The sequence below is a fragment of the Malania oleifera genome, chromosome 13 (genome assembly GCF_029873635.1).
Source record: "Malania oleifera isolate guangnan ecotype guangnan chromosome 13, ASM2987363v1, whole genome shotgun sequence".
NCBI classification, from domain to species: domain Eukaryota; kingdom Viridiplantae; phylum Streptophyta; class Magnoliopsida; order Santalales; family Ximeniaceae; genus Malania; species Malania oleifera.
The window spans coordinates 71704955-71777043 of record NC_080429.1 but is presented as its reverse complement, the minus strand read 5'-3'; the positions used below and the strand labels follow the sequence as shown (position 1 = coordinate 71777043).

Genomic DNA, 72089 nt, shown 5'->3' with positions numbered 1-72089 from the left:
TTAACAAACATTCAAATTCAAACTCTAAATTTTATTTTTATTTAATCTTTTGGCAAATATTTGATCAAACAATTAGTGGAAAAGGGCATATATCATTGCACAAACACTGCTTTTCCAAAAAAGAGAGCCACCTTAAAACATAGAGAGGCTTAAGATTAGGGCTCCGAGAGCGTGGACGTCACATACTGCCTCACCTCCCTCGCAATTATATCCCTCATCGCATCCCAGAAACCCGCCGGCAAGCTCTCCGACCGCCGCTCCGTCATCTCGCTCCCCGCCCCCGGCGGTGCCAGCGACAGCGTCGTCTCTAGGTCGGGTTCCGTCGGCATGGAAGAGGGGGGAACGTTAACCGAGACAGGCCCTCGGACCGTATGATCAATTAGATTACTCCTACCCATCATCATCGCCATCACACCGTCGTCATCGGCGGCGGCTACTGGCGGCGAGCGGCTAGCCCGGAGGCGGCGCTTGAGAGTGGAGTTGCAGTGGTTCTTGACGGCATTGCCGCGGCCGGGGAGGAGGCAGGCAATGGTGGCCCAGCGGTTGCCGTAGTGGGCGTGGGCGGCGAGGATGGTCTCGTCCTCGGCGGCGAAGAAGGGGCGGTGCTCCACGGCGGGGCTGAGCTGGTTGCACCAGCGGAGGCGGAAGCACTTTCCCGAGCGGCCGGCGATGTAGCAGCTGATGAGGGACCAGTTGCGGGGGCCGTAGCGCTCCACCAGGCGGGTCAGCACCTTGTCTTCCTCTGCGCTCCACAGGCTTTTGATCTTCTCCGGCTTGTCGCTCGGCCTGACCCTCTTCCCGCTGCCGTCGCTGGCGGCCAACGACGACTCCGACGAAGAAGAATCGGAAGAAGACGTCGAGGACGAGCACGTATGGAATGCTTCCATGCTTGGAAGAGTCGGGAAACCGGCGGAGCTGTTCAACATGAAACGTAAGAAGGTGTGGTCTATAGATATAGTGAGCGTCCGTGTATATATAGGAATCAAGCGTTTGGGAGTGACGAGAGAGAGAGAGAGAGAGAGAGAGGGAAACAGATTCCTTCGGTGACTTAAATTTTTATTTCCTTAATTTTTTTATTTATTTTTTTTTAAAAAAAAAGGAAAGCGCATGGTTCTTCTTGGAAACACCCTTCTGCAAAGTGAGTGGGAGGTGTTCCGTTCTAACCTTTTGATATATCCTTTAGATTCTAACCAAAAATTACCAAAAATTGGACCAAAATCGAATCGAAATCACAAGCAGCTTGATTTTTGATATTCGATTTCCATTTTGTTTCCAGAAAATGTGAATTTTTTTGTTTCGGTTTCATAAATATAACTTAACCTAAAGTTTGATTTATATATAAATTAATATAATTAGTATGTATGAACATATGATTGGTCTTAATATAAGTGAATCTAGGGTTTCTTCTTCTCATTTCTCAATCTCAAGCTCTCACCCGATCCCCTCCGCGAGTGCTGCTCTGCCTTTGAGCTGCGCCGCTGCCGCCCTGCGGCTCTGCCTCCCTCTCTGGTCCCCACTCGGCCAGGCCAGCGACGACCATCGCTGCAGTCTGCAATTCGAAGTGAAAGCCTCCAAGTCTCCAACCTCGCAGGCAAAAGCCTTGATCTTGGACTTTTCCAGAGGCTCGAGGGCTGCCGCCGTTGCCACCCTCCGGCTGCGGATCAACCTCCCTCCCCAGTCCCAACTCGGATAGGTCAGCGATGGCCATCTCTGCAGTCTACAAATCGATGTGAAAGCCTCCAAGTCTCCAACCTCAAAAGCGAAAGCCTTGATCTTGGCTTTTGTTAATGTCAGGATCACATTTGTCTGTTTGCGAACGTGAAATTGAGGCAATGCATTTGAATTTGGAGTCCAACTATGTTTGGCTTTAGTTTTTATAGCGGATTTGAATTTGTCAAGCAATTTATTGTGTATTTTAACACATCAAATACATGGATTTGAAATTAATTATCCACTGATATATGAATTTCAAATCAAAATCCTTCAACAAAACTGCTTCCATTTTGTTTTGATCTGCATTTTATGGTTGAATTATTGTCCTATGAAGTTGTAATTCTACCATGCTTCTGCCTAGAATCTGTCCTAGTTCTTCTCCTTGGGGATAAGCCTCCAATAAAAATGGTGACAAAAAAAGAGTTAGGGGAAAAAAAATATGCATGACTACCTAGAGAATTGGGGTCATGTTTAGTTGTAGCAAATAGTGTTTTCAATTTTGCACATTTAAATAAACTCTTTCCTATTTACTCTTTCAATAAGAATCTTAAAAGATTATAAAAATAAATTAAATTTTTAGAATTTTTAAAAATAAAAATATTTTCTACTACTAAATGACCAAATTTAAAAAAAAAAAAAAATGGAAAGAATTTTTGTTTTTTTAAATGGAAAGAAAAATCTTAAGTGATAAGGAATGAATGTTATAATTATGAATCACATGTAGCCATATGGATGCACTCATTGTATGTGGTTAAAAAACAAATTTTGTTACGGTTTAACTCATCAGTCAACCCTAAAGTGATTTTATATGGATTTAATGCAAAAAGTCTTGTCTCATCAGTGAACCCTACAAGAAAAAAGAAAAAATATATATATATTTATACATCAACATCTATCAGAAGTGAATTTATATGTCCGAAGCTTCTTGTTTCAAATTCTTCAACTCAACTTGAAATTACTCCAACTCGGCTTTAAATTCCTCTAACTCTTCCAATGTCATTGCATCAATAGGCTGCTCCCATCAAGACCCTCCGTTGCCATCACATGCTGGCGGAGGAGAACCCTCGACTACTGAAGAGCCTTGGCCGGCGAGGTAGCTATCGATGACGGAGTCCAAGCTGGGATGGCCGAAGCAGAAGAAGTTGTTGCCAGGAGACTTGACAACAATGGCGATCTCCACGTCGCAGAGTACACATACCTCACTCGCAACCTTAAAGAGGCCTTGTCGACGCTTTGAAAACGTAACTTGGCGCTTCCTTTTATCTTCAATCTTCTTCATCGCCACCTTTCTTCAACCTGCCGTTTTCTTCTTTTTCGAATTATCCATCCTCTGTACCTTATGAAAATCACGACATGCACGCATCATAGGGATATCATTTTTTAGAATAAATAATCCATTGTTCAATAAATAATTAAAAGCATGATGGTAGAGAAAAGTGGTGAAAAAAGAAAATTAAATATAAAAGCTAATTTTACGTACGTTGGAAAATCCCAAGAAATCAGCCAAAGGAAATGAAAAAAAAAAATCAATAAAATAGCATGTGCCGGAAAATTGCTACCAGCTTTTTCTTGGAGTTGAACCAGCTCGAGCGTTTAGGGTTTGCAATGTCAGTTTCGTAATTTCCATGTTCTGTTAGGGGTGACTTTGGGACGAAAATTTTTGCCTTTTAATTCCTCTTGTTTTTTTTTTTTTTTTAATTCAATTAAGTAAGATGTAATTCATTAAAAACCCAATACATTACATTAATAACGATATGCTGCAGGAATTATATGTAATTCATTAAAAAAAAAATCAGAATTGCTAAAACCAATAATCAATCAAATAAGTAGAATTGATCAAATTCACCAAATGAAAGAACAACGATAATTGTCACAAAATAATTAATTAAGGAGAAACGTAGAGGAATTAATTTTTTTGGGAATAAATGATAGCAAAAGAAGAATACATATATTACCAGTAGAGAATTATTGGAAACATTCCAGTGGATCGTCTCGGCGATAGAGGAAGAAGTGGAAACCATGAAGTACTCTAAATTAGATCTCGGATTGTCAAGCATAAATAAATTTCAGTCTTCTTTGGGTTGATGATCATCACTCCTAAACAGCAGCTCATCGTCGTCCATCCCACTCGCGACGTCAACCGCTTTCATCTAATATTTATTTAAACATATTAGGACAACGGTAAAATCTCAAATATACATATATATATATATATATATATATATATATATAGCTAAATTAGAGCTTGAGTCTTAATATATAGACATAAGAAGGAAGCAAATTTTTTCCGTATATTTTCTCTCGATATTAAATATTATTAAAATAAAATTTATTTCAACATAATTAAAAATTAAAAATTAAAAATCAAATACTAATTGTGTATAAAATTAAAATTTTATCTGTTAATTTCCTATATATTTTGTTTTCTTTCCATTTTTTTAATAATTCAATATGAAAGACGAATTCTTTTTTTAAAATATATTTTCTAGATTTCAATGGGATCTAAACAATCGGTAATTCGACATTTGCATTTTTTGAAAAAAAAAAAAAGAAGAAGAAGATAAACATAGAGAAAGTATAACATGAATAAAGATAGGCAGTATATATATATATGGCTTACAAGCCAAAATAATGATTTAGGAAGACAGCAACAACTGTACAGATGGATGCCTTCAGGTGAGTCCGGCACCAAAACTGGATCAAAATAATCTGTACAAAACTTTTGTTTTCAAGAGTTTTTTCTGAAATTAATTTTAATTTTATTTAAAATATTTGAGAAAAGTTTGGATGGGACTTTATTTATGTGCACTTCCATGTCGTCTCCATCCTCCGCACCCATTCTCGTCCTCCGCCGCCGGTCGCGTCCAGCGACTAGAGCATCGCCGAGTAGAACTTGAGGTCGTTGACGAAATCCCAGCAAAACGATCATGTGCCGGCGTCCGCCCACTCTTCTCTGTCCACGAACACCACGACGCGAGGCGAGAGGCGCCGGGGATTGCTCTACAACTTCACGATTCATCAGAATTCCCTCGGCAGCCGGATGAGTTGTTGGGTCTACCCAGTGGGGTTGAGGAGACTTGTAGAGCATCCGCCGCCGCCTGGTGCTCTGGTTCTGCCTTGCAGGGCTGCTGCTGCAGCGCTTGAGGCCGACGAGAGACGACTGAACTGACGAAGGCTTCGAGTTCTACTCGACAATGCTCGAGTCGCAACTAACACGCATGACCTAATTAGCTAGTCCACATAACAAAAAATGAATAAAAAACTTCACAACTATATAAGTAAAAATTATTTGAAATACAAAAAATTATTACTAGTTAACAAGTGATAGAGTTTTAAGTGTCTAACTTTGGTTTTAAGTGTCCAACTTTCAAATCGGGATGAATTTTGAGACACTGTGAGTTCTGAAACTTCCACATTGACCTTGCGGATGTGTTGGAACTAACTCACTCAATTTAGGCCTCAAATGTGCGATTTGGACACTTGAACTATGAAATGAATAAAATATGTAAATTATGGAACTTATTTTAATTCTAAGTATCTAACTTTCAAACCTAAAAGTGTTTCGAGATATTGTCAACTCCAACAAATCCATTTTCGTCTCACAGATGTGTAGGAATATACTCCATTCAAAAAGAGTGCGCACACACACACACACACACACACACACAAATTCTCAAGTTAATTGATTATGATCCTAATATTTTATAGACTTATAGGATGATAAGACACCCACAAACTTTGGAGATGAGTAGTAAGTTTTGTGAAAACATAAGAATTTGTTTTAATAATCTAATCCATACAAAATGAAAAAAGGGAAAATCAATCTTGATTCAAAGGATACCTCATATGGATAATTTCGATTTGAAGCTGCACATCCAATCTAATGAAGAAAACTTCCAGTAATAAAATCGATTCTTCCGCAACGAAAAGCTGAGGAAAAAACGCGAGGAAAGTGGGCAGGCGTAGAAGAAAGATGACAACAGCTTGGGGAGAGACAGGCCGAGGAGGGGGGAGAGGTTGAAAGGAATGATGAGATGCCAGGCGTGCTTATCACTAACGGTAGCAAAAGCCACCCCACCGCCCGGGGGGGGGTGGAAGGGGAGAAAGAGAGAGAGAGATGAACTGTAAATTAGATTAAAATATACTAAACAATATAAGCACATCCTTAAGAAAATTACCGTACAGTTGCCATTGAAACGGTGAAATTCAGAAACAATAAATAGCAATACAAATCTGTTAGGAAGCCATATTTGAAAGAGCAAATGTATAGGAAAACACTCACAATTTTCATCGCCACTACCTGACTGTCACCGCATGTTGCCATCACCGATTAGTCCGAAGAAAAGGCCCAAGATCAGAGGGAGATAGCGAGGGATCAAGAGAGAGAGAGAAGCTTCACGAGCAAAAGCTAAGGCCGCTAGATATAAAGGGATACAATGTAGGTGGCCGACCTGATCGCAACGGTCAAAAAATAAAAATTGCCCACCTGCCTGAACACCGGTGATGGAAATTGGCATTTTTGAACAATGGTCACACACCCTAATTTTACGTTTATTCGGAAAACCCCCTAATTTCACATAAATTCGGAAAACCCCAAGAAACCAGCCAATGGAAATGATAAAAAAATAAAAAAAAAAATTCAATAAAAAGCATGTACCGAAAAATTGCTACCAGCTTTTTCTTGGAGTTGAACCAGCTTGGTGGTTTTGGGTTTGCAAGGTAGGTTTCGTAATTTCCATGTTCTGCTAGGGGTGATTTTGGGACGAAAATTTTTGCCTTTTAATTCCTTTTGTTTTTTTGCCGCTTCTAGCCAAAAATAAAACAATATAAAGATTTAAAAAAACTCATCTTTATAGAAAAATATGAATATTTTATTACCATGATAAATTAAAGTTGATGATAAATATTTACTAAATATATACACATATTTTAAAAGTGTTACTCTTTAATAAATAGCATATTCCAATTATAATTTAAAAAAAAAACGTAATTATGATAAGCAATTGCTTGTTAAGATGAAATATTAAAAAAATATAGAACAATAATACAAAATCTAAAGTCTAACCAATTTAGGATATATTTTAGATTTTTCAAATTTATTTGATTCACACTACTCATTCTTTTGTAATGATTTTTTTAATTTGATTTCATTATTTCTTTCATTTATACTTAAAATTTCATAGTAATGATTGTAATTTTTTTAAAATAATAAAAATGGTAGCACAAGCCTGGGCCCCTATCCCACGAGCCGCACATCGCAATAATCGCCAAGGTGATAAATTGTATGATATCATCATAACTAACTAATCACAAACTATACGTGTTGTTCATGTTACTAAAAGGATTAAAACTATGTGAAGCAAGATCAAGTCGGATGTTGTGAGGATCACTAGAAAAGCACGAATGCACATGGTCAAACTTGGCCTAAGCTTACAAGTCTACTAGATGGTTATGAAAAGATTCGGGAGATTTCGCTTAAATTTCTTTGATACCAAATAATTAAACAGTGGAAAATCTCCAAGCATATTACCAGAGTAACTAAAATATCCCAATATAACAATAAATCCATCCCAGTATCACAATAAAGTTTTAAACTCATCAAAAACATAAATAAAATATCAATAATATCTCCAGTATCAATTTAATACATTCTTAGGAATTTTAAGATAAACCAGGATAACAAAATAAACTTTTAATCTAAACCTTTCTATCTAGTGTCACCCACGCTTCTATTGTGCTATTCTGATTATTGCCATACTCCACAGGGCATCTGAAAAATGTTAGAATGTTCATGGGGTGAGACATCTCTCAGTAAGTTGGAATAAATTATTGACAGTGTGTGACAACGTGAGTTTTAGTGTTTCAAATATACTTTAATAATTTGTCTTTTTCTTACTCTGTGAACTCATATGAGATTGTACACATGCTGAAAAAAAATATAAATATTTTTTTAAAAAATAGATGTCTTTCTTTCAAATCATGCTTTAAATGAAATAAGTATCGCTGCATAAGTAAATACAAATATGTGTAAATATAAATATACTTTCAAAAGTATTCATTTCCCTAGAACATGTTCTAACTCAATGTGTAACCACGTGTACGTAAATCCACATATAGATATTTTACATAATACAACCGATCACATACTTTCAATTTTCAACCCATATTTACTTTTATACTGAACATACCTCCTCATTGGCATCAGAAAGAATATCATAACACAATTTCCATACTGAACATACCTCCTCATCAGCATTAGTAGGAACATCACAACACAATTTCCATACTGAGCATACCTCCCTATCGGTATCAGTAGGAATATCACAACACAATTTCCATACTGAGCATACCTTCCCATTGGCATTAGTAGGAACATCGCAACACAATTTTCATACTAAGCATACCTTCCCATCGACATCAATAGGAACATCATAACACAATTTCCATACTGAGCATACCTCCCTATCGGTATCAACAGGAACATCATTTTCACAATTCAGTATTAGAACTATCATACTATAATTTTGTGTGTGTGTGTGTGTGTGTGTATATATATATATATATTACCACGTCTATGTATATCTCATCATGTCTATACCTATCTCACTACAAAAAATCAGGGTATTAGTGAAGGATCAAATTTGTCACTAATACTTATAAATTCGTCACTAATACTATTAATGGCGAATTTATAAGTATTAGTCACAGTTTTAAATTAGTTGTTATATCTGCAATTACTACTAACTATTAGTGACGAATATAAAATTCGTCACTAATAATGTATTATTATTAGTGACGAATATAAAATTCTACATCAGCTCTGCTCAAATTCTTCCCTAATAGTACAGTATGTGTGAAGGATTAAAATTTGTCACTAATAGTAGGGTATTAGTGATGAATTTAAAAACCATCACTAATAGTCCACTATTGGTAACGAATTTGAATTTTTCACTAATACTTTATTACAAATTCGTCACTAGTACCCTACTTAGTGACGAATTTGAATCTTTTACTAATAATTAAAAAATTAAAAAAATCTTTAATACTATTTTTTTAATCATCAATTCCTGCAAAAAATCTGTAATTACACTTTTGCATACATAACTTGAAACTATAATTACTACAAAATTCGTAAATTATACAAAATTTTGAATTCAAATACAAATTCAATTAAAATAAAAAACTAACATCATAACAAAAAAATTTTCAAAAAATTTAAAATTCAAATACTAATACATTATACAAATTCAAATTAAAATAAAAAAATTCCATTTGTTCAAATAACAATAAAAATTACAAAGAAATAATCAAAAGTTGCATCTAACGAATGTAGTGCATACATGGCATGGCATGGCATCGTGCTAATGTTATGACAACCGTGAATCCTACAAATTAAGAATCATAAAAAAAAAAATTAGTATACAAATGGAGAGCTGACGCTCAGTATAATCATGAATAAAAATATAGAGAGTGCGTTGTACAATAATTTTCAATCCTAAACGAATAACTGAAATGAATGTGAATGGCGTACGTATGAATATATATAGTTGCATACATCAAACCACGTACGTAAACACTTTAACTCATTCTTAAAACAGAATATCCTTGGTGGTGGACAAATGATAATGTTTATCCATAATTAAAAGCAAATGATATGGCACATATGTTAATAGATGCAAATTTAGGGTTTAATGAAATGACTTTTCATTTAACTTTCACTCATCCTTTCAAAAATATTTTAACATTCATTTTATCATAATTATCTTTGCACATGGTTTTTTTTTTTTTTTTGAAAAATTTTAATGAAATTTTGTTAGCATGTCGTCTGTAAATTGGACATTTTCCCATAAAATATGTACCTGAAACATGGTTATTTTCACAAAATAAAACATTTCAAGCATGCAACAACGTAAATCCACTACCAACATGCAATTTATATTGTATTGCATTAGCTATGTAGTTGGCGTTCAATACGAGCATGTATTACAGTAGTTTAATATACAATTCATATCACATAATACCATCCATCAAGAAAATATTATCAGGAAAAAGTTAAAACACAATTGAACTAAGGTTTTCTAGTTTTGTCCAAAAGGTTGCTTCTCAAGCATTTTTTTATGCAGATTGGGTTGTGCATGAAGTTGTTACTTAGATTCTGTAATGTTGCTGCTGGTTTACAGGTAGAAGTTTTTGGGTCATTCAAGACAAGGATTTATCTTCCGAATAGTAATATTGATGTAAGCATATTGTCTCATGTTTGTTCTCTTGTAAAATTATGAATCAACTCTTTGCATTTTAGTCCCATACATTTAAATTCTAGGTCACAATTTTTTGCACAGGGGCCAAATGAAAGAATCCTTGGTGTTTTAAAATTAAGATTTCCTAGCTACTTTCTTTAGGCTATGGATGGAAGTAGAAATAATCCTCCTTGATCATAGTATCATGTCTTCAGGTTGATTTAATAAGTTTTTGGTATAGTGCTACTGGTTTGTTGAGAGTGATATAATTGATGATGTAGATAGGTCAAATAGCATGAAAACACGCACTAAGTGAAGGCCATAGTAATGCTTTAATTTTTTTTAATATAAACTATATAGTCATTAATCAAGAACACAAATATTAGCACAAGCAAACAAAAATATCAAAACAACAATCCCAAATTTAGGACTTAATGAAATGATTTTTCGTTTAACTTTCACTTATTATTTCAAAAATATTTTAACATTCATTTTATCATAATTATCATTCTACATGGTTTTTTTTTTTTTTTTTGGACAAATTTTAACAAAATTTTGGTAACATGCCGTCTGTAAATTGGACATTTTTCCATAAAACTTGTACCTGAAACATGGTTGTTTTCACAAAATAAAACATTTCAAGCATGCAACAACCTAAATCCACTACCAGCATGCAATTCACAATGTACTGTATTAGTCATGCAATTGGCGTTCAACACAAGCATGTATTCTAGTAGTTCAATATACAATTCATATCACATAATACCATCCATCAAGAAAATATTACTAGGAAAAAGTTAAAATACAATTGAACTAAGGTTTTCTAGTTTTGTCCAGAAGGTTGCTTCTCAAGCATTCTTGATGCAGCTTGGATTGTGCATGAAGTTGTTACTTAGATTATGTGATGTTGATGTGATAGATTGAGTTGGGGTTTCTTGGGAATAATTAAATTGACAACACAATCAATAAAGTTCCAGTATCTCCCAACAATTCACAATTCAGCATATAAATACAATTAAACAACCAACAGAGCTACCAACATGAAGTTCAAATAACATTTTACATACCTTCTAATGAGAGGAGTCACCTGCATCATTTGGTCAAGATTGGCACATCATTTGTTTGAACTGCGTTTACCTATTCATCATGGCTTCCAGGTGGGCTTGAAAGGTGGACATCGTGTTTTTCAATTGCTCATTCTCCACTACAATGGTGGACATCGTGTGTTTCAATTTCTGGTTCTCCACTACAACGGTGGACACCGTGTCTTTCAATTCTTGGTTCTCCATTTCCACCATCTAAATCCGTAGAACCATCTCCTCCGCACAAGACTCGGCGTCTCGACGCGCTTGTTCCATGTCTACACAAGCCGCCCCACCCATAGATGATGTTGTTGGGGTGATATATCCACTTCCAAGATCTTTCACCCAGCCCCCCGCTCGTTCCCCAAGCACCTGAGCACTCTGGAAATCCGTCATTTGCTGACTCCCCTCTTTAACAGGTGCATCCCTTAGCTCAACCATTCGTGCCTAAATTCAATCATGAAAATGATAAAAAGGAAGAAATAAGAATACAACTTCAATGTTTTGAATCAAGTAATAAACTAAATATTTTCTTTGACTTACATGTTTGCCCTGCGCACCCTCGCACCACTCTCCCGATCACCGTTGGTGTGTTCTCTGATAAAGATCCGGCAGGGGCTCCTCTGCGCCAGTCTCGAGATCGCGCTACATTATCATATAAGACATTATTAATATTAAGTCATGTAATGGTCAGATAGTTTTATATATAGTAATTAGCCGTCAATGATTTACGAATAACCTCAACCCACCACAATGCGTCATAGGGAGTGTACTGCGGTTTGCAGCATTTGTTTCACATATAGCCTACAAAAAAGATGTAATGACTTTTTATTAGCGACATCAATGTGAAAAAGTAGTGATTATAATACAAACACATCACCTAATAGTGTGGGTTATGGAAATGGTGACACACCACCTCCTAATCCCCTTGGGATATCTTATCGTATAGGCATGCTTCTGCTTGATCTCCCATCGCTCGAAAATGCGCCCGAAAATGCTCACTCATTTTCGAGCGATAGCTCTTAAATTTATTGCACAGTTGGCATCCACCGCCCTCTTCACATGGTCAACCTCGAGAATTCCCATATCGAACTCCTCCTGCATAAGTAATACAATTAGAATGTTGGATAGTTGTTAATTGGCTAGTATATTAAAAGTGAAAAAACAAAACAAAAAAAAAAAAGTTTTGGGATTACTTACCAAAATGCGCATATAAGGAACCATGCGCTGCTCTTGAGTCACCTGCAGCCAGCTGAAGGCGGTGACTGGAGCATACTGTCGACATATAATGTCGAGCTCCCAGGTCCACGATGTGCACCAATCATTAAGCGGGGCGGTGTAGCCTGGAGGAATGTCGATCCGAATCCGGTGCTTAGTCCTCTCCAGTTGCTTCTTCAACGCCATGTTCTTCACTACACCATAGCCTGACCTCACCGTGGATGTAGATGCTGAAAGTAGAGTTAAATTAAGAACAACATTATAATCATACATGTGAATAACCATCAATAGTTGAAATGTAAATAAATTAATCGTAGCCTTACCAACACTACTCATCATGGTCGGCAACTCATCCTGCGTATCAGTCACATCTGTGGTATCCATGTTTGGCCAAGGTCCGGATGGCTCAGACAATGATGCTGCGGCAACACCACTGACGTGCTCCGCTGGTCTCAAGGCCTCCGGATCAACCTCGTGCCACGACGTAGTCGATAGCGTGTAAGGAAGTCGGTCATGACGGCCTCTTGGTGCCAAGTCTACAAAATATTAAACAAGTAAATATAAAAATTACGAATATTAGATGGATGCATAATAAATATATTTTTAGTTATTTACACATGTCAGATACATGGTGACAACCTTCACTTGCTTACCCCCTATACGTCCTCAATATCGGAATCATCCTCACTTTCTAAAGTGTCTTCCTCTTCACTACAGTACTCAACCCCCGTTTTATCTTCTCCATCAGTTTCCTCATCGTCGATAAAGTGAATGTCTACAGAAGGTTCAATTGTAAAGTTAGCAGTCTCTACGGCTTTTGCCGTGGCACCAACTGTTAGCTTTACCGTGATCCTAAGAGGGGGGGTGAATTGGTATTTTTAAATTTTATCTCCTAGGTATTCCACTTAGCAGCAGTATGTTCACAAGCCTAGGGTCAATCTAGTGCAAATAATGTAAATATACCAGAAATTAAATAAAGCAGTTTAAACAACCATACAAGCACCAAAAAGCAGTAAAGAGAGGATGACACGCAGATATGTTATCGAGGTTCGGCCAACTGCCTACGTCCCCGCCTTGGCTAACCAGCACAAAGATTATCACAATGCCTTGCTCACTTAAACGGGTGGTGCGGCACCTATACAAACCAGGTCAAATTAACACAGGGCTGACCTCAACCTTTACACCAATCCTTACCGGGCTGGATTACCGCCCCCTCAGGCCACCCCTGGAATCTCTCAAATATACAATCAAAGGTACAATACAAGAGTGCTTTCACGTAAAGCAGATTTGTACCACAAGTGCGCACAAACACAAACACCACAGATGATTTAATAATGTAAGCTCTGTGTGGTCTAAATATGTCAACTCTCAACAATGTTTTCTATCTGTGTAGAAAGTACATGAGAGTGTCAATAATAATCTGTGTACTTCAAAATATTCAGTCAAGAGTGTTCACACAGAATATCAAACAAGCCTCAATATTATCAATCAATAGAATGCGTATATGCTTGGATTGCAAAATAGATAATCTTTGTTTTCGGCAAATGATATATATACTTGTATAAATAATACCACAAAGATTGATTTATCACACACACGAATATCTTTTCACAAATATATCAATATGAACACCACAAGATATTCGGATATGTTTGAAAGTATTTTTGCAATCTCCAAACAAAAACGAACTTCCTAAGATATTGCAACGAGAATGCAATACTTGGGATGTCACAACAAGTCTTTCTTAGGGCAGGCTTATTGGCAAAGCCTCCTAAGAAGACTTACGTTATGCTCTCAAAAATCGATTCAAATATGCAACAATATGGAGAGCTAACCTCTAAGCAATAATACTCAATACACTTACAAATGATTTAGATAGATGAGGAAGGTAAGCTTGAGTAAGTATCAAAAGAAATGTGAGTAATGAGAGGCAAAAATGATTATTTTGGCTTGAGAGAGAATTTTTTAATCTTTTTTCTAATTTCATCTTAATCCACCAAATGAAGGAGTATATATAGATATACTAAAAATTTTGACCGTTGGGGACTTATTTGGGATTTTTGGAAAAGCTTAATGACCCTTAAGACAATTTAACCCTGTTTAAAGAAATTTAACCACGGTAAAAAAATAGGAACAACCCGAGAGGTCCGGTCGACCAGAAATGGTTCGGTCGACCGGGACTCAAGTGGCTCGGTCGACTAGGGGCATTTTGAACTGGGTGGTCAGTCGACCGGGCAAAGGCGATTTTTCAAAAACTCCGAGGTTCGGTTGACCGGGCCCTTTTGAACTGCATGGCTCGGTCGACCAGACCGGTGGAAATCCTCCCAAGACCCTTCGGTTAACCAGGTAGTTGGAGTTCAAATCTGGTCGGTTGATCGGGAGGTCAAACTGTTGACTCCCAGGTGGTTCGGTCGACCGAGTTCAAATGACCTACAAGGGCTCGGTCGACCAGACCGCTGGAAATCCTCCCAAGACCCTTCGGTCGACCAGGTAGTTGGAGTTCAAATCTGGTCGGTCGACCGGGAGGTCAAACTGTTGACTCCCAGGTGGTTCGGTCGACCGAGGTCAAATGACCTACAAGGGCTCGGTCGACCGGGCCTGGGTCAAATAGTTGACCCGGACTGGTTTCGGTCGATCGGGCCAAATTGAACTGAGTTGGCCGGTCGACCGAAAGTGCACCAAGTGTGCATTTCGGTCCCTTCTTACAACATATAAATCCTATTCAAGTGCCTATTACATACAAGTGCAAAGGTGAGTGTCATAAGGTCACTTGGGGTCCAATTTGAGATCACCGAAAAAGTCCGGTGTCGGTCGACCGAAGGTTCACCCTAAGGTCTTTCTATGGTTCGGTTTGAGCTTGCAAATTAAATCATACATGTGATGTGTGTGAGCTTATTACAAACCGAAAATTCTAATTACTATTACAGACAAATTTCATTTAAAAACTATTACAATTAAGAGTATGAAATTGTCTTCAAGTCTTTGAGCTTTTCACGTGCCACTGAAGATATGCTAATATGAACCTGCACACATGAACTAGATATGAATTAAATACAATCGTATTTGTCATTATCAAAACCAGGGTGTGACCTATAAGGTCAACACCAACCCTATGCAATGGTATAAGATCAGGGCCTTCTTCGATAACATTGAAAGAAGATTGCAGTGCTACACTGACAGATGACTCATCTTCTTGGATTGCAGCCTCACTAGCACTCATCTCCCCATCTACAACTTATGTAATAGCATACAAACTTCAGGGAGGAATCTTTTGGGTCACATGCCATTCACCCTTCAATTTTGTGTCTTTAAAGTAAAACACTTGTTCTGCCTACGTCGCTAGCACAAAAAGGTCATTGTGATACCATGTCTTACTAAAATTGACGCTAGTAAAGTAGGCATCTGTGTTTATCCCTGTCTTTTTATTGCCAATGTCCCACCAGGTACACTTGAACAGGTGGATGAGTCTGTTGGCTCCATAGCTAAGCTCTATAATGTCATCTAACACACCAAAGTAGTCAATTTCTTCATCTCCTTCTATGTCTAACACCGCAACCCCATAATTTTGGGTTCTTCTATGCAGTTCGAGGGACTTTGTATGAAATCGCAACCCGTTGACAATGCAACCGCTGTAGAGATTAACTCATTGATCCGGGCCATATGCCAACGCATACAAATCTTTACTTGTCGTTGGTTCCTTATTGTAATACATGACTTTCATCTATTAAATAAGCAGGAGTTTAGAAGAATAAACCGTCAATAGTGAAAACATACATTGCTTCATACTCAGGCAGCATTTGTTACTTACATGACTCCCAAACCAATTGATAAATTCCTTCTTATGTCTTTCATCAACATTCCTTTCATTTTGGGCCAAAAGTTCGGCTTTGTGTTCGCTATATGCAACAGTAGTACATGTTAATGTCAACTAAGTATATAAATATGTATATGTAAATACAATGCAAAGTAAGGAGTTTGGAACCATGTACTCGATATATGGAACAATTTCGTCACAATTATTAAGGACATAAAAATGAGCCTTTTGTAGGTCATCCATATCAAGGAAATCGTAAACTCGTGCACCGAAAGGCCGAACATTTTCTCGAACTATAAAGCTCCTCGGTTCTTCATCTTCGGCATTAATAGCATGAATGTCTGTATTTCGCTCCTCACGAGTGAACCTTATGTCAATATCATGTAGATACATTGAGCAAAATGCAAGACATTCACTGTCAATGTATGCCTCAATGATTAAACTTTCCGGTCATGCCTTATTGCGCACATACCCCTTCAAAGTGGATAAGAACCTGTGTGCATTTTACATAGCATTATAGACTTGTAGACATAAAAAAGAAAAAAAAAACAAGGAAATCACGTGACCATTATACAAGGACTTTATAATTTACCACTCAATAGGATACATCCAATGATATTGAATTGGTCCTCCAATTATGGCCTCCCTTGGAAAATGGACAGCTAGGTGGACCATCACATTGAAGAATGCTGGCGGAAATATTTTCTCCAACTTGCATAGTATGATCACGATGTCATCCTATAACTGTTCAAGTACATTTACGCTCAATTTTTTGGAGTACAATTGTCGAAAAAAGATCCCCCAGCTCAATCAGCACCGAGCAAACATTTTCAGTCAAGTGTCCACGAAGGAAAATGGGTAGAACCCATTGTAGAAGGACGTGACAATCATGACTTTTCATTCCTAACATCTTCCCTTCCTTCGTGTTTATGCATTGAGCTATGTTCGATGCATATCCATAAGGGAATTTCACGGATTTCAATCATTTAAAGAATTTATTCTTCTCATCGTTCGAAAATGTGTAACAAGCTGATGGCATGAGAATTTTGTCCCCATCACAAAACAGGTGCAACTCAGGTCGTATTCCCATATCTTCCATATCCCGGCGAGCATTTGCGGTATCCTTTGTCTTCCCATTTATATCCATCAATTTACAAATGACATTCTCACAAATGTTCTTTTCGATGTGCATGACATCCAAGTTGTGGTGTAGTGGAAGATCTTTCCAGTATAGCAACATTGAAATTAGGAATAGCTTCCCAAGAGGGGGGGTGAATTGGCTTTTAAAAATTTCTTTTAATTCCTTTGTCGAATTCTTAAACTTATTTGTTTAATTTGTTAAGCACTCAAGAATTTAGTTTCTTTATTTAATCCTTAACCATACAAACATCCAATCATTCAACCAAAAAAATCAACTATAATTAGAAAGCAAACAACCAAGCCAATACACAACACTTATGTAATAAAAAAAAACTCAAAATGATTGTTTGTTAATATTAGCCAAATTTGAACCAAGCCCTGTAGTGAATGAAAATTTATGTTTTCTGATGTAAAACCCTGTATAAATGAATCCAATCACTATTTCCAAATATTTAGAACTCAAATAAACTTTCAGTTAATTTATCTTTGAGTGTTTAACCAAAAAACGTACTCCCGTATGGTTTCCGTAAGATATGGTTTAACCAACGTACTCTCTTTCGGTTTTCGAAACCCAAATCAAAATTAAACTTCAAGTTTACTTGATTTCTATATTACGTAGCATATATGATAATCAATTAAACCATCCACGCAATTTAAATGTGCTGAAAATAAAGAGTAAGGGAAAGAGAGAGTGAGACGGGGATTTTTACGAGGTTCGACTTCAATACAGCCTACGTCCTCACCTTTGACAAAACCACCAAAGGATTCACTAAACTTGTTCCATTGACAGGTGGAACAAACCTTTACAACACTCCTTGGTTAAGGCTAAAGCCCGCCTTCTCCAAACGATATCCCCTCGTCCGGTCACTCCTTACATAGGCTAGAGCTTGCCTCTCTAAGCAATATCCCCTTGCTTAGCCAACGATCCAAACAACCCTTCGAATCATCAATCTACAAGATACAAATTAAATATTTGTGTATAGAGAATTTGCTCCTAAAAGAACTTATTAGTACAACAATTCAGAACTATATACTTCAAAGTAAATAACAATATGAATATTCAAATTGAAGCTCAAGGAAGTATATCACCAATTTAATTCTTTCAATGAATGAAAGATTTCAAAATTATAGCACAAACTTGGTGAGTAAAATCAACAAGAACTCAGTAAGCTTCGTGCAAGTTGAGAGCAAGAGAGAGCCTTGAGAATTTGAGAGCAATTTGAGAGAGATGCTGAATTTTTGTTGAATTTTAATTCTTGGTTGTGTTGATTCAATGATCTTTGAGGCTTATTTATAGACTTTAAAAGGTAAGTAACTTGGTCCCCAAGTGTGTTGAAATATCCCCCAAGTTTCCGTAAATTTCAAGCCACAAACAACCTCATTTAAAAATTTGACCGTTCTGAGAAAAATCAAAACAGCCACATGGCAGTCGCCTGCCTAATCCTTCAGTCGCCTACTATGAAATTATTTAAAGGAATAGCAGGGGCAGTAACCTGGCAGTCACCTACCAGAACTAAGGCAGTCACCTGGCATAGCCACCCAGGCGCCTGACATGTTCAGGCAGTCTACTGGTTGCACACATGCTGCTATCAGCTTTGAGCACCCTTCTATTTTTTGGTAATAAATTTTTTTTTATAACTCCAAATTTGATGATCTTGGTGTTCAATGAAAGCTAAGAGAAAATAATACAACTTTTATGTTGAACACTTTTTAAAATGAAGAGTTTTTTATAGAGAAAAATACACCTCAATGCAGATGTAAAAAAATTAACAGCATTTTGAAAATCCTCTTTTTGGTGCTTTTCATTCCAAAAATGATTTTAACCTTTTTTAAACAGTTTTTGACCTTATAAAAATATTTTCCAAGTATGTTCAAAGGTATCTAGGTCCAAGACATTAACCTAAGAGTTTCATGTATCCATATTGAAATTATTTGAAGTACTTACATGAAATTTCCTAAACTCTTTCAAATTTTCAATCCTTGAATTCCTTGAGGTCTTTATGCTTGCTTCATCATTCTTTGAGCTTTCATCAAGTTCCTTAATGCTCTATCCTTGAGTCCTGAAAATATATCACTTAAACAAAGCATGTTAAGATTCACTTGTTTGTTAGCTTCAAAATAAGATGTTAAGCCTTATAAGGCCAACAAATTTGAAGAAGATGCTTCTCATTGTCTAATTCAACTCTCACTCAGCGCATTTCCTTTTTCTACTTGTCGGTGGTTTCCCAAATTTCACATCTATGATTAGCCTGAGCTGATTTAATATCTCTTCCCCACTTAGTCACTTTGGCTGCAACTTTCGTTCAGGTTTTCCATTAAAGCTTCTGACACCACGAGTCCTCCAAGGATGTCCAGTTCGTAGAAAACGACGATAACACATAAAGTATAACTTGCGGCCATGCTTTAAGGATAAGGACACATCATCCTTATTACATACTGGGTATGTTAAGTAACCTTTTGTGCTCCAACCTGATAGGTTTCCGTAAGCGGGGAAATGATTAATTGTCCACAACACTGTAGCATGCATCTGAAATGTTGTCCCGGTTTCCACATCGAATGTCTCCACTCCTTTTTTCCATAGTTTTTTCAACTTGTCAATTAACGGATGCAGGTAAACATCAATATCATTACCAAGTGTCCTCAGTCTGGGAATGAGTAGAGACATATAAATGAAAAGTTCTTTCATACATCGCCATGGCGGCATATTGTATGACATCATCATAACTGGCCACATGCTATACAGGTTGTTCATGTTATTGAAAGGATTGGACCCATCTGAAGCAAGGTCAAGTCTGCTATTGCGAGGATCACTAGAAAACCATAGATGCATTTTATCAAAATCAACCCAAGCTTTGGAGTCCGCTGGATGGCTAAGGGTGTTTCCATTTTGAAGACTTTTCTCTTGATGCCATCTCATATTTGTAGCAGTCTTTATACACATATACAATCGTTGCAGTCACGGGACTAATGGACAATATTGAAAAACTTTTTTAGGGATCTTTTTACTCTTCTTTTGATTAGTTGTATATCTCAGTTCACCACATTCTGGGCACTTGTTCGCATTTTCATGTTCACCATAAAAGAGTGCGTATTCATACCTACACGTATGTATTAGAGTGTAACCGAAACCCAATTCATGCATGTATGTCTTCGCCTCATAAAAGACTTTGAAAGTGTTTCACCATCAGGCAGTGCCACCTTAATGAGGCTTAAATGCATGTTGAATACGCTCTGAGATAACCCATGCATTGTCCTTGCATGAAGCAGCTTTATCAAAAACTCTAATTTTGAGAACTTTTTACAATTTGGATATAGGGGCACCCGTGCATCCCTCATGAGATTAGCAAATGGTTTACCGAGTCGATTCAACGTACTAGGATTTCAAGGTATGGTACCTACTGAAGTAGATTCATCACCAGTACACAACATACCGACATCGCTCGTGTCCACTACAATCCCCCTTTTTAAGTCACCTAACATTTCAATTAACCCTTCCGAGCATGTATCACGACCTACTATATTTGCCCCCTCATCTTCATTATTATCATCATTGCTCTGAACTGCGTAATCTTCACTGTGGAACACCCATGTTGTGTACTTTTTTCTCCATTCCAAAGTCTAATAAATGAGAATGGACCAAATCAATGTGTTTAAATGTTATGTTTTGGCATTTCTTACAAGGACACCTTATTCTACTGACTTTGTCTGCACGAGAACGCGCGAATTCTATGAAATCATGTACCCCTTTCACGTATTCTAGCAAAAACCTACCCCAAGCGTTCATCCAACTCTTATCCATGTTCATTAATTACCCTATAACATGTTCAAGTAAATGATGTTTATTACATTCTCATAATGTGTTATAACGCATTCATCATGAATCCTATAATCAACCATCATACTCTAAAGGGTACGAATCCTATCCCATTCAGGAATGTTGCGTTTACATTGCGATCAATCGCTTAAATTCCTTCGTCGTAGTCATTATAAATTTTGGCAGCATCTCCCCATGGCTCTCCAAGTACATAAGATGGGGGAAGTAAACATGTTGCTAGTTTTCCATTACTAACAAATTGTCACGACACTCCACAATGCACCCAGAGAACAAAAGTAAAGACGTGCTAGAAATATATAATGACAATTGACAAAGCGTGAACGATGAAACCAATGTAAATACAACTCCCTGAATTGTCCACATTGGACAATCCAAGAATGGTTGAAATACAAACATTACCAATCGTAAATGAAACAAATAATTAACATGTTCAAATGATTATTAGTCAACATAGTATGACTAATAATCAATTGAATTATAACAATTGATTTGTCTTACATTTACGATTAGGTATGAATGTATTGTAACCTTTCTTGGATGGGTCTAATGTGACACCCCGATTTTTGTGCAATTTTTTTTTAAAACAATAATCAATAAATATTCACTCATCATCAACAACATTCATAAATCGACCATGTCAACCACCCTATTACCATTCATATGACCCGACCCGCATTGGGTACCGGGTTAAAAGTTATTCCATTATACAACCTAACAGCGGAAGACAGTATATACATATCAGTTAGAATACAATACCCAGAGTATCAACATACATATATATATATATATGTGTGTGTGTGTGTGTGTGTGTGTGTGTGTGTATAAAAACCACTCAACTCTAGGGGAATTGCACCTCCCCTAGTCCAAAAACTCACCCTGTGTGTCAAGGTCCCTGCTCCCTATGATCACAGAGCTCTATCACCTTACCTATCCCTGTTCCCTAAAAAATTTAGATAATTTGGGCGAGACTAATCTCAATAAGAAAGAATAAATTATTTACAGCGTGTGGCCATATGAGTTCAGTTATAACACAGTTTACTTTTCAAATCAACATTTCATCTGAGAAAGATACAATGATAAACTTATTCTCATATTCATATAGATATATAACACAAGCTTTTATAAGCTTTAAAACCATTTCTCAAATTCAATAATTTCCAACACATATTTACCTGCGAAGTTCCTGAGAATAGGGAAGATTACTCACCTATACAGGTAGCTTCCCTCTGCCTCAACACGTTATGCAGCCAAGTATGACCACATCTGACACCTATCAGGGCACTCACCTTACTTAGTAAGCCCTCGGGAGGAGAGTTTCACTTCGCCTCAATTATTTATATTATTAACTCACACGGTTCCATTTCTCAATTTTACTATTCTCAATTTCTCAATTTCCATTATTTCTTTCATTTCTCATTTTATCCCATTTTATCATTCTTTCACTTTCCGTTTCCATTTTACTATCCAGCTCATCAGTATCCTTGGTGCCTAGTACCAACATCGCATCTATAACTCATGGCTACCCTGAGGATTTTTCTTTCCATGCCATGCTTTCCCCTATGGTCAAGGTTGTGCGGCCCAAAGGCTGGATCTAACCGTGGTTAGCCGACCCGGTTAGATCAAAATATCATAACACATATCATGTTTGTAGTACGACTGGCCGACCTATAGCCCTAATCCGGACTCAGGGGACACAACAACTCTACAAAATAGCACAGTCGACTGTCACGCCACACGCTTCAAGAGTTCGTGTGGTTGCACTACACCACTAGCAATGGTACCGTGCTCAATGTCACAACCATCCATTAGGATTCACTGCCACATACCCACAATCATTATGCGGTATTGGCATTTCATCAATCATATTTCAGTATATACGTTTCAAAATTCACATTCTCATTTTCCCGTTTCAATATTTCCATATCAATATACATCATTAAAGTCATATCAATATATCTCAATTCATCTTAATATAAATGTTTTCATCATTTTTTGTACACATTTCATCATCTCATAATAGTACATATCATATTTCACATATTTCAACATTTTTCAAAATACCCATATCAGTAATTTGCAAAATCTCATTTTTCATGCAAATCATTTCTACTCACATATAAATATCATATTTCATTATTTTCCACTATTCACATCAATAATTCTCATTTTAATATTTTCTTAGAAATTACTCATCGTTATATTTCATATTTTTCAATACACGTCATATGCCACACCATTTTCATCTATTATTCATAATATATTAATTTCACACTCCAAAATATCACAATTCAATATTACTCAAATGCCATACAGTATATCTAATATTGATATCATAATAATTTCTAGAAAAAATAACATATGCTAATTTTCACGTATTAATTCAAACAATAATTCTAAAAATATTGCTATAATTTATTCCCCTTACCTGACTTTCTGGGAGTCTCGTTAGGACCCAAATCCTATGCCCTTGGCGCCCGAACTCAAATCCTGCAATTTATATTTTTCCAAATTAATTAACTCATTTCCCCAAAATAATTCTCAACTGACCTTCCTAGGCTCCATATGCTCCAAATTAACATTTAAACTAATATTTAACACCCCCACTTAATTTTTCTGAATTATGCCTGCGAGTCCCGAAAATACACCTGCGGCGCTCACTCAGGCCCTAAATTTCAAAAATCCTACTTCAACTTCAGATGCTCAATATTCTAACATTTCTAAATCAACACTAAGTAAATAGCAATTAGCCCCCTTAATAACCCCTTTATCTCAAATTTGGGGTTATGCCTACGATGATTCTACAAGAAATTCGTTCTGCTAAACTTATAAGGAATTATCCCTAAATTCTCATGGTGGTGTTTGATCATCAATTGGGCTTATAATTTACAAAAAATTAAGGTAAAAGGGGAGATTTGGCTTACCCCGAGAGATACACCTACGCTGCTCCTATCATCAATTTGTTCCGATAGAAATGATGGTAGCGGAAAATGGAGTCTAGCGGTATCTTCTGATTTTCGATCGAGCGAGAATATGTCATGAAACTGAGGTGAGAGGGAGAGAGAACGAGGAGAGAGACTGTTAAGGGGGGGTGGATCTCTCTTTTTTCTCCTTTTGAAATCCTCTTGAACCTTCAGGAGGATATGATATACATATATAATAATAATAATAATAATAATAATAATAATAATAATAATAATAATAATAATAATAATAATATATTTTATTAAAAAAATAAAAATAAATTTTAATTATTTTTTTAAAATAAACTTAATTTATTTATTTATTTATTTATTTAACTATTTATTTATTTTATTTTATTTTTAAATCACTCCACAAATCTTGTATAGCCATTTTTGGGGTTATTACATTCTCCCCTCCTTATAAAAATTTCATCCTCAAAATTTGTTATTCATTACATTTTCATCCTTAAAGGAAAAACATCTCAATTTTATTAATTACCCTCACTTATGGCGAAAGAACACCGTAGTTACAACGAGGGTTCTGGGAGATTACAACTATTCAAAATTCTCTCAAAACCATTCACGTTCCAAAATTAAAAACTTTATCTATCCTACGTTACACTATACAAATAAAAATATACAATATTATTCCTTTTATTCTGACTGGCTTAACTCTAAACTGCACTGAATAAGTGTTTGGCACATCTGATCCTCCAGTTCCCAAGAAGCCTCCTCAATGACATGATTGTGCCATAAAACTTTTACTGGTGGAATCTTCTTCATGCATAGCTTCTGTTCCTTCCAGTCAAGAATCTGCACTGGCACTTCCTCATAAGCTAAAGTATCACCCAACTTTAGTGCTTCATAACTGATCACATAGGAGGGGTTTGGGACGTATTTTCTCAGCATAGAAACATGAAATACGTCATGAATCCTAGACAGGACAGGTGGTAATGCCAATCGATAGGCAATTGGGCCCACTCTTTCAGAATCTCGAATGGTCCAATATACCTGGGGCTTAGCTTACCCTTCCTCTCAAACCTTATAACTCCCTTCATCAGTGCCACCTTCAGGAATACGTGATCTCCTGCGTCAAACTTGCCGATGACTATCTGCGTAACTCTTCTTCCGGCTCTGTGCTGTTCGGATCCTGTCTCTGATAAGTCTGACTTTATCCTGAGTCTGTTGTATCAGCTCTAGCCCCAATATTTGTCTATCCCTAATCTCATCCCAGTATAACGGGGATTAGCACCTCCTGCCATACAATGTCTCATATGGTGTCATTCCAATGCTGGCCTGGTAGCTGTTGTTATACGCAAACTCGACCAGTGGCAAATACTATATCCAACGACCTCCAAAGTCCAGCACATATGCTCGCAACATATCCTCCAGAATCTATATTATCCTCTCCATCTGCCCATCTGTCTAAGGATGAAAAACTATATTGAATTACAACTGAGAACCCATGGCCCCTTGCAAACTCTTCCAAAACGTTATGTGAATCGTGAGTCTCTATCTGAAACTATGGACACTGGGATGTCGTGGAGCCTAACTATCTCCTGGATATATAACTCATCTAATCTGTCCATGGAGTAGCTAACTCTAATCAACCAAAAGTGGACAGTCTTTGTTAGTCAATCCATCACTACCTAGATAGCCACCTGTCCATGCAACGCCGGTGGCAATCCTGCGATGAAATTCATCACTATATGCTCCCACTTCCACTCAAGAATGTGGAGTGGCTGCAATGATCCTGTCGGTCTCTGATGCTCAGCTTTCATTTACTAGCACGTTAAACACTAATCCATATACTAGGCTATCTCTCTTTTCATGTTGCTTCACCAAAAGGACTCTCGAAGATCCTTGTACATTTTAGTGCCACTTGGATGTACAGTGTACAGGGACCGATGTGCTTCCTCTAGAATGACCTTCTTGATCTCAGGGTCAGTAGGAACGCATAACCTGGTATGGAACCTCAAGGCTCCATCATATGAGATGCTGAACTCTGTTTCCTGACCTTCCTGTACCTTCCCCATAAGTACTACTAGTTCTGCATCATTCCTCTAAGCTACTTTAATTCTCTCCTGTAGAGTTGGCTGCAAAACTAGGTCAATAGTAAACGCCTGGTGATCACCCTCTACCAGCCCCACACCGAGCCTCTCTAGATCCATTTGGATCAGATGCTAAATCTCCACTGTAGAAATAGATGAATCCACTGATTTCCGAGCATCAGCGACCCATTAGCCTTTCCCAGGTGGTAGCTGATAGTGTAGTCGTAATCTTTTATTAGTTCCAGCCATCTTCTCTGCCTCATATTTAATTCCTTCTGCATGAAGAAATATTTTAAGCTCTTATGGTCAGTAAATATCTCACACCTACCCCCATATAGATAGTGCCTCCAAATCTTCAATGCGTAAACAACCGCCGCCAATTCCAGATCATGGGTAGGGTAGTTCTTCTCATATTCTTTCAAATGTCGTGAGACATAGGCTATCACTCTCCCTCCCTACATCAACACGCATCCGAGCCCTTTATGGGACGCATCACTGTAAATTATGAACCCCTCTTCTTATGAAGGAATTGTCAACACAAGCACAATGATGAGTCGCTGCTTCAATTCCTGGAAGCTCTGTTCACATTCATCAGACCACTCAAACTTCATTTCCTTCCTGGTGAATCTGGTCAATGGGCTTGACAGTTTAGAGAAGCCCTCAACAAACCTGCGGTAGTACCCAGTCAATCCAAGGAAACTCCTAATCTCGTGCACATTCTTTGGTCGTACCCAATCTACTACCACCTCAATCTTACTCAGATCAACAAAAATACCACCCCTGGATATAACGTGTCCAAGGAAGATAACCTATTCTAGCCAAAACTCGCACTTCTTGAGCTTCGCATAGAACTTATTTTCTCGCAACACCTGAAGCACTATCCTTGGATGTTCCTCATGCTCCTCTGGGCTCTTCGAATACACCAGTATATCATCAATAAATACTACCATAAACTAATCTAAATACTAGTGAAAGACCTTGTTCATCAAATCCATAAACACCACAGGAGCATTCGTCAAACCAAACGGCAGAACTAGAAATTCATAGTGTCCATACTGTGTTCTAAATGTCGTCTTCAGAACATCTTCCGCCCTGACTTTCACCTGATGGTACCCATAGCATAATTTTATCTTCGAAAAGATTTGTGTCCCCTGTAACTGATCAAACAAATCATCGATACACGGGAGCGGGTATTTATTCTTGATAGTTACTTTGTTTATTCCTCAGTAGTCGATGCACAACCTTATCGACCCATCCTTCTTCCTCACAAACAAAATCGGTGCTCCCCAAGGCGACACATTGGGCCGAATAAAACCCTTATCTAACAGTTCCTACAACTATTCTTTCAATTCTTTCAGCTTTGCTGGTGCCATTCTACACGACGCCTTCGAAATCGGCGTTGTCCCCAAAACCAAATCAATAACAAACTCTACCTCACGATCAGAAGGTAGTCCCGAAAAATCCTCGGGGAATACATCAGGATAATCTCTCACCACTGGGATATCCTCCACCCTCGGCTCCCCTTCTGATACTGCCTTCACACTGGCTAAATACCCCTAACAGCCTTCTAATATCAATCTATGCGCCTGGATCGCGGATAGTAACTGAGGTGGGGTGCACACACATGATCCCACGAATCTATACTCCTGTCCCTCTAGGGGCCTGAATACTACCTTTCTCTAATGGCAATCAATGCTAGCATAGTGGGCAGCTAGCCAGTCCATTCCCAAGATTACCTCAAACCATTGCATATATAAAACCACCAGATTAGCTGACAAGGACCTCCCCTGAATACCCACTGGACAGTCTGGGTACCTTTCTACATATCCCTACAGCCCCAATCGGCGTAGTAACAGACAAACTAATACCTAACTATTAAGGTTCAAACTCACACTACTTAACATATTCTCGGGCGATAAAAGAATGAGTCGCCCCTGAATCAGACAAGACAGTAGCTTTAAATGACAGTATTGAAGCAGTACCTTTCATCACATCTCCCGCCTCCTCAGCATCTCCCGGCATTAGTGCATAAACTCATGCCGGAGCAGTATTCCTTTGTTGTCCACCTCAAAGTGCATGATAGCCTCCTTTGTATGGTCAAGGAGTAGCCGCTATCGCTAGCGATGCCTGACAGTTCCTTGCGATATGCTCAGGCTAGTGGCACTGATAGCAGACAAGCTCCCTCGCTTGGTGCTCTCCTGGGTGCCTCCTCAAACATCTGGGACAAGGAGGGGGCATCTGTCTGCACTGTACTACTCGATCTCCTCCTTCCCGTCGTCGTCCCCCTCTACTATCATATCTCCTCCATGACCCTTGACTAGACCCTGCCTGAAAATTAGAAGGCGCAGGCCTCTTCCTTGGATCTATGTTGTTGTGCCTCTCTGTAGGCCGCTCTCAATCACTACAGCCCTGTCCACTATCTCTGAGAATGTCTGAGCTCAGAAACCTACCACCTGCTTATACAGGTTCTGCCTCAGGTCCTCCTTAAACTTCCTTGTCTTCCTCTCCTCATCTGGCACCAGATACGAGGCGAATCGGGACAGCTCAATAAATCTCGCTGCATACTGCTGCACTGTCAAAGACCCCTGTCTCAAATACAGAAACTTTGATGCCTTTGCACTCCTGACCGTAATGGGAAAGTACTGCTCGAATAAAATCTCCCTAAAGCGACTCCACGTCATCGCTATATGGTCAGGCCTTTGCTCCTCCAGTAATCTCACCGACCTCCACCAGCAATTTGCTTCCCAGTTAACTTAAATGTGACAAATAACACACTCTACTCATCTATACAGGAGAGAACTGCCAGTATGCCCTCCATGTCCTGAACCCAGTTCTATGCTACCAATGGGTCTGCTCCTCCAGCAAAAGACAGGGGTCGCATACGCATGAATTGATCGATTGTGCAGCTCCGCTCCCCTGAGCTCTTGGCCATCTCAACCATCACTGGCTGAGTGATGCTACACAACACTACGTCAGGGTATCCACCACCCATACTGAAAGGTCCTACTCCATCACCACCCGCATTCATGTTACTGTTCCCCGGATCCATCCTGCAATAGGAGCAACTAATCTCAGCACATAATTACAATCACACAACCAATACACTGTTATAACTCATAAATTACTCTTCTATGACCATTTATCTTCACATCCTTAATCCTCATTTAGGATTCAGCCCTACCACTCAGAAACAAGACCTAGCGATAGTATCCATGGTTTTCCTGAAATCATTACCCCAGGAAAAACACAGAACAACCCCGGTACTCCTGTCTCTAGGCCGCAAGATAGAATCCTAAATTCTCACCTTATCCTCTAACAACCACTAACTCACATTTCAATCTACCCATCTCCAATTTCCCTCAAAATCCACTCCTATACTCTGGTATTGTATTTCGCTGTTTACTAAAGTCTGCAGAACCTAGCAATCTAGGCTTTGATACCAAATTGTGACGCCCCGATTTTCATACAATTTTTTTTTAAAACAATAATCAATAAATATTCACTCGTCATAACAACATCCATAAATCGACCACGTCAACCACACTATTACCATTCATATGACCCGAATCGCATTGGGTACCGGGTTAAAAATTATTTCATTATACAACCTAACAGCGGAAGACAATATATACATACCAGTCAGATTACAATACCCAATGTATCAACATACATACATATATATATATATATATATATCACCATAACAGACTCAAAAAGAACTCAACTCTAGGGGAATTACACCTCCCCAAGTCCAAAAACTCACCCTGTGTGTCCGGGTCCCTGCTCCCTATGATCACAAAGCTCTATCACCTGGCCTATCCCTATTTCTTGAAAAATTTAGATAATTTAGGTGAGACAAATCTTAGTAAGAAAGAATAATTATTTACAGCGTATGGTCATATGAGTTCAGTTATAACACAGTTTACTTTTCAAATCAACATTTCATCTGAGAAAGATACAATTATAAACATATTCTCATATTCATATAGATATATAACACAAGCTTTTATAAGCTTTAAAACCATTTCTCAAATTCAATCATTTCCAACACATATTTACCCATGAAGTTCCTGAGAATAGGGAAGATTACTCACCCATACAGGTAGTTTCCCTCTGCCCCAACACGTTATGCAACCAGGTATGGCCACATCTGACACCTATCAGGGCACTTACCTTACTCAGTAAGCCCTCAGGTGAAGAGTTTCACTTCGCCTCAATTATTTACATTATTAACTCACACGGTTCCATTTCTCAATTTTACTATTCTCTATTTCTCGATTTCCATTATTTCTTTCATTTCTCATTTTATCCCATTTTATCATTCTTTCACTTTCCGTTTCCATTTTACTATCTAGCTCATCAGTATCCTTGGTACCTAGTACCAACATCGCGTCTGTAACTCATGGCTACCTTGAGGATCTTTCTTTCCACGCCATGCTTCCCCCCATAGTCAAGGTTGTGCGGCCCAAAGGCTGGATCTAACCATGGTTGACCGACCCGATTAGATCAAAATATCATATCACATATCGCGTCTGTAATATGACTAGCCGGCCTATAGCCCTGATCCGGACTCAAGGGGTATAACAACTCTATAAAATAGCACAGTCGACTATCACGCCACACGCTTCAAGAGTTTGTGTGGTTGCACTACACCACTAGCAACGGTATCGTGCTCAATATCACAACCATTCATCAGGGTTCACTACCACATACCCACAATCATTATGCAGTATTGGCATTTCATCAATCATATTTCAGTATATTCGTTTCAAAATTCACATTCTCATTTTCCCGTTTCAATATTTCCATATCAATATACATCATTAAACTCATATCAATATATCTCAATTCATCTCAATATAAATGTTCTAATAATTTTCTGTGCACATTTCATCATCTCATAGTAGTATATATCATATTTCATGTATTTCAACATTTCTCAAAATACCCATATCAGTAATTTGTAAAATCTTATTTTTCATGCAAATCATTTCTACTTACATATAAATATCATATTTCATTATTTTTCACTATTCACATTAATAATTCTCATTTCAATATTTTCTCAGAAATTACTCATTGTTATATTTCACATTTTTCAATACACATCATATGCCACACCATTTTCATCTATTATTCATAATATATTAATTTCACACTCCAAAATATCACAATTCAATATTACTTAAATTCCATACAATTTATCTAATATTGATATCATAATAATTTCTAGACAAAATACCATATGCTCATTTTCACATATTAATTCAAACAATCATTCTAAAAATACTGTTATAATTTATTCCCTTACCTGACTTACTGGGAATCTTGTTTGGACCCAATTCCTATGCCCTTGGCGCCCGAAACTCAAATCCTGCAATTTGCATTTTCCCAAATTAATTAACTCATTTCCCCAAAATAATATCCAACTAACCTTCCCTAAGCTCCATATACCCCAAATTAACATTTAAACTAATATTTAACACCCCCACTTAATTTTCTGAATTATGCCCGCGAATCCCGAAATTACACCCGCGGCGCTCACCTGGGCCCTAAATTTCAAAAATCCTACTTCAACTTCAAATGCTCAATATTCTAGAATTTATAAATCAACACAAATTAAATAGCAATTAGCCCCTTAATAACCCCCTTATCCCAAATTTGGGGTTATACCTACGACAACCCCACGAGAAATTCATTCCGCTAGACTTGTAGAGAATTATCCCTAGATTTTCGTGGTAGTGTCCAATTGTCAATTGGGTTTATGTCAATTGGCTTACCCCAAAAGATATGTCTACGCTGCTTCTACCATCAATCTGTTCCAGTAAAAATGACGGCAGCGAAAAATGGAGCCCGACGGTATCTTCTCGTTTTCGATCAGACGAGAATCCGTCACGGAACTGAGATGAGAGGGAGAGAGAATAAGGAGAGAGACTGTTGAGGAGGGGGTGGCGCAGGAACCTCTCTGGATCTCTCTCTTTTCTCCTTTTGAAATCCTCCTGAAGGTGATATACATATATAATAATAATAATAATAATAATAATAATAATAATAATAATAATAATAATAATAATATCAATAATAATATATTTTATTAATAAAATAAAAATAAAATTTAATTATTTTTTAATAAATTTAATTTATTTATTTATTTATTTATTTATTTTTAGAATCACTCTGCTAATCTTGTTTAGCCATTTTTGGGGTTATTACGTCTAAGTTTCAATGAATACATGAAATGTCAATAATTAATTTGACACTTTACTTCATATGACATTTAGTTCTTGACCTTTCAGTGTATTCTATACATTGTTGTTCTTAGCCAAGTGTTTTACATTTTCATTGATAAGCCTAAGATCACCTCTTTTCTTACGAATTTCAACACGTGAGAGGCGCGAGTTACAATGACTTTAAGTTTTAACTGATCATGTATACGTTTCTTTGTATATAGTTTTATTATGGAAAAATTTTAACGAAATTTCAGCAGCATACCATCTGTAAATTTGACATTTTCCAAAAAATTCTTTCTCTAAAACTTGATAGATTCAAGCAAACAAATCACAATAATACGCATCATGCAAATACCAGTGAGTTTGAGCATGCGAGAACCTAAATCCACTACTAGCATGCAATTAACAATATACTGCATCAGTCATGCAGTTGGCGTTCAACACAAGCATGGATACCATCAGTTCAATTTCAATTCATATCACATAATATCATCCATCAAGACAAGATTTCCAACATTTAGTAGTCATTTTGATTAATTTTTTATAACTAGTGAATTTCGATTAGAATAAAAAGATACATTATGTGTTTTTTTTCCCTTACCTTCCCTAGGCATCCCTTTTATAGGTGAGGCATACTTCTTGCATCAATACTAGGGGCCTTTTATTTGTAGGAGTTATAAGCCGCTAGATTTAGGATGAAATGGCAAGTTGCCTACTTAATAGGGAATCAAACACAAAGTGGTTGGTCTCAATGAAAAGAAAGCCAGCACTCTCATCATTTAAAAATTAAATGTGTCGCTAAAACACTGACATTAGTTGATTGATGATGGTGCGGTGGTACCAGCAAGTAATATTCTTGCCTGCATATATACTCGATAAGGAAGAATTCTCAAAATCCATTTCGAGTTTGGAAATTTCTAATTAGTAGTTCATAATAGGAAATTTCATTACTTCTCAACTAAGAAACTTCAAATATCTTTCTCTCTCTCTCTCTAAAACTCTCCCTACTCTCTATCTCTTTAGATTTCTTTGCTGATCGTCACTCGAATCATGAATCTGAAGTTACCACGAGGATCGTGGAAAGATTCTTTACAAGTTCTATGGATCAGAATCCCGTTTTGGAGATTTTCAGGTTTCGGCGTAAAATCAAGGTAACGGTTTTCAATTTTGATCCGATAATTTTTTAGGAAATAGCCTTGTGAGTATATTCTGTACTGTGATTTGTAGGTTTTGGAACTCGGTTTGCTGTTTAGGGGCCTTGGAGTTCGAGATTCGCTATTTAGGGAAAAGGTAAAGGGAACTGTGTTCATATTGGTTATTTTTGAAATCGGACTCAGTGGAACTGTGGTTCACGGTCCTGTGTGTGTTTTGGTTACTCATTTGGGGGGATCTAACGGGGAAAACTATGGGTTTTTCATTATTACAGTTTTGGGAAAAAGAAGGGGACAAGCTGCATCCCTAGTTTTGATGAAAACCTATGTATATGTTGATTTATACTGTGTTATTGGGATGACCGTGCCTTGACTTGTTTAAACTGTATTTGTTTGGAAAACCATGATTTAGATTACTAAATGGGTGTGGTTTTTTTGGTTATATGAGCATGCATATGTGTGTAATTGTTGAAATGCTAGTATGAACGGGATTCCGAATTGTTCCAGGTACTGAGAGTGTCCAGCTCTATATTCGAGGGCGTGTGTTTATTGCCTGCCACATAGGTAAGAGTGTCTGGCTCTATATCCAAGGGCATGAGCCGATACCGGTAGATCAGGCCAAAGGGTGTGGATCCACCAATTAGCGCCGGTACGATATCATGGGAGTCGGGGACTAGCCATGTGCCGGTGGCGCCGTGTTCACGGGTTGGCTACGGGCCAACGTCGTATGTCGTGGGCCGACTTTAGGCCAAAGGGTGTGACGACATCGGGATTGCTGATCATGTGTATCTGTGCGTGTATGCACTGTGTCAAATTAGTACTGGACTGCATTTAACGGCGTGTATGTTGTATCATTATAATGCTCAAATGCCACACACCGATATAACTTGTGTTCTTCCTTACTGAAAGGTGTCTCACCCCTGCTGTACGTACATTTTTACAGGTCCTTCGAGTAACCGGAACTAGCATCCTGGTGTAGGGAGCGTAGTGGCCGGTGTACTGCGGTTAGCGCTGGGTAAGTGCTGGATTTGTATTTTGGTGGGTTGCCATTTTGATATGTATTTGGGCACCCATTTGTACATTTTTTATGGAGCCTTGTGTCTGCTCTTGTATAGACTTTAGTATGGTACTGCATATGTATATATAGAATGACCTTTTTTCGCTGCATATATGATTGTGTTTGGATGTGTTAAGGGTGCGTAGGAAGCCCACGGGGTCGGACCCTCATCCTTTGTACTGTATTTGTGGATGATTTGTATGATACAGGGACAAGTTAGGTTATATTTTCACCCCTAGATCCCATTTCGGGGTTCGGGGCGTGACACGAAGGACCTGTAAAATATGTATGTACAGTAGGGGTGAGACACATCTCAGTAAGGCAAACACAAGTTATATTCGTGTGTGGCATTCGAGTGTTATCATGACAGCAAATATACACAGTTAAATGCAATTCCAATATTTTCACAATACAGTTCCACTACAGTGCATACACACACACACACACACGCATACGCACGCCCATGATCTACACGGTGTCGTCACACCCCTCGGCCTATACCCAGTCCGCGATATCCGGCGTTGGCCCATAGCCAACCTGCGATACACGATGCCATTAACACATGGCGAACCCCAGGCTCCCATGGCATCGTACCGACTCAAACTGGTGGATCCATACCCTTCAGTAATCAGCCGGTAAGGCTCACGCCCTCGGATATAGAGCTGAAAACTCTTGCCACACATGGCCTAGTGATTTCATACGCCCACGGATATAGAGCCGGACACTCTTTCAGTACCTGAAACAACTCGAAACCCAGTTCCTATTGCATTTCAAAAAAAACATAACCATGCATGCTCATATAACCAAACAAAAGACACCCATTTGGTAATCCGAAAATCATGTTTTCCAATCATATACAATTTAAAACAAAGTCAAGGTACGACTATCCCTATTACACAGCATAAATCACAATATACAAAGTGGTTTTCAACAAAACCAGGGATGCAAAACGCACACAGAACCATGAACCACAGTTCTACCGAGTCCAATTGCAAAAATAACTAACATAAACTGTATTCCCTTACCTTTCCCCCCAAAAGACCAATCCCGAACTCTATGGCTCCTAAACAACAAACCGAGTTCTCAAAACCTACAAAACGTAGTACAGAAAATACTCACGACTCCGTACTCTACCAAACTACCAGATTAGAAAAGACTGAGCCTTACCTTGATTTTAAGCCGAAACCTGAAATACCTGGAACGAGTTTCTGATTCGTAGGTTTTGTAGAGAATTCTCCCAAATTCTCGTAGTAACGACGGATCTATCATTCCAGCAACATACGGTAAATAAAATTAGAGAGAGAGAGAGAGAGAGTGTGTTCTTCAAGTTATAGAGAGAGAGGGAGAGGATTCTTAGATTTCTTAGTGGTTAAGCAAAGGAAACTGATATTTATAGCCCTTAACTCGGCCGCCTTCGTCGACGAATGGCGACCTCATCGACGAGGCACTGAAGACACCTCGTCGACGAGATGGTGACCTCATCGATGAGCCTGAGATTCCAGATTTTTCCAAAACCCCTCAGCTTCTCCTCATCGACGAGGCTCTGAACTTTGTTGACGAGGAGTAAAAGGCCTTCGTCGACGAACGCTGGCCTCATCAACGAAGCTTGCTCAATTACCATTTTACCCTTCTCTTTATTAACTTATTACCAATATCACGGTTTGGGTTCTTACACATGCAATATGAGTAATGAAATGCAGTGCGGAAAATAAATAGAGTAATGAAAGAGAGAAGACAAACACAGTTTTTACAAGGTTCAGCCAACTCGTCTTACGTCCTCGCCTTGAGCAACCCACACAAGGATTCCACTAAATCCCTACTCCTTTAACCAGGACGGAGCTTCCCTTACATCCGCTGCTTACAAGAGGCATAGCTTCCTCCTCACCCGGTTCGCAACCCGAACTGTAATTACAATATAGAATTTTAAATCTGCAAAAAACTCAAGATTTGCTTCTAACAAAGCTAGTGAGTATAATTGAAACCTAACATATATCCATAAGATGAAACTTGAAGCTCAACATGTATGTAACGATATAATCGTTATATGAATGATATACCTCACACAATTTCCCTTTTATCAAATCTCCCAAAATAATGATATAAGTAAAACTTTGGAGAAATTCAAATTCTAGTTCAACTTATTTGCTGCATGAATACCAAATGTGAACTTATCAAAAGATTTGTATTGAATATTATAAAGATCAAACTCAATAAGTTTTCTTCCAAATATCCAACCACAATATGATCTTTGTAATATGCAAATATATATGCATATATATATATATATATATATATATATGATATGGTTTCCAAAGATCAAAAGCCTAATAAAATATTTTTTAGAAAATATCTCTCAAAACTAAATACAGTTATAAGCTCTATGGATATTTAATCAAATGGATTTGTAATATCGAAATTGTCAAGTCTTTAAACGAAACTCACTTGAATCAAAAATATTTAACCAATGGCTAAAACTTTTCTTAAGTAGTGAGTCAAAACGATTTAATATAAGCACACTCAAGATCAACCCCTCAACAAATATTAAAAAATGGATTTTGAGATGAAAAGCTCTTTGAAAATAAATATCAACAAGCAAATCAATATAGATGAAAAACTCTATGAGAATAAAAATTAACAAGCAGGTTGATTTACCAAACCTCAATATCAAAATGAAAGTACAACGATTGCTAGATTGCCTATTGAAGATCAAGATAGCCTTAGCTCAAATTTGATGTATAAACTTTGAAAACCCAAGCAAAAACTTTAGTAATGTGTTCAAAGTTCTCTCAAGTTATGCTAAACGTACAATATGCTCAATCGTATGCCAAAGGTTGATTCTCTTGGGGGCACTAGGGTTTAGATGTTGATTATATAGGTAACATTGCCCTTAGGATGATTTCTAACCGTTGGATCAACTTGATGAAGAAATAACTTGCATGTTCTCTTATTTAAAAATCAAAATTTTAATCTTCCCGTAAGTTCAAACGACTGAGGGTAAGAGCTCAGACGAATGAAGTTCCTTAGAGTTTCGAAAAATAGAACTTGGAAACAGGGTCAAACATCTGAAGTTTGGGTTCAGAATTCTGAAGTTGCGAGTTCAGACGACTGAAGTCAGGGTTCAGTCTTCTAGGGTGCTTCTGCCTGTTTTTGTGTTTCTCCAATAATTCTTCAAACTACTAAATTTAATCTTCAGTCTTCTATAGAAATTCTTCAGATGACTGAGTTTAACTTCAATCTTCTGAAGTTGAATCTTCAGACAACTGAGCATACACTTCAGTCTTCTAATCCGGGAGTTTAGTCTTCTGAACAGAACATTTTCTGGATTTTTCTTTTTATTTTCAAAAATCTATTTTTGCTCCCTTTCTTTGCTCTTTTATAAAATATTTTTCTGGGTTTTAAAAATCTCTAAGTCCATAAATATCCCTTAAAGATGTTCATGAGATGCATGAGTCCTAAGGTCAGTCTAGGGTATATGTTGAGCCTCAAATTAGATCATATGAACTATGTAAATACATTTAGTTCTAAATGCCTATTATCATGACAATCTTGAACTTGCCGCTTGCATCTTCATTCTTCAACTCTTTTAGTTCAATGTATTTTTCCCAAATATATATACGTTAGTCTTCATGGCTTCCATAACTTTCTATCCTTCCATGCATGCTAAATATTGTTCCTGTTCACAATCTCAATGCATAGATCAAATACCAAGTGATTTGTCATTATCAAAATAGGATTTGACTCATAGAATCAACAATTATATAAGGGATTTATCAAGCTAATATGTTGCCCTAGGGAGCGCTAATTCAATTTGTGAAGAAGAAATACGAGATGATAAGGATGTGTATCGACTACAGAGAGATAAATAAAGTAACAGTTAAAAATAAGTGTCCTTTTTCCCCGTATTGATGACTTGTTTGATTAACTCTAGGGAACTCGGATCTATTCTAAGATTGATCTTCGGTCAGGATATCATTAGATAAAAATTAAAGTAGAGGGTGTTCCGAAGATAGCTTTCTGAACCAGGTATGGCCATTATGAATTCTTGGTTATGCCTTTCGGACTGACCAATGCACCGGCGGCGTTTATGGATCTAATAAATAAAGTTTTGCATGAATACCTCAACCAATTTGTAGTGGTTTTCATTGATGATATCCTGGTCTATTCAAAGAGTTTTGAGGAGCACGAAGATCATCTGAGGATGGTGCTACAGGTGTTGAGAGAAAAGAAGTTGAACGCTAAGTTTAAGAAATGTGAATTCTAGCTGAAGGAGGTTACATTTCTTGGATATGTGATCATCGGGGACTGTATTTCAGTAGATCCAAGTAAGATAGAAACAATGGTGAATTGGATGAAACCGATGAATGTTCAGGAGATCATAAGTTCTTGGGTCTAACAGGATACTACCGGCGGTTTGTGGAAGGATTTTCCAGATTATCGGTCCTCTGACATGGCTCATGAGGAAAAATGTGAAGTTTAAATGGACCGACGAGTGTGAGTAGAGCTTCCAGAAATTGAAGTAGCAACTCGTCACTACACCGATTTTTTCTATTCCATCAGGAGATGGTGGATTTGTGATATATAATGACACGTCGGAGAAGGGACTCAGATGTGTTTTGATGCAACAAGGGAAAGTTATTGCCTACGCTTCTCGACAACTAAAAGAATATAAAAAAGAACTACGCAACGCATGATTTAGAGTTGACCGTGGTAATATATGCATTGAGAATCTGGAGGCATTATCTGTATGGTGGAAAATGTAAAATATTTATAGATCATTAAAGTTTGAAGTATTTATCCATACAGAATGAGTTGAATATGAGACAGAGGAGGTGGCTCAATTTGATTAAAGACTGCGACTATACCATCAGTTACCACCCAGGGAAGGCTAATGTGGTGACTGATGCGTTGAGTTGCAAATCAGGATGCGCATCCATATCAGCAATAGTAACTGCACCTTAGATCAGAATGGATTTAGAAAGACATAGTGTAGAGCTTTTAGAGGGTAATCACCAGGCATTAATCACTCATCTGGTACTTCAGCCGACGCTACTGGAGAAAATTAAGATCGCTCATATGCGAGATACAGAACTAGTAAAGATCAGAGATAAAGTGTAGAGCGGACAAGGAGTTGATTTTAATATTTCGAATGATGAAGCTCTGAGGTTTCGCAGTAGGTTGTGTGTACCCAATGATGCTAGAATTAGAAAGACCATTTTGGAAGAGGCGCAACATTCCCTATATACAGTACATCTAGGAAGTATGAAAATGTACAGGGATTTGCGGTTATCCTTCTGGTGGAGTAATATGAAGAGAGGAATTGTTGAATATGTAGAGCAGTGTTTGACTTGCCAGTAGGTGAAGGCTAAGCACCAGAGGCTAGTAGGATCATTGCAACCACTTCACATTCCTGAATGGAAGTGGGAGCACATATCTATGTATTTTGTTACAGAGCTACCACTGGCATTACATGGACAAGACACCATTTGTATAGTTGTTGGTCGGTTGACAAAGGCTGTCCATTTCCTTCCCATTAGAGTTAACTACTCCATGAGTAGATAGGAAAAATTTTATGTACAGAAGATAGTTAAACTGCACAGAGTGCCTGTGTCTATCATTTCTGATTGGGATCCACGTTTCACGTCCCAATTCTAGAAAATCTTACCAAGAGTGTTGGGATCTCAGTTAACTTTTAGCACAACTTTTTATCCTCAAATCGATGGACAGACAGAGAGGACGATTCAGATATTGTAGGATATACTACAGGCCTGCATATTGGATTTTGGTGGTAGTTGGATCCAATATATGCCACTGGTCGAGTTTGCTTATAACAACAGCTACCAGGCTAGTATTGAAATGGCCCCATATGAGGCGTTGTATAGCCAAAAGTGTAGATCTCCGTTATACTGGGATGAAATCGGTGAAAGATGGATTTTGGGGCCAGAGTTAGTCCAACAGACTTATGATAAAGTTAAGCTTATCAGAGATAGGATCAGAACAAAACAGAGTCGGCAGAAGAGTTATGCAAATACTCGCCAACGAGAGTTGGAATTTGATGTAGGAGATCATGTGTTTCTGAAAGTGTCACCGATGAAAGGAGTGACGAGATTCAGAAAGAATGGTAAGCTTAGCTCTAGGTATATCGAGCCATTTGAGATATTGTAAAGGATTGGCCCAGTTGCCTATCGGTTAGTGTTACCCCCAACTTTGTTGCGAATTCATGACTTATTTCATGCATCTAAGTTGAAGAATATGTCTCAGATCCCTCCCATGTGATTAGTTATGAGGCATTGGGGCTTAAGGATACTTTGACATATGAAGAAATGCTAGTGCAGATTTTAAATCGAAAGGAATAGGAACTACACACAAAGATAATTCCACTAGTAAAAGTATTATGGCACAATCATGCAGTTGAGGAGCTTTCGTGGGAATTAGAGGAAAAAATGCGTCAGAAATATCCACACCTATTCGGTGGAGCCTAGAGCTGAGCTAGCAAGAGTAAAAGTAAATAACAGTGTATGTATTTTGACTTGTATAGTGTAAGGTAGGATAGTTAGTGCTTTTGGGTTTTAGGTTATAAATGGTTTTGGGAGATTTTTCTTTTTATGTGAATGGTTGTAATTTCCCAGAACCCTCCCTTGTAACCACGGTATTCCTCCGCCATAAGTGAGGGTAATTAATAAAATTGCGATGTTTTCTTTAAGGTTGAAAATGTGATAGATAGCAAATTTCGAGGACAAAATTTTGTAAGGAGGGGAGAATGTAGAGACCCGAAAATTTTAATTTTTGAGAAAATAAGGAAAAATAGAAAAGAAGGAAAATAAATTTTGAAAGGGCACATAACAAGGAATTTCAGAGTATTTAAGGATCGTCGACAAACCCGCTTCTCTCATCGACGAGTGTTCTTCATTGAAAGTTGAACACTTAAAACCAAGCTCAAATTTATAGTTTTGGTACTTTGTTCATTTTGAACTCAAGAATCTAAATCAGGCATACAAGATCCAAATTGAATAGGGTCAATCGAGGCATGGAAATAACCTCTTTCAAAAATATAAGGTAAGACTGCCTACTATAAACCCATTGTGGTCCGCCCATTCCCTAGACTCGCATACATGAGAGCTTTGTGCACTGGACTCCCCCCCCCCCCCCGGTCCATTTTTTTTATAACATCAAACTGCAAGTGTCAAAACTTATAATGCCCTAAAATTTATCTTAGTTTTAAGGTTGGATACTTAAAATCAAATTAGCTTTCACAATTAAAATTACTTAGTTCATTTGAAACTCTCGTATCCAATGAGGTTAAAATTAAGTAGATTCTATTTCTACACATCTGTGAGGTTAAAATGGATTTGTTGGAGCTGACAATACTTGAAAACACTTCCAGGTTTGAAAGTTAGATACTTCAAATTAAAACGAGTTCCATAATTTACATATTGTTAGTTTTACTGTGATCCCAAGAAGGGGTTAAATTGGTATTTTTAAAATTAGTGCCCTAGGTCAGTATCCTAACAGCAGTATTTTCACAACCCTAAAGTCAATCTAATGCAGGTAAAATAAATCAATTGCAATATGTAGCAGAAATTAAATAGCGCAATTTAATCAACTAAGCATACACCAGAAAGCAGTAAAAAGAAGTGACACCCAGAAGTGTTATTGAGGTTCAACAAATTGTGTAACGACCCGAAAAATATTGGTATTTAAATAATAAATAGCGAGGGGAAATGGAAACAGGAACAAAAGAGGGCAGTAGACTTCATCGATGACATTGCACTTTGGATGGAATAACCCGGGATTCTTACACAGGGCCTCATCGACGAACACAGGGAATTCGTCGACGAGCGCATAAAAGGACCTCGTTGACGAAACCACGCCTCGTCAACGAGAAGATACCGAGAAGGGTTTTTGGGACAGTCTGAAATTTGTCGACGAGGGATAAAGTTTGTCGCTGAAATTATTGAAGGACTCGTCAACGAGGTGACGTGTCTCATCGATGAATCCATCCCTATAAATACCTAAAACTCGGATTTTTAATCAAATTCCAACACAAAACCCTTCTCTCTCTCTCTCTCTCTCTCTCTCTCTCTCTCTCTCTCTCTCTCTCTCTCTCTCCTACAACCCCCTACCCTTCTCTCTTCGATCTTGGCCCCATTTATCACCAGATTGAATATCCGAGGCCACCACGACACTCCAGGCGAAGTTCTCTACAAGTCTGCCGGAGCAGATCATAAGGAGAGTTGATTTGAAATTCATCCCAAATCCAGGGTAAGGTATTTTATTCAGATTATGTCTTCCTTGTAGTTATGAAAAATTTTGTAGGTAGGGAAATACTAATGTTTTGTTTTGGGGGATATTGTTTTCAGGATGTTGAGTTAGGAACCCTGCGGGTATAGGGCCAGAATTTAATAAGGGTTTTTAAGAGTTAAGGTAAGGGAAATATGCTATGCTAGCAATTTTTATTATGTATACAGAAGATTATGAATGAGTGTTTCAAGCATGTATATCAGATTATTTTCTAGAGAATTATAAATATTCTTTTTATAACAGAAATTATAGAAATTGAGCATGAGACTATGTTTATTCAAATATGTGGCATGAGTTCATTACAGTACAATATATAGATTTTATAGTGTTACAGATATACAGATATTTAGATATTTTAGAATATTAGAAATGAATGAGACTTACAGTATTTTAAGAGAAAACATGATTTCTAGATCATAACACTTAGACAGATGATACAGTGATAGCATCAAGATGCTACAACAGATATACAGAGCATACAAATATTATATACAGAGTATACAAATAGTATATACAGATATTTTATACAGATATTATAGATAGTACAGACATAAAACACAGATGTTACAGACAGATAATGTATATATTTCAATCAGATATCTCAGATAATACAGCTCAGAATTATAGTGTTATGGTTGTTTTTGAAATCATGTTAAAAACAGCAAGATGAGTATATATTTATATATATGTATACAATATTACACGATATTAGATCCCTGTGAAAATTATAGACAGATATAATTACAGCAGAGCACGGTACCGTTGCTAGTTTCAGACACGTGCAACCACATGACTCAGAAAGCATGTGGATTTCGTCTAACTATGCTAGGAAAGATTTGCAGTCTCCCTAGCATGCTAGGTTGAGGTAGCCGATTAGACGATGACAGAGGTTTGAGATAGCCCGGAGTGATTGCAGTGGGCCAGGATCTACATAGATCATCACAGATTGGCAGATGATAGAGATTGACTTACCTGGAGGGCCGACCAGAGTTAGTCTAGCCTATGAGCCTCATAACCTTATCATAAGGGGATATATCATAGTATACAGATCCCAGGATTTAACAGAAGTTCCTATGTACAGATATATCACATAGCAGCAATTTATATTATTATACTAGCAGTACCTACAGATAGTAAACTCAGATACACAGTCATATTTTAAAGATTACATGATAGATAGATATATTCTGTACAATTTATCAGTTTTCTCAGATTACAATATTATTTTAGTATTTTAACTATTTAACTCAGCCGCCACACACTAGTAATAGCATATTTCCACTTACTGAGTGATGTCTCATCCCAGTGACTTACAATTTTTGAGGAGATGCAACTAGGCAAGCAGATCAGGCTCGGGTGTAGAGATTGACTTGAGCTGCCCTTGTGGGAAGGGTAGGTATTTTAAGATAATAGTATTTTTGGGATAGTCTTCAAATTGTAGTGACGTCACTGGGTATTTTGTATTGTAAATATATTGAAAAGCAGTATAGTTTTCTGGTATATTGTATTGTATATAGCAATTCTTAGTTTTTATGTACCGCTGCATAGATATGTATGACAGACAGAGTTTCCTCAGTGCTCTTTGAGCCTGGGATGCTATTTTCAGTATCTCAGACAGATTACATTTATTATATTTAGAGAAAAAAATGTTAAATAAATAGCAGGTCATCACAATTTGATATCAAAGCCTAGGTTGCTAGGTTCTGTAAACTTTAGAATGCAGTGGGTACAATACCAAAAAATAGGAGAATTTGAGGATTTGTTATGTGGTCTCAATACAGGATTATCGTGATGGGTTCTGTGTTTTTCCTGGGGTGACGATTTCAGGAAAATCATTGTAAACTATCGACGAGTCGTGTGTTTGGGTCGCAGGATTGGATTATTGGGGTAGGAACAAGGGAAATAGTTGATAGTGAGTTTGAGGTTTTAGTTGGATGGAGTAAAGTAGATCTGTATAGGATTTTAAAATAGTATTTTGTGTATTTTTCGAGATGGATCCAGGTAGCAGTGGTACAGACACTGGAGGTGACAGACCAGGACCCTCCTATATGGGAGGTGGAGATACAGATGTCGTACTGCGCAGCGTCACTCAACAGGTGATGGCTGAGATGGCCAGGAGTGGAGGAGAGTGTGGCTGCACGATTGAGCAGTTTACGCGGATGAGACCTCCTTCTTTTGTTGGAGGACCTGACCCGATTGTGGCTGAGAATTGGGTATAGGATGTTGAGGATATTTTAGCAGTATTGGCATGTACATATGAGCAGAAAGTGGCGTTTGCGACGTTTAAACTAATAAGAGAGGCAAAGCGCTGGTGGAGATCAGCTTGTATGATTGAGGAGTAGAGGCCGGATCTAGTGCCACTGTCATGGAGTCGATTCAAGGATTTGTTTTTTTAGCGATATTTCCCTGCTATTGTTCAGAGTGCAAAGGCAGTAGAGTTTCTACATCTAACTCAAGGGTTGATGACGGTGACACAGTATCCTGCACGATTTCTTGAGTTATACCGTTTCGCCCCACATTTAGCACCAGACGAAGACAAGAAGGTCAGAAGTTTGAAGAGGGATTGAAGCAGAGTTTATTTGAGCAAGTTATCTGCTTTCGAACTCAGACGTTTGTCGAGGTGGTGGATAGAGCTGATGTTATTGAGGGTGGCATGTAGAGGAGCGCTACAGCTCAGGGTCAGAGGAAGAGGTCTGCGCCTCAGGATTTACAGGCGAGCTCTAGCCGAGGGCTATGGAGAGGAGATCGCTATGGAGGTGGTCGAAGACAGATAACAGGTCGTGGTGGTTTTCATGGTGGACTAGCTGCTCCTGTCTGTCCTAGATATAGTTGCAGACATTCAGGTGAATGCAGGATGGGTGAGGACGTCTACTATCGATGTGGGAGACCTGAGCACAGATCTTGGTCGTGTCAGGGATTGACAGCTCAGGCACTAGCTCCCAGACCATACCGGGATGGTTATCAGGTGCCCTATGGAGGACAGCAGAGGAATACGGCACCGGCGAGAGTGTACGCGTTGACGCCGGGTGATGCCGATGCAGCTGGGGACGTAGTTACAGGTACCCTTACTGCTTTCTCATTTATAGCTATTGTTTTATTTGATACAGGTGTCACCCACTCTGTTTGTTTCTGCGATATATGCTAAGTTAACGGGGTATGAGGCATAGTTGCTAGATATTGGGTTGGCTGTTGCCACGCTGACAAGGTCAGTGGTGAGATGTAGAATGGTACTCAGGAGATTTCCACTAACTATTCAAGGAAAGATATTGCCAGATGATTTGGTGATATTAGATATATAGGGGTTTGACATCATTTTGGGTATGGATTGGTTGACATATAATCATGCTAGTATTGACTGTCATTTGAAAGAAATGATTTTCAAACCTCTAGGCGAGCCAGAATATAAATTTCTTGGTTCGCAGGTATGTTCTTCGCCACAGCTTGCGTCAGCTATTCAGGTGAAAAAATTGATCCAAGAAGGCTGCCAAGGATTTATTGCTTACATTAAGGAGTCACCGAAAGAAGAACTAAAACAACTTGATGTCCCTGTAGTTAGAGATTTCTCAAATGTATTCCCAGAGGAATTACCTGGTTTGCCACCAGACCGTGAAGTTGAGTTTACTATGGATCTTTTACCGGGGTCAACGCCAATATCTAAAGCTCCTTATCAGATGGCCCCAACTGAATTAAAAGAACTAAAGGATCAATTGCAAGAATTACTGGATAAAGAATTCATCAGGCCCAGTGTGTCGCCTTGGGGAGCACCAGTCTTATTTATGAAAAAGAAAGATGGGACCATGAGGATGCGTATAGATTACAAAGAAATAAATAAATTAACAGTTAAGAATAAATGTCCTCTTCCCAGGATCGACGATTTGTTTGATCAGCTCCAAGGGACCCAGGTTTATTCTAAAATCAACCCGTGGTCGGGTTACCATCAGGTGAAAGTGACGCAGAGGACATCTCGAAAACGACATTTCGTACGAGATATGGGCATTAAGAATTTTTGGTGATGCCATTTGGATTGACTAATGCATCAACGGTATTTGTGGATTTAATGAATCGAGTGTTCCATCAGTAGTTAGACCAGTTCGTAGTTGTATTTATTGATGATATATCGGTCTACTCGAGAAGTTTTGAAGAGCATGAGAATCATTTGAGGCTAGTATTGCAGACATTGAGAGAGAGAAAGTTGTATGCGAAGTTCAAGAAATGTGAATTCTAGCTTAAATAGGTTTGTTTTCTTGGCCATGTGATTTCTGAGGTGGTGTATCTATTGATTCGAGTAAGATAGAGGCAGTGGTTAATTGGGTGAGGTTTGGAAATGTTCAAGAGGTTCGAAGTTTTCTGGGATTGGCAGGCTATTATTGGCGCTTAGTAGAGGGATTTTCCAGTTTGTCAGGTCCGTTGACGTGACTTATAAGGAAAAATGTAAGGTTTGAATGGAGTGATGACTGTGAGCGGAGCTTCTAGGAGTTGAAGCAAAGGTTGGTTACAGCTCTAGAGTTGGCTATTCCATTAGGAGAGGATGGGTTTGTAATATCTAGTGATGCATCCCTAAAAAGGCTTGGGTGCATATTGATGCAGCACGACAGGATTATTGCATATGCTTCTAGACAACTTAAAGAGTATGAGAAGAATTACCCTGTGCATGATTTAAAGTTAGTTGTAGTGGTGTACGCTCTTAAAATCTGGAGGCATTATCTGTATGGTGGGAAATGCAAAATTTTTACAGATCACAAGAGTCTGAAATATTTCTTCACTCAGAGAGAATTGAATATGAGACAAAGAAGGTGGTTAGAGCTTATTAAAGATTATGCATGTACTATTAATTACCACCCAGGAAAAGAGAATGTAGTAGTAGATGCACTGAGCAGAAAATCAGTGGGACCAGCACTAGTAGCCATGGAGATTCAGCACTCGATCCTGATGGATTTAGAGAGACTCAGCATAGAGTTGGTAGAGGATAGTCGTTAGGGTTTTGTTGTCAACCTAGTTATACAGCCCACCCTATGTGATAAAATTAAAGCAACTCAGAGAGATGATGCAGAGTTGGCAGAGGTGATGGCTAAAGTAAGGGATGGTTAGGGAGAGGAGTTTAGTATATCAGATGATGAAGCCCTGCGTTTTCTTACTAGGCTATGTGTTCCTGCTGATACCAAAATCAGGAGAACTATATTGGAGGATGCTCACGGATCACTATACACAGTCCATCTTGGTAGTACTAAAATGTACAAGGATCTGCGAGAGTACTTTTGGTGGAGTGGAATGAAGAGAGAGATAGCCGAGTTTGTTCAGCGGTGCTTGACGTGCCAACAGGTTAAGGCTGAGCACTAGAGGCCAGTAAGACAGTTGCAGCCGTTGTTTATTCCAGAGTGGAAGTGGGACCACATTTCTATGGATTTTGTTACGGGGTTACCACCACTACGGCAGGGACTGAATGCAGTTTGGGTAGTTGTTGATCATTTGATGAAGACTGCCCATTTTATCCCTATTAAAGTTGGCTATTCCATGGATAGACTAGTAGAGATATATGTTCAGGAGATAGTTCACGTACATGGTGTACCAGTATCCATAGTTTTGGACCGAGATCCTCGGTTTACTTCACGATTCTGGAAAAGCTTTTAGGAGGCTATGGGTACACAGTTAGCATTTAGTACAGCTCTCCATCCCCAGATAGATGGTCAGACTAAAAGGACAATTCAAACCTTAGAAGATATGCTTCGTGCGTGCGTGCTAGATTTTGGGGGTAGCTGGACTCAGTTTCTACCACTAGTTGAATTTGCCTACAATAACAACTACCAGTCTAGTATCGACATGGCTCCATACGTGGCACTGTATGGCAGGAGATGTCGTTCTCCTCTCTTCTGGGATGAGGTAGGAGAGAGGCGAGTTTTGGGTCCAGAGATCATTCAGCAAGCTTGTGACAAGGTCCGACTAATTAAAGAAAGAATCAGTACCGCCTAGAGTCGATAGAAAAGTTATGCAGACACTCGCCGCCTAGAGTTAGAATTTAAAGTGGGGGATCGGGTATTTTTGAATATAGCTCCTATGAGAGGGATTATGAGATTTGGGAAGAAGGGCAAGTTGAGCCCTAGGCATATTGGCACTTTTGAGATAATATAGAGAATAGGGTCAGTTGCCTACAGGCTAGCTTTGTCGACAGTTTTATCTAGAATACACGACGTGTTTCATGTTGCTATGTTAAGGAAATACGTTCCAGACCCGTCCCACATCATTAGCTATGCAGAGATAGAGCTTAAGGATTCATTAGCTTATGAAGAAGCACCAGTACAAATATTAGACAGAATGACATAAATACTGCGCACCAAAGAAATTCAATTAGTGAAAGTTTTGTTGAAGAATCGCGCTATAGAGGAAGCTTCTTGGGAACTCGAGGAGTAGATCAGACAGAGATACCCGCAGTTGTACCAAGAGGTATAGAGGTAATCGGGTAAAGTATAGTATCTAGATAGTGTTTCTTTTGCGGGTACATGTATTAAATAGATAAAAGTAATAGTTAGTTTTATATATGTAATCTCCCAGAACATAGTATATAACCACTGTATTCCTCCGCCATAAGTGAGAGAAAATAATAAAATAAGTAGACCCTTTTCCTTTATGGGATGATAAATGGAGATTGATTACACGTCAAAACTGCGTGATTGGGCATCTTAACCCGGGCTTTACGGTTTCTATTTTTAATTAAATGTCCAAAATTGTCCAATATTTTAATAAAGTGCCAAAATCATCACTCTTGAACTTTATTGCACTATTTATGAAGTTTTGGTAATTTTTTGTTGCACGAAAAATCTCAGAAACCAAAACCGACACCTGTTTTTATTTCGTACATAACTTTTCCGTCCAAGCTCTGATCAAGACGATTCAAATTTTTGAAGAAATAGGAAAGGATTATCTACAACTTTGTGTTTTGAGTTTTGCAATAAACGGGCTCCAAAAGAGTCAGATTTGCGATGAACAGAAAATGAAAAAAATGAAAAAAATGAAAAAAAAAAATATAACAATTGGGTCGGGTCAATCCGGGTCAAGTCTCTCACACGGATCTTAGGGCAAGCCTCCTCCTCTATTTATTCTTTCTTTTTTCCCCTGTTCTGGGTGTGCCCTACGCACCACTCTTCTCCTCTCTTCTTCTCCTTCTTCTTCTTCTCCTCCTTCTTCTTCTTCTTCTTCTTCTTCTTCTTCTCTTCTCTTCTCCTTATTATTCTTCTTCTTCTTTAGTTTGCTTTGCTTCATTCCATCTTGCTCTTTCTACTCCTCTTCCCTATATTCCTCTCTTTATTCTCAGTCCAGCCTCAACTCCTCTACAATAGCTCCATCTTCTCATCTGCTATAACAGCTGCTGCACAAGCCTTCCACACAACAGTCCTCACGGCCCCCCTGCTCAGCCTGCAGCAGACCACCACGAGCACCAGCTCTAACCAGCAGCCCCCAGACCTGCACATAGCAGTCTCCATGCACCAGACCTCCACAATTCTCCCTCGGCAATCAGCAGAGTAGCAGTCCACAAACCAGACCACTCCACCCATCGCAGCATCCTCAACTCCATAGCCTTCACCGCGAGTCCTCCTCTCTGCCAGCACCAGCAACTGACCTGAGAACATCCTCCATGGCTGGATTCTCTCTCTCTCTCTCTCTCTCTCTCTCTCTCTCTCTCTCTCTCTCTCTCTCTCTCTCTCTCTCTCTCTCTTCTTTATTCTTTTCTTTTCTTTCTTTTGTTTTCAATTGCAACAATATATTTCTTCTCTCCTTTAGTTGTTTGTTAGAATTTTGAAATATTGTTTGAATGGGTGTTAAGTTATTTTAATTTGTTTTAGTGGAGTTTAATATTTATTTATTTATGTTTCTTTTAATTAATGTTATTATTAGATTGGACGGATTTAATGTAACTCCTTTTATTTATTTATCATTCCTTTAGTTCCTCTTATTTATGTTTTTATTGTGTTTTATTTTCATTTAAGTCAATTGATAGTTAAACTTTGTTTCGAGTTCTTGGTTTGTATTAAAGTTTCAATCTTTTAATCTGTGTTTGAATTTTGTCTGTGTTTCCATTACATGCTTTAATTTCATGATTAATGTTACCATTTTTAATTAGCGCGTGTTTCGAAGTTTCCTTAGGTAGATTAGAGTTTTCATTCCTATTTACTCTGTAAATTGAAGCATGCTAGTTTTAGGACTTTAATTTAAATTTTTGTTTAACTCTCCAAAATTCTGAAAAACCCCGAATCTGAACCAAATTCAGTGCATATTTAATTTTGATTGGAAGAACGTTAAATCTGAGATTAAACGCATTCCCTGAGAAAATGATCTAGCCCTTGGGCTTAGTATTACACGACGTAACTCCTATACGTGGGATAGCTTTCGAGCTGCTCATTTTTTAAGTGAGTCAGAGATACAGATAGTAAATTTCAAGGACGAAATTTTATAAAGAGGGGAGAATGTAACTACCCAAAAAATATTGGTATTTAAATAATAAAGAGAGAGGGAAAATGGAAACAGGAACAGAAGGGGGCAATAGACGAAGCGTTCGTTGACGACATTGCACTTCGGATGGAATAACCCAGGATTCTTACACAGGGCCTCGTCGACGAACACAGGTAATTCGTCAATGAGTGCATAAGGGGACCTTGTCGACGAAGCCACGCCTCGTCGATGAAATTATTGAAGGACTCATCGACGAGGTGACGTGTATCGTCGACGAATCCAACCCTATAAATAGCTGAAATTCAGATTTTTTTTTTTTTAATCAAATTCCAGCGCAAAACCCTTCTCTCTCTCTCTTCTACAACCCCCTCCCCTTATTTCTTTGATCTTGGCCCCATTTCTCGCCAGAATGAAGATCCAAGGCCACCATAACGCTCCCGGCGAAGTTCTCTGCAAGTCTGCCGGAGCAAATCGTGAGGAGAGTTGATTTGAAATTCATCGCAAATCCAGGGTAAGGTATTTTATTCAGATTATGCCTTGTAGTTATGAAAAATTTTGTAGGTAAGGAAATACTGATGTTTTATTCTGAGGGATATTGTTTTCAGGATGTTGAGTTAGGAATCCTGCGGGTATAGGGTCAGAATTTTATAGGGGCTTTTCAGAGTTAAGGTAAGGGAAATATGCTATGCTAGCAATTTTTATTATGTATACAGAAGATTATGAATGAGTGTTTCAAGCATGTATATCAAATTATTTTCTAGAGAATTATGAATATTATTTTTATAACAAAAATTATAGAAATTGAGCATATGACTATGTTTATTCAAATGTGTGGCATGAGTTCATTACTAATACAATATATAGATTTTACAGTGTTACAGATATACAGATATTTAGATATTTCAGAATATTAGAAATGAATGAGACTTACAATATTTTCAGAGAAAACACGATTTCTAGACCATAACACTCAGACAAATGATACAGTGATAGCATCAAGATGCTACAACAGATATACAGAGCATACAGATATTATAAACAGAGCATACATATATTATATACAAAGTATACATATAGTATATACAGATATTATAGATAGTACAGACATAAAACACAAATGTTACAGACAGATAATGTATATATTTCAGTCAGATATCTTAGATAATACAACTCAGAATTATAGTGTTATGGTTGTTTTTGAAATCATGTTAAAAGCGGCAAGATGAGTATATATTTATATATATGTATACAGTATTACACGATATCAAATTGTTGTGAAAATTACAGACATATATAATTACAGCAAAGCACGGTACCGTTGCTAGTTGTGGACACATGCAACCATATGACTCAGATAGCATGTGGATTCCGTCTAGCCGTGCTAGGAGATATTTGTAGTCTCCCCAGCATGCTTGGTTGAGGTAGCCGATTAGATGATGACAAAGGTTTGAGATAGCCCGGAGTGATTGCAGTGGGACAGGATCTACATAGATCATCACAGATTGGCGGATGATAGAGATTAACTTACCTGGAGGGCCGACCAGAGTAAGTCTAGCCTACAGGCCACACAACCCTATCATGAGGGGATATATCCTGATATACAGATCCCAGAGTATAGTAGAAGTTCCTATGTACAGATATATCACATAGCAGTAATTTATATTATTATACTAGCAGTACCTTGAGATAGTAAACTCAGATACACAATCATATTTTAAAGATTACATGATAGATAGATATATTTTGTAAATTTTATCAATTTTCTCATATTACAATATTATTTCAGTATTTTAACTATTTAACTCAGCCACCACACACTAGTAATAGCATATTTCCACTTACTAAGTGTTGTCTCATCCCAGTGACTTACCATTTTTTAGGAGATCCAGCTAGGCGAGCAGATCAGGCTCGCGAGTAAAGATTGACTTGAGCTGCCCTTGTGGGAAGGGGTAGGTATTTTGAGATTATAGTATTTTTGGGATAGTCTTCAGATTGTAGTGACGTCACTGGGTATTTTGTACTGTAAATATATTGCAAAGCAATATAGTTTTCTAGTATATTGTATTGTATATAGCAGTTCTCAGTTTTTATGTACCGCTACATAGATATGTATGACAGACAAAGTTTCCTCAGTGCTCTTTGAGCCATGGATGTTTTTTCAGTATCTCAGACGGATGACATTTATTATATTCAGAGCAAAAAAAATGTTGAATAAATAGCAGGTCGTCACAAATTGCCTACGTCCCCGCCTTGGCTAACAAGCACAAGGATTACCACTATAATGCTCACTTAAATGGGTGGAGCGACACCTAAACATCTAGGTCAATTAGCACAGGACTGATCTCAACCTTTACACAATCATTACCGGGCTGGATTACCGCCCCCTCAGGCCACGCCTGGAATATAACAGTATTTTCTCAATTAACTAGTACAGTGATTATGCTTTCATGTAAAGCAGATACGTACCTAATACGCGCAATCACATACACATCAATAATATGGATATAGTGTAAGCTCAGTGATGCAAATAGCTGTGATAACAACACTCAATATGGTATTATCAATGAAATGCTCAAGAGTGTTCAATACAAGCAATATCTTAGAATTTAAGCAAAGTACATTTCAATAGCAAATCAATATTCCAAAGATATCAATATGATGTTCAAACTAGTTCAAGAAGATTTGCTTCAATGAAATAAGCACACTACTAGTTTGAAAATATTTTGTTTGTTAAAAATATTTTTGCACAACAAAAATCAAAGCTATGGAAGCCTTGCAACAATTATACAAAGACCCCAAAGCTTGCTAGTCTATCCCAACAATGATTTATAATGTGAAATCAGTGGGATAAAACTATGTCAAACTCCCCAAAAATAATATCACAATCAAACAAGCAAATGAGAGTTTTTAGCAAAACCCAACAATCACAATCACACTAAATATGCTCTCACAATCTCAAAATGTATTAAGGGAATGGAAATTTGAAAGTATTTGGACAAAGAGAGTATTTTCAAAAGAGATGATTTTTTGGCTAATTAAATTGCTAATTAATTGATAATCCTCACAAATGAGCCTATATTTATAGGAAAGGGTAAAATTATAACCGTTTCGGACTTGTTGGGAATTCTTAGAAAAGTTCCAAAGTGTTTAAATGTAATTAACCCGAAATAACCTATATTTACCACAGTTAAAATATTTTTAACCTGGCGAGATTTGGGTGGCTGAACTATGGTTCAGTCGCCCGAACAGACACAATAATAAAAGGTATTTAAATTGGTTTGGCAGCCCGAGTTACAGTTCGGTGGCTCGAATAAAAATCAGAAACATTTCTTCGATTTTTTGGGTGCCCGGTTATAAGTTTGGTAGCCCGAACTCATGTGTTCGATCGCCCGAGGCTTAATTTGAACTAAATCGCTCGGTAGCCCGAGTTGGTGAAATGTCCTTTTTAGGTGGTTCGGGCACCCGTGGACGATATGCACAAATTTGTTCAGTCTCCCGAGAGCCTAAGTCAACTGTGGACTTCTCAACAGTTCGGGCACCCAAGGAGTTTTGAACTCCTGGGTTTCGGTCGCCCGAGCTCACTCAAATTCCCTAAAAATATTCAATTAAGTGCATTTTTAATACTCCTGTACTTTGTATGATATGTGTGCATGAGTGTTGGGACCTAGAGTCATACTAGGGTCTTACTGAGTTTACCATATATTTTATATGCATGATATGCAGGTAATTAATATAAACCATATCCCTAGTTACTATTACAGACCCATATTATATTAATTGAATTTACAATATGAATTAAAATCTTCAGGGTCTTCATGTCGTGCTTCAAGTGTCATTCCTTGAGATGCTTATCTAAGCCTACACAAACACTTGAAAGCCATCGAATACCTAAATATTTGTCATTATCAAAACCGGGTGTGACCTATAAGGTCAACACATATTTTATTCATTTTAGAGCTTAAGTGTCCAAATCGGGCATTTGATGCCTAAATTGAGTGAATTAGTTCCAACACATCCACAAGATCAATGTGGAAGTGTCGGGACTCACAATGCCCCAAAAAATTTACATTGGTTTGAAAGTTAATTAGGTCATGCATGTTAGTTGCGATTATACGCATTCTAATATTTTAATTAAACCTAAATTATAATTATAAATACTTGTAAAATAACTTAAACAATTCCTATGTTTATGTACACATCTTCTATTTTCTAGATGATTGTCAATCGACGAAGAATTATAATTGAAGGATGTATGATAAATTATACTTATTTACAGGGTTTTCACTGGAATGCCTGAATTTGAAAAAAAAAATTGAAATTTTCTAATTTAGTAGTAACGTTTCTAAATTTGTCATTATTAAACTATAGGCCTATTAGTGATCCTTTAATATTCATCACTACAAGTGGACTTTTAGTGACGAGGAATCGTCACTACTACTCGACTTCTAGAAAGTATCACTAAAAATCCAACATTAGTGATGGATTTAATCTGTCACTAATATTAAACTTTTACCAACGGATTTAAATTCGTTACTACTATTGTACTTTTAGTGATGGTTTCAAATTCATCATTAAAAGTCAAGTAGTAGTGAAGGATTTAACTAAAAGCCCAGTAGTAGTGATGAGTTTATGTTTCAAAAAATTATAGTTTTTAGTAATAGTTTTCTATTTTTAGTGGTGGTTAGAACTGTCATTATTAACTACCTAATAATGATGTTTCTTGAAAGCATCACTAATAGTCCATTGAGACGGTCAATATAGTAATCAATTTTGGACCGTCACTAACTTCTCACAATTAAGTAGCAATGATGGTTTTCGTCATCACTAAAAGTTAATTTTTTTTCTGTTTGTAGAAAGTTTTGGATAACCATGGGAGTAAACTAAATAATGCGAGATTATTTCATTGTTGGGACCTATAGCTACGTATTATTACAATTTTCATGACACTTAGCCTTAGTTTGGAATTAGAAAGAAAAGAAAAATATGAAAGAATATCAAATCAAATTTTCATGTTTGGTTATCAAGAAAATAGAAAAGGAAAATGATCTATATTTATATGTTAAATTAAATAAAAAATTGATTTGACACATCATTAATCTTTAATTATTTTTAATTTTTAATCATATTAGAATATGTTTTAATAATAGTATTTGATATAGAGAGAGTAAAATAAAAAATATTTTTTATTTTTTTTTTTCGTTTTTATTTTTTTCAATTAAAGGTCTTGATCTTGCAAATTAAACAATCCCTAAAAAGCTAGGCATTGAAACAAAATTTATATCAGACACGTAACAATTAAATTAAAAAAGGGTTATAGGGGCTCAAAAAGATATTCAAATAGATAGTATAAATGGAAATGAGGTATGCTCAACTTATTCCTCCCATATCATTTTTTATATTCTTTTATTGGTAATTTTGGTGTCTATGTGAATCTTTCAAATCAGATATCCAATTAAAATCAAAAGATACCAAATATTGTTTCACTTTTCTAAATTTTCTATGTAACCATGCATGAGATCACTACATTGAATACAACAATAATCAAAGAGCTAACACATAAGAGCTAACAAGTTTATTATCAAAAAATACATCAAAAAGAAGAGGACCTTTCATGAATTCAACTTGAATATCAGTATATCTATCATACATTAATAGTTCATTTAAGAGAAGAAGTTAACGAATTCTAGTTTTTTGTATGCCTATTTATAGTTCTCTTAATGGGGAAAAAAAAAGTTGCTGGAGGTTGAAAAAAGAACTTAATTAAAATCTATCTAATTTTGTCCAATTCTCAATCAAATTGGAATTTTTTTTCCAACTGAATAGCTTAAATAAATTTTTAGTATTTAAAGGGAATTGCTTGTTAAAAACTATGATCGAATTCATAGCCAACAATTATAAATTAGAATAGGATGAATTTGAAGATAGGATCAACAAATAAGTTTTTTCTTTTTTTTAATACAATTTCTTTTAAGTTCAAATTCTTGGTTCCCAATTATATATACCGTGCAAGGGATTTTAGCATTTAATTAGGAGTAGCGTATAATATTATTAGTCTTGTATTAAAATTAAATTATCTTTTTAGGAAATATTTTCATTTAATATATTACAAATATTAGAAAACATTTTTTATTGGCTTTGTTTGATCAAAAGCATATAAGAATTTTGTGAGATAAGGAAAGGAAAAATATAAAATAAGATGAAAACTATTTTTTTAATCATATCCATAATATATGTGCACCCTCTATATATTTTAATTCAATACAATGAGCGTGTTGAAAATTAAACTTGACGGTAGCAGCCACCATCACCAACCCTAGTCTGTTTCGTTGAATTGTTGAGCTTGAGAGGGAGAGATTGTATATTTTGAAAGTCCGTTGTATTTTTCATATTATTGTTGAAATCAATTGAGTGTTTGTGTGCAATCAAAGTTTTTCCAGATTATTATTGAAATTTAAGTGTGTTTTATGTGTAATTGATTATTTATCACTGAGTTCAATCATAACCAGTGATTGAGTGAGTCCCCTCCACCCATCAAAGCGCATCCATATGACTACATGTTATATACATAATTATAACATTCATTCGTTATAACTTGATATTTTTCTTTCCATTTAAAAATAATAATAATAATATTTTTCTGAGAGTAATATGATATTATATATATCTTCTCTTTTTCTTATAATAATTTTTTAATATTTCATGTTAACAAGCAATTGCTAATCATAATTACCTTTTTATAAAAAAATAATAATTGGAATATGTTATTTATTAAAGAGTAACACTTTTAAAATATATGTATATTTTAGTAAATATTTATCAGAACTTTAATTTATAATGGTAATAAAATATTCATATATTTCTATAAATATGTGCTTTTTTAATCTTAATTTATAAATATGTGTTTTTTTTTTCTATAAATATTTTTGGCTAGTGGTGACAAAAAAACAAGAAGAATTAAAAGGCGGAAATTTCAAAATCACCCCTAACGGAACATGGAAATTACGAAACCTACCTTGCAAACCCTAAACCCCAAGAAAAAAGTTGGTAGCAATTTTCCGGCACATGCTTTTTTTTATATTTTTTTTACTTTTTTATCATTTCTATTGGACGGTTTCTTGGGGTTTTCCGAATTTACATAAAATTAGGGGGTTTTCTGAATATACAAAAAATTAGGGTTTGTGACCATTATTCAAAAATGCCAATTTCCAACACTGCGTTCAGGCAGGTGGGCAATTTTTATTTTCTGACCATTGCGATCGGGTCGGCCACCGACATTGTATCCCTTTATATCTGGAGGCCTTAGCTTTTGCCAGTGAAGCTTCTCCCTCTCTTGATCCCTTGCTCACTCTCTCTGATCTCGGGTCGTGTCTGGATTAGCGGGTGAAACAACTAAAGCTGTTTTAATTTGTGGTACGCACCTCATAAGAATGGATTAGCTGGATAATATTGTTACGAAATTGGTTGGTTTAATATAATTGATGAAGTTGCAGGCCTACTTTCTTTTTGGTGAAAGTCTGCAAATTTCATACCTCTGGTTCGCTTTCCGTTTCTATTTCTGTCTTGAAACTATGAATTTTTTCTGAAATTAATTTTAATTTAATTTAAAATATTTAAGAAAAGTTTGGGTGTCACTTTATTTCCACAATTGATGTGCACTTTCGTCTCCATCCTCCCCACCCAATATCCTCTGCCGCCGCCCATCACGCCAGCGACTCGAGCATCGCCGAGTAGAACTTGAGGCCGTTAAAGAAATCCCGAAAAAACGATGACGTGCCGACGTCCGCCCAACCTTCGCGGTCCACGAACACCACGACGCAAGGCGACAGGTTCCGGAGATTGGTCAGGAACGCGGCGACGCCGTTCATCGAGCTAGGCGCACGAGGGTCGCCAGCGACATGTGAACGGCCATCTTGATTGGCGGCAAAATGAGAGAACATCGGAATTGGGGAGATGCCAGAGAAGGCCTTGTAAGCTCGGATTGTCTGAACGATTTCTGAATAAGAAGAACAACGATTAGGCCGGTTCGAATCGACGACGAGAGAGCGAAGAGCTTCTTTGAAGTAGAACGCAACCCTTTGGGGGGGCTTCCGGGCGGGAGTCTGCAACCATTGATTGAGCCATGCCAAAGGTCGTTGGAGTAGGCCAACGCGTCGGGCAGCGAGGCCAGTATTCCAGCGCCAGAAGGCGGAACGTCTGCGGCGGGGTTGGGGCTCCGGCGGACATCCAGAACAGAGGTGAGTGGCCGATCAAAGCTCAAATTCTCGAAGCCTTCGTCAGTTCAGTCGTCTCTCATCGGCCTCAAGCACTGCAGCAGCAGCCCTGCAAGGCAGAACCAGAGCACCAGGCGGTGGCGGATGCTCTACAAGTCTCCTCAACCCCACCGGGTAGACCCAACAACTCATCCGCCGAGGGAATTCTGATGAATCGTGAAGTTGTAGAGCAATCTCCAGCGCCTCTCGCCTCACGTCATGGTGTTTGTGGACGGCGAAGAGTGGGCGGACGCCGGCACGTCATCGTTTTGCCGGGATTTCGTCAACAGCCTCAAGTTCTACTCGGCGATGCTCTAGTCGCTAGACGAGACCGGCAGCGGTAGAGGAGATTGGGTGCGGAGGATGGAGACGACATGGAAGTGACATAAATAAAATTAAAATTAATTTCAGAAAAAAAACTCTTGAAAACAAATGTTTTGCACAGAATATTTTGATCCAGTTTTGGTGCCGGACTCACCAGAAGGCATCCATCTGTACAGTTGTTGCTGTCTTGCTAAATTATATGTATATTTATTCATGTTATATTTATTCATGTTATACTTTCTGTGTTTATCTTCTTCTTCTTTTTTTCAAAAAATGCAAATGTCGAATTACCTTTTTTTTTTTTAAATTATAATTAGAATATGTTATTTATTAAAGAGTAACACTTTTAAAATATATGCATATTTTTAATAAATATTTATCAGAACTTTAATTTATAATGGTAATAAAATATTCATATTTTTCTATAAATATGTGTTTTTTTATTCTTAATTTATAAAAATGTGTTTTTTTTCTATAAATATTTTTGGCTAGTGGTGACAAAAAAAAGGAAGAATTAAAAGGCAGAAATTTCAAAATCACCCCTAACGGAACATGGAAATTTCGAAACCTACCTTGCAAACCCTAAACCCCCGAGCTAGTTCAACTCTAAGAAAAAGCTGGTAGCAATTTTCCGGCACATGCTTTTTATTGAATTTTTTTTCTTATCATTTCGATTGGCTGGTTTCTTAGGGTTTTCTAAATTTACGTAAAATTAGGGGGTTTTCCGAATAAACGTAAAATTAGGGTTTGTGAGCATTGTTCAAAAATGCCAATTTCCATCACCGGCGTTCAGGTAAGTGGGCAATTTTTATTTTCTGACTGTTGCGATCAGGTCGGCCACCGACATTGTATCCCTTTATATCTAGCGGCCTTAGCTTTTGCCCATGAAGCTTCTCTTTCTCTCTCTCTCTCTCTCTCTCTCTCTCTCTCTCTCTCTCTCTCTCTCTCTCTCTCTCTCTCTCTCTTGATCCCTCGCTCTCTCCCTCTAATCTTGGGCCATGTCTTCAGACTAATCGGTTATATAGAACACGAGCCACAAGTGCGAGATTATGTGTTGAGGTGGATTTGCAGAAGGATCCTGTGGAGGGTTTTTCGTTGGTGGTAGGACAAAAACAGAATTGATAAAGGGTAATATATGAGAAGAGGGGTTTCTATTGTAACAAATGTTGTAAGCAAAGTCGCACTGAAGTAGTATACCGGTTCGGAGTTAAGCCTAAGGATAAAAGGAAAGTAGGTATAAGGAAGGAGGTAGATGTGACAGTTTGGAAAGAAGTGGGTAGAAAAGAGAATATGATAGTTGAAGAGAAAGGTCCTGTTTTGAAGAGTCAGGAACAACGGGTGGGGGAGAAGAAGGATGGAAACGTGAATGGTTCGTCGAAGGTGATTGAGAAAAATAAAGAAATTGTGAATGAGATTAATAATGTGGGTACTAAAAAAGTGGAGGAAGTTAATTTGGTAGAGAAGAATAGTGGAGAGAAAGTCGATCATTGTAAAGACTAGAAGTTAGGGTTGGTAGGGGTGCAGGTTGAACTGGGAGATTGTTCTAGGTCTGTTTAGGAAATCGGAGTTGTTTATGAAGGGGGGAGGGGAAAAGTTGAAAAGGATAAGGATGGAGAGTTGATTTTAGCGGAGGAGGTGGATGAGAGAGAGGGGGAAGTGGAAGGTGGAGTGTGGAGGGATAATTATCATATCTGAGGGAGATTTGGAGGTTTGCATTGATACTCAAAAAGAATATTATTCTGATCCAAGTAACGTGACAGTGGGTGAATTAGAAGGAAGAAATAAAGATGATGGACAAGTGAGAAAGTCTAAGAGGTCTAAGGAAGTACCTCAAAAGTTGAACCTATGATTGACAAAATTATTGTTTGGAATATAAGAGGGTTGGGCACGTCGAAGAGAAGATTGAAACAAATTTTGAAGGATAAGAAAGTTTCGATTTTGGCAATCTCGAAACCTTTTCAAGATATAGAAAAGATACGAAGGTGGGCGATGTATTTGCAATTTACTAACTTTTGCTCTAATGTAGAGGAAGGTGGGAAGATTTGGTTGTTCTGGAAAGATGATGTTCAAGTGGATTGGGTGGGTATCTTAAATCAATGTGTGACAGTTTTGTTAACAGAGGATAGAGGCTCCCTGCATCTTACTTTTGGATATGCTAAATGTTATCATATTGAGAGAAGAGATTTATGGGAACAGCTTCAGGGGATGTCGAGTGTTGATGTGGCTTGGGTTGTTATGGGAGATTTTAGTGTAATACGGTCAGATGAGGAAAGGGTGGGAGGTAGACCTCGCTTGGGTTCATCTATGGCTGAATTCAATGGTTGTATTAATAATTGTGGGTTATTGGACCTTAAATTTGAAGGAAGTCAATTTTCATGGTGTAACGGCCAACAAGGTTTGAGAAGAAGTTGGGCGAAACTGGACAGGGTGCTGATTAATAATGTTTTTTCTATAAAATATGGTGAAGCTAAGACTTCTTTGTTGAAAATAAATACTTCAAATCATTCTTCTATCTTATTACAGCTGTGTGCGAGTTTGGAGAGGTATGAGCCAGCGCCTTTTAGGTTTCAGAACATGCGGACGTCACATGGAGATTTTTTGGTTAAATGGTTGAATCATCTTGGAGAGAACACATTACGGCGGATTCAGGATTGTGTAAATTGGCGGGTAAATTAAAAAGGCTAAAACAAAGGCTTAGGGTGTGGAATAAATAGACTTTCGGTCGTGTTGGTAGTTTTATTCGAGAGTTGGAGGAAATGGTGGAAAAATATGAGAATTTACTGTAGACAGAATACTCGGAATCAGTTGAAGAAGAGTTCCTTGTTTCTAAGGCTGAATTAGAGGTTTGGTATAGAAGGGAAGAGACTAGATTGGCACAACAAGCAAAGATGAAATGGTTGATAAATGGGGATCAGAATTCAAAGTGTTTCCATGCTGTGATTATGCAAAAAAGGTGAAATTCTTGTGTAAATTCAATGACGCTTCCTAATGGTTCGGTGTTGGAAAATATGCAAATGGTCCATGATGAGGCTATGAAGTATTTTGAGCAATTCTTGGGGCAAAATAGTTTAGTGCAAATGTCAAACCTAGAAGATATCATCCATTTGGTAGTTTCTAAGGAGTTTATAAGTCAGCTGAGGGAAGAACCGACTAAGGAGGAGGTTTATGAAGTTGTTTTGTCTATTTCTGTGAATAGTAACCTGGGACCGGATGGGTTTAGGTCTTCTTTCTATATTACCTGTTGGAAGATTATTAAAAATGATGTGATAGATCCGGTAAGAGAATTCTTCAGAGGTGATATGTTGCCTCGGTATTTTTGTTCTTCTTACATAGTGCTTATTCCTAAGGTAAAGGATCCTCAGTCTTTTGATAAATTTCGGCCGATAAGCCTTTGTAACGTAATCTATTAAATTTTCTCCAAAATCCTTGTTGGTAAGCTTTCATTGGTGATGGGTGATTTAATATCTTTAGAACAAGGTGCTTTTGTGAAAGGGAGGAGTATTTTTGAAAATATAACGCTTACTCAAGAGATGAGAAAATTATTACGTAGGCGGGTGAGAGGAGGTAATATAATGCTTAAGCTTGATATGAGTAAAGCGTATGATCGAGTGGAGTGGCAGGTGGTAGATTAGATTTTTCAGGCTCTTGGTTTTCCAGATTGGTTTTGTAAGTTGATTCAGAATTGTATTTTCACTCCAAGGTTTTCTGTCATGATGCATGGCACTTATAGAGGTTTCTTCATATCAAAAGGGGGCTTGAGGTAAGGGGATCCGTTGTCGCCGTATATTTTCATCATCATGGAATAAATTCTTTCTAAATTAATTCAAAAAAAGTGGTCTGAGAAGCGGATTTTACCATTTGCACACCCATGTGGTGCACCTATTATATCGCATTTAATGTACGCGGATGATGTTGTGATTTTTGCTAATGCTGGAAAAAAATCTGTTAGTCAGTTAATGGAGGTGATTAAGGAGTATGAAAACTGGACTGGCCAAAGGGTGAATAAAGATAAATCAGTTATTTTTTTCTCAAACAAGTTGGGTGTTCAGAGGAAAGGAGAAATTCTTCATGAGACTGGTTTTTTTTAGGGTAAATTTCTTTTCACGTATTTGGGTGTGCCAATAGTGGATGGTAAATTGAAAGGCTATCATTTTGACCCTTTAATCCAAAAAATCAGTAAGAGAGTTGAGGGCTAGAAAAGTATACTGTTGTCTCAAGGAGGTCGTCTTGTTTGGTTGATACATATGTTTTCAAGTATGTCATTGCATCTGTTAGCTGTTCTAAATGTACCGAAACTGGTGATTAAAAAGATACAAGATATGTTTGCTTATTTTTTCTAGGGATTTAAGGATAGAAAAGAAAAAATGAAATAGAGGGCTGGGAAGAAATTGTGTGTTCCTGTGGAGGAGGGGGGCATAGGAGTAAGGGACATTTCGAAAGTGTAACAGTCTTTGTTCATAAAGTTTGGTTGGCATTTATTAACGCAAAATTCTTTATGGGCTAGATTTTTTAAAGCAAAATATGTGAAAGGAGGACATATTGCTCTTTGCAGATCGCATGGATCGAATTCTTCCTTTTGGAGGAAAGTTCTGCAGGTATGCCTAAACAAGTAAATCTAAGTGGAAGGTTAGAGAAGGAGATGTAAAATTGTGGTATGATAAGTTTCTAGATTCAGGACCTTTGTTTGCAGATTGTCCAAATGGTGCACAATCTCATATCAAATTAAAAGACTTGGTTATCAATAATGCGTGGGATATGGAAAATTTGTAGAGGATTCTGGGGTTTAGTAAAACAAATGAAGTGATGGAAAAGGTGAAAAATCTTAGAAATTCTTCAGACATTCTTTTATGGGTCTCGAAAAAGGATGGTTGCTTTAATACAAAATCCGCATGAGATGTTATCAGAGTTAGAGCTCCAAAATTTGATTGAGGTAAGTGGGTTTGGAACAAATGGTTACTGAAGAAAATTTATATCTGTATGTGGAAGGCTGCTTTTGAGTGCCTAAGTGTTGATGAAAAGGTGAAAAGGGTGGGGGTTTCACTTGTTTCGGCGTGTAATTGTTGTGAGATGAGGCAATCAGAAGATTTGGAGCATGTGTTAAATAAGGGAGACCTTGCTTTTGAGGTTTGGAGGAAGGTTTCGGTGGAGGTAGGTGTCCCTTTCCTTAGGTAACAAAGTTAGAAAGAAAGAGTCCAAATGTGATTTAATAGGGCTTCCAGGTTCTTTCATGGGTTTGATTCCTTGTTTAGTAGTGTGGAGGTTGTGGAGAAGGAGATGTGTGGCTAAAATGGGAGGAAAATTAGAGAGTAGTACTGATGTGTGGCTCTCCATTAAGTATTGGGTGGGGGTTTTGAGTAGGAACATGACAGAAATGGTTCAATTAAAGGATGTTGATTTTTGGGTATTATAGAATCTAGAAGTGCAAATTGTGAATAAAAGAATTAAAACTATGCAAAGTTTGAGATGGCTAAAACCGAGGCAAGGGAGGTTGAAACTAAATTTGGATGGAAGCAGCCTGGGGAACCTAGGGCCGGCGGGTGGTGGTGGCATCCTTAGAGACCATACAGGTTCTTTTGTGATTGGTTTTTCAAATTATTTAAGTTCTTGTTCAAATAATGAAACTGAATTGAGAGCTGTGTTGGAGGGAATAAAGATTTGCAAACATTTGGGTCATACCTGTATCGATATTGAATATGATTCGAATATTGTAGTTAATTGGATTAGAGCCAGGAAGTGCTCATTGTGGTATTTGTGGGATTTTTGGGAGCAGCTTATTGGTTTATTGGAGGGAGTAGATTTTTCGATAAATCATTGGTATAGAGAAGGGAAAAAAGTGGCAGATGCCTTGACTCGACAAGGTGCTATGGGGAGGAATAGTTTGTTTACAAATAGTAGTCAACTCCCTAGAGTTAGCAATGGGTTGTATAAATTGGAAAAAATGTGTACAACCTACATGAGGTATGTTTAGCTGATTTCCTTTTGGTTTTAGCTTATGTCTTATGTTGTTTATCTTTTGTTTTGTTTTGTTGCATGAGGTTTGTTTTGTAGGTTCCGTTTTGTTTTGTTTTGTTTTGTTTGGACTTGTAACTCGGTTTTTGGTTGTATGTTGGTGTTGTTCTTTGGGAGGTTTTTAACGTGTTGTCATTTGTTATCTCCCATTGATTGTCTTGTAACCACGGTATTTCTATACCAAAAGTGAGGGGTTATCAATAAATAAATGGAGGTGCCTCCCTTCTTTAAAAAAAAAAAAAAAAAATGCTAGTGCAATATGTATCGGACATGAATTATACTATGTTGTAAATGTAAATCAAAGGCCAGGAAAGAAAATAATATTCACAAGTACTTAATTATTTGTATTTCCGTTCTTACGTTTGAAAAGATCACGTCGTTCGATAATTTAGTAAGATTATTAAACTTAGTTTTGTGTTGTATCAATATGTAATAGAGAAACCGTAAAACATCTTAATATTTTTCATAAAATTTAATTTTAATTTATGAGAGGGCAAGAGTCGGCCTATAGCGCCAACTTCCAAATTTGCATTGAATGCAATTTAACACTTAACCTGGCTATAACTCATTACAAGTCGTAGTAAATTGTATTTCTTTATCTGCAGAGATTAGATTTTCTATGCTATTAATTTTATAGACATTTGAATATTGTTTGATAAAAAATCAAGCACCTTTCAAGGGATTTGTTGTAATGTGATTGAGGCTCTAAAATTAGAAAAATTAGAAAGCGACATTTTTCTGCTAGCAGCTCCTCTAGTTCAAATTTCTCCAAATCTATTCAATCGAAAGAACCAAGTCCTTTGTTGATGAGAATGACAATACGTTAATTTGTGTATTTTGATGGCAACAACTAGAGCTGGACTCATCTTGTAGTAGTTGTTCAACTAGTAGCGACAATAGCCTGGATTTATCTTTGTTGATGAGAATGATAATTGCTTGATTGAAAGATATATAGCATCAGGCGGTGTAGTATGGATTAGATTATTAAAACAAATTCTTGTGCTTTCACAAAACTTACTACTCATCTCCAAAGTTTGTGGGTGTCTTATCATCCTATAAATCTATAAAATATTAGGATCATAATCAATTAACTTGAGAATTTGTGTGTGTGTGTGTGCATGCGCGCTCGTGCATTTTGAGTGGAGTCTATTCCTACACATCTGTGAGGTCAAAATGGATTTGTTGGAGATAACAATACCCGAAAACACTTCCAAGTTTAAAAGTTTAAAATGAGTTCCATAATTTACATATTTTATTCATTTCATAGTTCAAGTGTCCAAATCACACATTTGAGGCCTAAATTGAGTGAGTTAGTTCCAACACATCCGCAAGGTCAATGTGGAAGTTTCGAAACTCACGGTGCCCCAAAATTCATCCCGGTTTGAAAGTTAGACACTTAAAACTATATCACTTGTTAACTAGTTATAATTTTTTGTATTTCAATTAATTTTTACTTATATAGTTGTGAAGTTTTTTATTCATTTTTTGTTATGTGGACTAGCTAATTAGGTCATGCATGTTAGTTGTGATTATATACATTCTAATATTTTAATTAAACCTAAATCATAAGTATAAATACTTGTAAAGTAACTTAAAGGAAATTATAGTTCTCTTAATGGGAATAAAAAGAACAATACTTAATTATAATCTATCTAATTTTGCCCAATTCTCATCAATCAAATTGGAATTTTCTTCCTGACTAAACAACCTAAATAAATTTTTAGAATTTAAAGGAAATTACTTGTTAAAAACTATGATCGAATTCATAGCCAGCAATTATAAATTAGAATAGGATGAATTTGAAGACAGGATCAACAAATTAGTTTTTTCTTTTTTTAATACAACTCCCTTTAAGTTCAAATTCTTAGTTCTCTATTATATATACCATGAAAGGGGTTTTGGCATTTAATTAGGAGTAGTGTATAATATTATTAGTGTTGTATTAAAATTAAATTATCTTTTTAGGAAATATTTTTATTTAATATATGAAAAATATTAGAAAACATTTTTTGATTGGCCTTGTTTGATTGACATCATATAAGAATTTTGGGAGATAAAAGGAAAGGAAATATATAAAATTAGATGAAAACTAATTTTTTTTTCATTTTATTTTTTTTTCTATCTTAAATATATGAGCAAGTAGGGATGATGAAAATTAATTTGCCTAATATAAATAGAACTTAAGAAAATTAGTGGCTTATGGGATATAAAAAATTGCTCATATATATAATCTGCTCAGCATTTTTTACTTTTATTTTTTTTTTTACTTTTAAAATATATAACCGAAAAAAAAATAGATTCCTTAATATTATTTAAATTTATGGTAGGGCGTGGTACGTAACAAAATCCAATGTACAAACTGAAGATAAAATTTTGTAATTAAAAATATTAAGGAAAGGATTTCAGGAATAATTAAAATTAATATTATTTGGGAAAAAAAAAATTCAAAAATGCTAATTTCCCTCGCAGGCGTTCAGGCAAGCGGGCAATTTTTATTTCTGACCGTTGCAACGAGGGTCGGTCAGAAAAAATTCCCATTCCCACCGACATTGTATCCCTTTATATCCGGCGACCTTAGCTTTTGCAGGTGAAGCTTCTCTCTCTCTCTCTCTCTCAGGCCATGTCAGCTTTTCGTCGTTGCGGAAGAATCGATTTATTACTGGAAGTTTTCTTCATTAGATTGGATGTGCAGCTTCAAATTGAAATTATCCATACGAGGTATCCTTTGAATCAAGATTGATTTTCCCTTTTTTTCATTTTGTGTGGCACTTTATTTCAACAATTGATGTGCACTTTCGTCTCCATCCCCCCACCCAATCTCCTCCGCCGCCGCCCGTCGCGTCCAGCGACTCGAGCATCGCCGAGTAGAACTCGAAAGCCTTCGTCAGTTCAGTCGTCTCTCGTCGGCCTGAAGCGCTGCAGCAGCAGCCCTGCAAGGGCAGAACCAGAGCACCAGGCGGCGGGCGGATGCTCTACAAGTCTCCTCAACCCCACCGGGTAGACCCAACAACTCATCGGCCGCCGAGGGAATTCTGATGAATCGCGAAGTTGTTTAGAGCATCTCCGGCGCCTCTCGCCTCGCGGTCGTGGTGTTCGTGGACGGCGAAAGAGAGTGGCGGACGCCGGCACGTTCCTCGTTTTGCCGGGATTGTCGTCAACGGCCTCAAGTTCTACTCGGCGATGCTCTAGTCGCTGGACGCGAACGGCGGCGGACGGAGGAGATTGGGCGCGGGAGGATGGAGACGACATGGAAGTGCACATGAATAAATTAAAATTAACTTCAGAAAAAAACTCTTGAAAACAAAAGTTTGCACAGATTGTTTTGATCCAGTTTTGGTTGCCGGACTCACAAGAAGGCATCGATCTGTACAGTTGTTGCTGTCTTCCTGAAATCATATGTATATTTATTCATGTTATACTTTCTCTATGTTTATGTTCTCTTCTTTTTTCAAAAATGCAATGTCGAATTACCGATTGTTATCCGTTGAAATCTAGAAAATAATTTTAAAAAATTAAAGATTCATCTTTCATATTAATATTAAAAAATGGAAAGAAAACAAAATATAGGAAAATTAACAAATAAATTTAATTTTATCACACGTTAGTATTTGATTTTTAATTTTTAATTATGTTGAAAAATTAAATTTATTTTTATAAATTTAATACGGAGGAAAAAAGATGAATGTGCTTCCTTCTATGTCTATAATATAAGAATACTGCTATCTTTGGCATACTATATCACTGGATTTTCACCATGTCCTAATATGTGTAAATAAATATTAGATGGAAGTGGTTGATTTCCGAGTGATTCAGGGCAAACCGGACGACGCACGATACTGTTTTGTTTAAGAGAGATCCTCAACCCAAAGAAGACTGGAAATTTGTATATTTATTGCTAACAATCTGCAGAAGATCTAATTTGGAGTATTCCAGGGTTCAATTCTACTCTGTTGTCAATTCAGGACAATAACCGGAAGTTTTCCAATAAGTCTCTACGGTCATTATGTATTATTTTTCTATACTATTTATTCCTGCAAAATTAATTCCTTTATGGTTTACTCTTAATTATTTTTAGTCAAGTATTTGTGAAAATTATCGTGTTCTTTCATTGGTGAATTTGATCAATTCTACTTATTTGATTGATTATCGGTTTTAGCAATTTTGATTTTTTTTTAATGAATTACATATAATTCTAATGTATTAGGTTTTAATGAATTACATCTTACTTAATTGAATTTTTCAAAAAAAAAAACTAAAAAGAATTAAAAGGCTGAAATTGTGTCCCAAGTCACCCACACAGAACATGTGAAATTCGAAACCGTACCTTGCAAATCTAAAACGCCCCTATATTGGTTTCGCACCTCCACGAAACAAAGCTGGGTAGCAAATTTCCTATGGAACATGATTTTAGTTTTGATTTTTTTTTTACATCCTTTGGCATGATTTTTGGGTTTAGTCCAACAGTACGCTAAATAGCGTATATATAAATTTCCTTAGTTGCACCAATTTTTTTACCATCATGTTTTAATTATTTATGAACAAAGATATTATTTATAAAAAATGATCTCTCTTTGATGAAATGATGTTGTGATTTACTAAAGGTTACAGCGATGTGGACAATTTGAAAAAGAAGAAATACGCCAGGTCGAAGAAGAAAGGTGGCAATGAAAAGAGTGAACGATAAGCAAACCGACACGAGTTACAATGTACCTTTTCAAAGCGCTCGCCAAGGAGATTGTAACAATTGCTATAGAAGTGAGGTGGATGTGCGTACTCTACGGGTGGAGATCGCACCATTGTTGCCAAATGTCTACCGGCACACAACTTCGGTTGCTTCGACAATCCTCACTCGGACTCACGTCATCGAAGCTAACACTTAGCAAGCCAAGTGACTCTCAAGTAAGTCAGAGGGGTAATAAGAGGAAGAATGGGTGACCTGAAGTTCGCAATCAAAGAATGGCCCCTTCGTTGAAGAGGCTCGTTGAGGCAGCGGAGGGTCCTGGAGTGGGGAGCAGCCCATGTGCCAATGAAATTGCAAGAGTTGGAGGCATTCCAGACCGAGTTGGAGCAATTTCAGTTGAGTTGGAGAATTTGAAAACAAGAGCTTTGGGGATATAAATTTCACTTCTGGAGATGTTGAGTATAAATAATATATTTTTTCTTTTTCCGGTTGGGTTGACTGATGAGATAAGCTTTTGCATTTTAAATCCATATAAATTCACTTTAGGGTTGAATGATGAGATATTATGAATAATGAGTGCTCCATACGGCTACATGTAAAATTCATTTCCTTATAACATACAGATTTTTCTTTTCATTTGAAAAATAAAAAATCTCTCCATTTTTTTTTTAAAATAAATGACTATATATATATAGATATATAGTCCTTGGTTGCAAAAAATATTCTTAATTTTAAAAATTATAAAATTTAATTTAATTATTACTTTTTATGATTCTTATTGAAAGAGTAAATAGAAGAGTAAAGAGTTTGTTTTAAATACAAAATAATTTTTCCCTTTTTATTTCTATATTTAAAAATTAATTATTAAAAAAAGACACCATGTTTTAAATTTTCAAAAACGGATAAAGGGGTACCATTGATTAAAATGAATTTCGTACTTGATTTGAAAATCATAAGCAGTGGATACATAACTTCAAAGTCCATGGTTTGATGTGTTAAAATACACAATAATTATGTTAAAAATTCAAATCCAATTAGAGCATACTCACCCCTAGTACCTATGAAGGAGGTCACAAATGGTTACCAAAGAATCCAAAATGGGATGGTAACAAATAGTTTTATAGGAGGGGGGGTGGGGGGGGGGAGGCAATTATTTTCCTTAAAGGGGTTCGCCGTGTCAACCAAAGTAAGAAGGAAGAGGATATAAAACTAATAATTTGAGAACTATATGGATACTGCTCGAAAATGTTTGCAAAGGTGTGGCGGCAAGGCATTGTCTTTGGTTGTAAAGAGCAAACTAGCTCTTCTTCCTTGTATTAAGTACAAGCGATCTTTTACTAACCTTCTTCAATCTGACAGGCAACTTTCACCCTTGATAGAATCTCATCCGCAGCAAGAATTCTGAACCATGTTGGTAATCTGACTTCAAATTCGGAAAAACCGTATGCTGGATTTGTTTACACTAAGCCCGAATGTTTAATGTCCTCTCCCCATACTCATTTCATGATATGAGGAGCAAAAATTTTCGCCTGCAATCTTTGGAGTCCTGAGAATGCCCAGAGGAAGTTTTGTGGGGATGATTTTGATTTGGTGTAAAA

The 72089-nt window shown here is 37.2% G+C and overlaps 1 protein-coding gene across 1 annotated transcript; it reads right to left on the bottom strand.

The window, feature by feature from the left end:
• Positions 1-112: 112 nt before the first annotated feature.
• LOC131145458 (transcription factor MYB44-like) lies at positions 113-900 on the bottom strand. The gene has a single exon (XM_058094544.1). It carries the CDS (start codon positions 885-887, stop codon positions 156-158), a length of 732 nt encoding a protein of 243 aa, XP_057950527.1. The 5' UTR covers positions 888-900; the 3' UTR covers positions 113-155.
• Positions 901-72089: the final 71189 nt, after the last annotated feature.

Coding starts and splice junctions, on each gene's coding strand:
- LOC131145458 (XM_058094544.1), bottom strand. CDS start 887: ATGGAAGCATTCCATACGTGCTCGTCCTCGACGTCTTCTTCCGATTCT.